This window comes from Psammomys obesus, unplaced genomic scaffold (genome assembly GCF_907164565.1).
Source record: "Psammomys obesus unplaced genomic scaffold, mPsaObe1.curated_primary_1811, whole genome shotgun sequence".
Taxonomy (NCBI): domain Eukaryota; kingdom Metazoa; phylum Chordata; class Mammalia; order Rodentia; family Muridae; genus Psammomys; species Psammomys obesus.
The window spans coordinates 4,099,737-4,170,869 of NW_026592403.1; the positions used below are offsets into that span (position 1 = coordinate 4,099,737).

The 71,133-nt window shown below is 39.7% G+C and overlaps 1 protein-coding gene across 4 annotated transcripts; it reads left to right on the plus strand.

The window, feature by feature from the left end:
- The first annotated feature begins 9,302 nt into the window (after positions 1-9,302).
- Positions 9,303-27,131, plus strand: Akr1e2 (aldo-keto reductase family 1 member E2). Of its 4 annotated transcripts, none has more exons than XR_008720829.1 (11): positions 9,303-9,435; positions 10,619-10,786; positions 13,417-13,533; positions 14,238-14,315; positions 15,834-15,956; positions 21,168-21,265; positions 22,359-22,431; positions 22,948-23,031; positions 24,526-24,608; positions 25,006-25,098; positions 25,665-25,736. XR_008720829.1 is itself a non-coding variant. In XM_055613201.1 (11 exons), exons 1-11 carry the CDS (start codon positions 9,391-9,393, stop codon positions 25,899-25,901), a joined length of 1,194 nt encoding a protein of 397 aa, XP_055469176.1. In that variant the 5' UTR covers positions 9,303-9,390; the 3' UTR covers positions 25,902-27,131. The 4 variants fall into 4 exon arrangements, 3 of the variants coding, with proteins under 3 accessions (XP_055469176.1, XP_055469178.1, XP_055469177.1); XM_055613201.1 differs by having other exon boundaries at positions 25,011-25,098; positions 25,665-27,131; XM_055613203.1 differs by having other exon boundaries at positions 25,006-27,131.
- Positions 27,132-71,133: the final 44,002 nt, after the last annotated feature.

Below are 71,133 nucleotides of genomic sequence, written 5' to 3' on the forward strand. Positions count from 1 at the left end.
AGGGACCTGCTGAGGAACACTGTGACTTAGGATGTCCATTGGGCCAAAAAAAAAGCACATTGGTGATCACCCATCAGGGAGAGTGCAAGGTAAGGGCCAGACAGAGCAATATGGGACAGAGCAATAGCAGGGGAGCATTGATTGAAACACTCAAACAATTACTCAAAACATGAGGAGTTGGGTTTGAAAGTCGAACTCTTGAGGACTTTTTAAATCAAGTAGATGTCAATTGTCCCTAGTTTCCTAAAAGTGGGACTTTGAATTGAAAGGGTTAGACTAACTTTGTAACCTGTATGTCTTCTAAAGCCTATAGTTTTGAGTTTTAGGTTGAGGTTAAGCTAAAGCCTCTTAGTACCTTTCCAGAGAATGGAAAATGTGACACTATCTGTGAGGACAGATAGGAAAAAAAAAAAAAGCGAGCAAGCAATGACCTCCACTCCGCAAAAAGAACAACCCTTATCTTCGAGATACTGTTTCTTAGCAAACAACCCAGACTTCTTCTGAGTAGCTTTTGACCTCCAGCCAAAAGTCTGCAGCCCCCAATCTTCAAGGATGAGCTAACCACCCCCACCTTCAATTGAAGCTACATCCACACTTGGCAGGACTGGCCAAGCTTGAGCACCTAAGACTAACCAAATACCTTACTTTATAGCTTCCTCATCCAATTCTAAATTGCCAAAAGTGCAACTTCAAATTTCCCGCAATTTTTTTTTAAACATAAAGGCCTGTGTCTCCCAGTGCCACTCTTTGCTGACCAGCAGGGGTGACCCCATTGTACATTGGTTAATAAACCTCTTGCTTTTGCAACGAGTCGTGGTCTGGGGGAGTTTCTGGGAAGGGCACCATCTTGAACTCCTGAGCTGTGAGACCCCAGGTCTTACAGAATATAGCAGTTTGGGACTGAGTGGGTAAAAACTACAGGCCCCAGAACTGGCCTAAAGGGCCTGCCATTACCCACCTTCAGGGAATTGGGCATTAGTTCTCAAATGCTTACTTAGAAAGATGAGGAGGAAAATTCAGGAACTGTTAAACCTTTCATTATTAAAGGATTGCCTGTTAATTTATGGGGGAGAGAAACTTGCATATAAGGGACACAGAGGGATTTTGAAAATGCTGCACAACCTGGACTAGTCACTGCATAGATGACACTGATAAACATTTTGTATTCAGATGCAAAAGTTAACTAATTGCAAAGTTGATTTACTTTTTATTAAGTTCTGTAGAGTTTCTGTTTTAATATATTTGGGTTTGGTTGTTTTTGGGTTTTTTTTTTTTTTTGTTTTGTTTTTGTTTTTGTTTTTGTTTCTTTTTGGTCCATCCAAAGAGTAAATGTAGAATAGTCTACTGAACTGCAATTTCTGAAATACACTGTTTCTTCTTAAAAAACAACAACAACAAAAAACAAAAACAAAACAAAAAACAAAACTGAGCAATAGCTTGTTAGCAGTGACCATCTTGAAGCTATGCAACTTTGAAAAATCCAGATTTGCAGGTCTCAGTGCTGGGGCCGAAGTGACTCTGTCCCACTTCATTGTGCTATGCATTTCCAGGCAGTTTTCCCATGTTTGGGTAAAATGTTTAGCAAGTTGTAAACTTAATACCTTATGAAAAGGGTGAAATAAACACTTCTGCAGTGGGACTTGGAGTAATTTGAGGGATATTTTATATACTTTTAAAAATCAGAATTTAATTGGGATGCCAGATTTCTAGCAACTTGTATATAATTTATTAATGTGTTGTTACTGTAATTGAAAATGTTGTGGATACTTTTAAATTCAGTCTTTGTAGAAAGAACTGTAATAAGCAAAATTATGTGAAGAGATTGTTGCCTCACAGACTAGACATATAAGCAAATAGTTAATAAAATCTCAGTTGCACTTTGCCTTCAGCACATAACAGGGAGCATTGTACCTGTTCAAGAGCAAAACCACTCTCAGGCTTTTGGGTAGTCACCTTAGCTTTTGCAACAAGCCTGAGGCACTTGTTCCAGAGATCAGGTACCAAAGTTTATGTCCCTTCTTCAGTCTTCCTATTTGAGACTAAGGGACAGCAGCCATCCTTAAGTGTGGAGGGGTGAGCTTGCCAGCTGAAGGGGCAGTTCCTGAGCCCAAGCAGCAAGCCAGCCTCATGAGCATCCCTGCTGCCCAGCATGCTGCCTCCCTCCCCAGTGTCCAAGAATAGCCCGGATCCATCCGTGCTTACGAGAAGACGATGCAAATAAAAGAAAAAGTGTATCACCTAGAGTGCTTCAAGTGTGCTGCCTTCCAGAAGCATTTTTCTGTGTGTGACAGATACCTTCTCATCAACTCTGACGAGTGGACTAAGGTCTAGGCCAGAGTCCCAGGCACCTTCAGGGAGGTGTTCAGTGAAGACACTGTTTCAGTGGGGTCTTCATTCTTAGGCACTTTGGGAACCTGAGGGTGGATGAGGCATTTCTTAGGAATTCTTGACTCTCTCTGGGTACTAAGACATAGCATCCACATGACATAATGCAAAGGCCAAGACTTCAGTGACAAAAGGACCAGCCCTTAGAGAGATAAATGGTCACAGACTATCTGGAATAGGTGACAAGATTAGTGGAGAAAATATTTGGGAACCAGAATACACTGTGCCCTCATGGTAGGATTTCCAGGATAGGCAGTGTTGGGTCAATTGCTGTTTCTTATCAAAGCCTGCTCCAAAAAGAACATTGAAGAAAGCTACTAAACTTAATTGGTCCAGCATTTTAGACTGTTCCAAACAGGACTTTTTTAAGCCTGAAATTTCTCAACATTCAAAGACTGGACCAAAAATGTTATTGCTTGCTTAATTAACCATTTTTCCCCAATTTTCTTTGGGCCCTCAAACAGGAATTCTACATGTCCAAAATATCAGCTAAAAGAAATCCATGATGTTCACTTTTCCTTAAAGGGGGTTGGGTAGGTTTTTGGTTGTTTTTTGTGGCTATGGATTTTTTTTTGTCATTGGGAGATGTTTATAATTATTAATGATCTTATTCAGAGTGAAACAATAAATATTCAGGTATATCTTATAGAAATAAGACAATGTAATAGGAACAGAGACTGTCTCTGACATGAACTGATAGGCCTGCTCTTTAATTACCTCCCCCTGAGGGGGAAGCAGCTTTACCAGGCCACAGAAGAAGACAATGCAGCCACTCCTGATGAGGCCTAATTGACTAGGATCAGAAGGAAGGAAAAGAAGACCCCCTCTATCAGTGGACTTGGGGAAGGGCATGCATGCAGAGGGTAGAGGAAGGGAGGGATTGGGATGGGAGGAGGGAGGGAACCACAGGGGGGATATAAAGTGTTATTAATAAAGAAAAAAAGAAATAAGACAAAAGGTAGATTATTGAATCTACTCAATTTAGGGTTAAATTTGTTGTTCTCAAATAAGGTTAATTTGAACTCTGGTATAGGATTTTGCATATTGATGCAAAAATAAGTCTATTTTTCATAAGTTGGTATAAGCTTTAGTATATTGATACAAATTCAAGGTTACTTCCAATACTTTTAAACAGCTATTAAAAATGGATTAGGGTATTGGGTAATGCAAGTTAATTGCTAGTTTCTCAACTCATAGTCAGTCATGTCAGACACTAGTCTAATTTATCACAGGAATATACATCCTAGGTTTAACACATATGATTTTGTAGACAAGATCGATTACATAAAGATAGGCAGTCTTTAAAACTTCAGAGACCTATAGAATGTGGCATTTAAAAGTGACTTCATTATTTTAAAGATTCTTTGACAATGAGATAAGTCATCTCCTGGCAGCATCCTGCCTACCTGAAAGTAGATAATGAGCTTCAAAGAAAGTCCATATGGAGATGGCCTTAAATGTGGCAAATGAGCCACTTGGGTAAAGAAAATACCCTTGCTTCATGACAGACAAATTCCGCCAAAAATGGGCAAGCTTAAATTCAGGACAAGTCGACTTCTGAACTCTGCCAAGACAGGGTAAGCAAGTCCTAAATAGTTCCTGCTTCCCATTTATTTCTGTCAAAATTCTGAGCCAGGGGCCTGAAGATGATGCTCCAATGTTACAGAGAGTTATGGGTGACTGTTCAGGCAGCAAACTGTCTCTTGTCAATTTTTATTTATTGGAAGCTGCTAATACACACTTCCTATTTACTCTAATAACTAATTTTATTCCTTCTCAAGTCTCTGATGGGGTTGAAGACCAAATAGTCATAGTGCCACAATTAAACTTAAGTTGTTAGAAGTTAAGAAATCCTTTCATATAGGTAATACCAATAAGGATAAAAGTTAATTTAGGTATAAAACTCTAAACTTGCCAAGATAGATAGGATAATCATATACTTTCTCCTAAGTTTCTAAATATACATAGACTGGTCATTGCACATGTAGATTTTACCTAATAGTTTTCATAATCTCATCATTATTATTGTATTAAAAGAAAAAAGCCTTATGAGTCTTTGGTCATAAATGAAAAAGGAGAAACTGAGGTAGCCATTCCATTGGACCTGAGGTGGTCATGTGCATGCAAGTCATGCTGACTCACTACTCTTGTTGTTTTCAGCAGATACTTCCTGTTTTGCTTGGTTAAATCTTCTGTTTGGCTTGATTAAGTTTCCTGTTTTGCTTGGATATGTTTACTCGGAAAGTCCCTTGTGGTTTGCCTATATAAGTGGTTTACTCTGTAATAAAGATGGCTCCTTGAGTAGAGCACTGTCTTGGTGTCCCTCTTCGTGTTCTCTGTCTCTTTTAATTTCCAGCCCCTTGTGCAGGCGGTTACTATTGGTGGTCACAGGCGACTACAAGCCTCTGCTGCAGGTTTTTCCCTTCCGAATTCTGTCCACCCATACCTGGAGAAACAACTTGGAGTTCAAAGAGCAAATGCTGTTGTATTTTATACACTTAAGCATATTTACATATCTACATGGTCCAGAATATTGTTGCTTTTAGTGAAGGCACCAAATATTCAGAAAAAATTGTATATCCTGCTTCAGTGGTGTACTGTAAATTATGTCTATTGATGATAGTAATTTCTCTACTAATATATATCTTTGTATGAGGTTGTTACTATTCTTTTTGTATTAAATCTGTGAGAAATTCACATACATATCCAATGCATTTTTATTATTTTCAATCTCTATTTCTCCCCCTAACTTCTCCCAGATCCACTACCCACTCCTGCTCCACTCCAAACTCCTTCACCTCCATCTTTCCCTCTCTATCTCTCTGCTTGTATCAATCTCTGTCTCTGTCTCTCTCACAGACACACACACACACACACACACACACACAAATAAAGTGTAATGTGTCCTGTCCATATTTGCATAGACTCAGGGCTGTGTGGCTATACACTTGACTATGGTTGACTTACCAGAAACTATACACTCTAAGAAAACTAACTACATTTCCTCCAGAATCTGTCATCTATGAACATCTCATCAGCTAGGGGCCTGATGACTCCTCCACCTTTCATACTGAGCCTGCAACTGGCTTGCCTGTGTTTAGGTTTTGTGCAGGCAATCACAGCTGGTATTATCATGTGCAGAAAGCATTTAGTCCTTTCCAACTCCTGACTCTTACGATCTTTCTACCCCCGCCTCTCCTGAAGTGACTCCTAAGTCATGCGAAGAGGGGTATGATATAGTTGTCTCATCTGTGAGTGAACACTTCACAAACAGTTCTTTTCTGTACATTGAACAGTTGTGCGTTTCTGTATTCATTTCTCTACTATACAAAGACATGTCTGACAAAATGTGAGAGCTACACTAGTCCGTGGTCTATAGATAGAAATCCAGAGTATAGTTTGATACTATGTGATACATGATGCTATTAGTAGATCACACCCTGTGGCTTCTGAGCTCCACAACCACGAGTTCTTATCTAGATTTACATTACCAGGCATGCATTTCACCCTGTGGAATGGACCTCATAGCCAATCAGAAAGTAGTAGATGGCCCCCAACACATGTGTGCGTGTCCTCAGGCATTATGTTGCCATGCAGCACATTATTCCATCTTTAAGGTTTATAGCTTGATAAACTGCTGATCATTTTTCTCCTGCAGCAGCACACATAGTACCTTCTCTTACTAGGCAATCTAGGTAGCAGAAAAGAAGTCCCCCAATCAGTACCGATTTGATTTCTCTGTATCCTATAACCAGAATATGTGGTGTCTTCAACACTACAATCATACCATCAAGTTCTGGTGTGCAGCCAAGATAAGTGTCAATGGCCTATAATGTTTTGAAGGTCCCTGGGACCTCCAAGCCAACAACTCCAGATAAGGTGTAATATACCTGGCGCTAAGCGTTTTATACAGCAACTAGAATATCTTGGAAAAACATTGTACCCTGTGTCACATAGTAAGGTAATACCAATTAATCACACATATGATATATATAGATGTCTATAAATATATGCATTCTTGCAAGTGTGTTTATATATTATACATACCTTTTATATGGGTAATTATACACATACATACATCTTTATGTAGTGCATTTTGAGGAATGGCCACAAGGTGGCAGAAGGAACCAACTTATAAAGTCCATGAGGGTTTTTGTTGTTCTTGTTTGTTTTGTTTTGTTGTAGGGTTTTTTTTGTTGTTGTTGTTATTTTGTTGTTTGTTTTGTTTTTATTTCTGTTTTATCATGGACTATCTTTTATCATACAAATTATTATCCTCAATTGTATATTCTTAATTTTTTTGCTTTTTTGTTTTTTTCTAGAGACATGGTTTCGCTGTGTAGCTCTGGCTGTCCTAGAACTTGCTCTGTAGATCAGGCTGGCCTTGAACTTAAGATCTGCCTGCCTCTTTTTTAATGTTTTTTCTTTTTTATTATTTTTAATATAATCATTATAAATATTTCCAAAGTACTTCAGGTGAAGTACCTCCTCTGTAGTTATCTACTTCTGACTTACATTTGGTGAATTTTCTCACTATCGTCTATAAATAACCAAGAATAAAATATGAATTCTAAAATGCTATTTATTAAAATGCATGTATAAAATTAATTTACCAACATGCAAATAGTTCATAATTATTTTAAGCTATATTTCACCTTGTCCCATTGTTATTTGTATTGACCAAAATATGTTGTGTTTCTTGAATAAATAATTGAGAAGATATAAGTATATGCATATACGTATATGTATGTATGTATACATTTGCATTATGTGTAGGCATGTGTGTATGTATGTATGTGTGTATGTATTTTTTCAAGGATTTACATCTGTAGCATTTATCCTATTCTCCTAAATTATTACCTAAGAAGTTTGACATGACCATTAGAAAAGAAAGCATCACTAAATCAAACTAAGCTTTTATGAAATGATAGAAATCATTTAAAGAAAGGATAATATTTCTGTAGCATCATGGCTAAAACTAAGCATGGCTATGAGTAATAAAAAGCCTATCGCAGCTAGTACTAACAATATTTGACATCTCAAAATGAATTCTCTTATAAAGAAATGTTTATAATCAAAATCTCTGAAACGTTGTCTTACAGTTAAGGGTTTAACTTTGCAAATTTTACAAAATACAAACAAATAAAGAGAAAAAGAAGATAGACAGTTTTTCACATCCACAGAATGTCTGCCATGAGCACATGCAAAGCTCAAACAATTGAGCAGATCTGATATGTAATACAGTAATGGACAAAGGAAAAAGTGGTTGGCTTACTCTGCTGATCCTAGTCAGACAATGTAAAATTATTGAGTTTTGCTAAATTATTAATAAACAAAACAAAGGGTGTAAAATTCAAGCATTATGCTGATATTTTTCAAAATAGCCATTCACCTTCTTCCTTTCCTTTCCTGGTTCCTTATGGATAATTCACCTTGTGATTTTAAGATTACTATCAATTCAATGACCATCTGGGAGATGGTCCCCTGGGCCTACCTCTGAGGGATTGTCTTATGGGAAGGCCAAACTTTTTTCACAATTACAATTACACTTCTCTCTTTTCCTCCTTTAAAACATGCCCACACACCCCCTGATTTCTTTCAAGTTCATGGCTTCCTTTATTACTAATTGTTATTATGGTCATGGGCAGGGTTCATGGGCATGCCTGGCTTGTTATCCAAAAGTCAATCCTAATGTTTGAGCAACCGGTACTGTAAATCTCTGAACAACCTCCTCCATTCACAAATACATGTTTAAAAGTAAATCTTTTACTTTTCTTCTTTCCCCTTTCATACTATGTTCTATGTGGAGAACCTTTAACTGAAACAGTTTAATCACCGCTTCCATTCATCAGTGCTGCCTACCTTAAAATTTATACTAATCATTTCCAGCTCATAACTTATTTCTTTCTGAAGTTTTGTTGAATTTAATTCTGCCCTAATTCTATCCTGTGCAACTTTTTTATTGCAGGACATACTGCATTTACACGTGAGCTTTTCTAATTTCCTCTCTCAAACATGCTACATTTTACCTACGCCCAGGAGAGACTGCAAGCCACTTGTTACAAAGCAGTGTACTTTACGGTAACCAAATCACCAAGACAACAACTACAAAAAGTAAATGCCACAGAAGACAACGCTTGAGAATAATGTGATTTCAGTTACAAATCCTTACCTATTACAATACTTAGTTGCTGGATACTGTGACAAGACCCACTCATACTTTGAGTGGCAGGATGCATGACACTGTACAAAAGCATTTGTCAAAGAAGCCATTGGAAGCAGTAAGCAAATGATCTTCCAGAGATTCTAACATTAAATCCTGATTTTCTAATTCCATAAGACATATCCTGGGAAAATTGTGTTCATATCGTATTTTCCATTATTAGGAACATGGCAATGACTTTCTTATATTTTTCAGCATGAAAAAAAACACAAAAACATCTAAAACAAATAAGCAAAGGGGCAAGATAAAGCATTTATAGAATGAGAAGGAAGAAATAAAAATTTCCCTGTTCAGAGGTAATATTTTAATCTATTAATATTTTTAAAAGTCAAAATAATAAACCCTCCTTGAAGTAATCATTGCAAGTTTGCAAGACAAATAGTTAATATACTCAAACCAATTATTTTCCAGTATACTAGGAACGAACATCTGTCTACATCTGATGTCCAGGAAATAAACCTGTAACCTATCCTGTTTCCTCGAAGCACTGTGCAATGGACTTTGATTTAGCCAGGTTGCTAGGAGACAGGACTCCTAGGATCCCAGAGGATTTCTGACAGAAATTCACAACCAAACTCAGTCGCTTCGGTTCTCTGAAAGATGGACCAGCCTACCAGCCAATCACATAAACCTCCGTCTCTCTGTCAGCCAATTAGAATGCCCAAATTCCAGCCAATCACAGCATTATCTTGACAAGACTTTCTTCCAAGCCGGGAGCCCTTGGCCACAGCGTTGTACCTCCGGTGCAAGTTGGCGGCTGAGCCTGTGGGCCGAGGGGAGCCATGAGTGAGATGCCTATCCCTAAACTGGGTCTGGGCACCTGGAAGGTAAGGACCGGGACGCAGGACTTCTTTTGCCTAGGGCGACTCTTTCCAGACCCGGGCTCTGATCAAGGTCCTGCCTGAAGAGGGATAAGAGGAGAGAGGTCAGGCTCCCTCTTGGGAAGCCGCTTTTACAATTTCTGAACACCTGCTCCCTGCCAGGTTGAAAAGCAGTTTGGCTTTTATATAAAGCAAAGCGATCCTGAACCCAGCCTTGTACGAGCTAGTTACGGAGCCCCTCACTCAAAAAACAAACAAACAAACAAACAAACAACATTTGTGCCATGTAGTACTTACTCACCCTCTTTGCACATCAAAATTAAGTATGTATGAAACGGCCACAAGGAAGTATGCTGCTTTGCATGCTAAAATAAACCGAAAGAAAAGAAAAAGAGTTAAATAATCGTGTTAATGTAAGTTTATGTCTACTTCTGGCTTTCACTTAATGACAGTAGAGATATTTGCTAGTAGTTACACTGTTTGCTAAGTACATGTTGTATGTTGGTAAAGTGTTTTTTAAATAGAGAATGAACATGAAGCTGAATGGGTAGGGAGATGGTTGTGTGTGTGTGTGTGTGTTTGTATATATGAATTTCAAAAACTGTGCAAGGAGAAAACTAGCAAAACATGACATTGACTGGTAGTCCTAACTAATGTAGCTATGGTAGATATATGTTGCTTTGATATGATAACCAAGTAAACTTTACAGCAAAGCAAGGAAGAGCTCAAATTCAAGGCTAGCTTAGGCTACAGTTTTTAGGTTTATTGGAAATGTATACTGTGTATTATTAAACTTTCCTGTATATTCAATACACAGGTGTCTGATGTGTCCTCTTTGTGAGCATAGAGACCTGTGTTACCTTTACAGTTGATTCAAGCATCCCTGAGTGGTAGCGTTCAGGCTGCTTCATGCCCCGGCTATGGTTACCATTCCACAATTATTCAGGAATGGAGACAGACATGCAGCTCAGTCCTCTGCAAGAGCTGAAAATGCCTGTGGTCTTTCCCCAGACGAGAAAAGGAGCCGAACAAAATTAACCACATTCTGATCCTGGCCCTCTCTAACTTTAGCTGTAGCTGCCATTAATGCTGCTTTTGTACTTGGTTCTACGTTCCTAGGTGACGAGGGAGAAACAGAGCTGGGTTACCCTGATGGTGGAAGAAATGCTTGTGTTTGATTCCATTGCAGGCCTCTCCAGGAGAAGTGGCTGATGCGGTGAAGGTGGCTATCTGCCTGGGGTACCGGCACTTTGATTGTGCTTATTTATACCACAATGAGAATGAGGTTGGAATGGGAATCCACTCCATGATCCAGGAGGGTGTGGTGACAAGAGCTGAGCTCTTCATTGTCAGTAAGGTAAGGCTACTCGGCTCCCGGGACAGCAGGGTCTCGGCCTCTGCAGTGATGGGTACTGGAAAAGCTGGAATAATCTAGCCTAGGAGATTTTTCAACTTCTTATGGTAACTGGGGACTTTGGTTTGCAGTTGATTCTTCTCCAGCTTCATGAACATGTGAAATTCAGCATGTGTTGGTTTGCTTATGTCTTTGTTTGGGAGGGCTTGTTTGTTTGTTTTTAATTTGGCTGTTCAGATGGATAGGCAGAGACACCACCAATCAACAATATATTCAGGAACACAAATTTTGGTCTGTGATGAACAGAATAAAATTCTAGCCCTGTGAACTCTGTCTACACAGGGATGCCTAAACTTGGAATCACCTGCTAGTGATGGCTAAAGTGCACATTCCAAACTTCACTCTAAGAAACTGATGCCGTTATGATAACTTTACAAACAGGAAGCAAATCAGACATAAGATGTGCACAAACACAGAGAAAGACTGAAGAAATGGACAGGGTTCAAGTCACAAAAGCCCTGCATGTGAGAAGCCTATACTTTTCTTTAAAACTTAGCACGTTGAAAACAAAAACTTTCTAAGTCAGGTAGTTGCTTTTACACGTGAGTGAGACATGTGTTTAGGACATATTGGTATCTGACAGGAGCATGTACTTTAAATAGTATTAGTAACAGTGCAGGTGAGAGGTAATGAATGACTGGTGGCATAGTGAGAAGGGGATGAAGAGGAAGTGGATAAGAAAGAGTAAGGAAATAAGCCCTGTTGAAAACACAAAGTTAAAATAAGACTTAAAGCTGCGTTTCTTTGCCGGGTGGAATGGCACATACCTTTAATCTCAGCACTCCCAGAACTCTGTGAGTTCATGACCAGGCCAGCCCTGTCTACAAAGCTATTTTCAGGATAACTAGAGCTATGTAATGAGATTGTGTCTCGAAGGAGGAGGAGGAGGAGGAGGAGAAGGAAGAAGAAGAAGAAGAGGAGGAGGAGGAGGAGAAGGAAGAAGAAGAAGAAGAGGAGGAGGAGGAGAAGGAAGAAGAAGAAGGAAGAAGAAGAGGAGGAGGAGGAGGAGGAAGAAGAAGAAGAAAAAGAAGAAGAAGAAAAAGAAGAAGGAGGAGGAGAAGCAGCAGCTGCTGCTTTTGTTTAACCTCGATCTAAGGAGTTAATAGCAGACAACAGCCATATGTTTAAGTTCCAGGAGCTTGGCCCAGGTTATTATATAGCTCAGGGGCAGGGTCCCAATATCAGCATTTTTTAAATGAGGGATTGAATTTGATGAACTCATGAAAAGTGTAAGACCTAGCACCCATAATTCCACATTTCAATGGTGTTTCTATTTTGTACTTACCTTCTGCTTTACTTAAAGTGACTGATTTTTGTTGCTCGTCATTGCTGTGTAAGATAGAGCAGAGAGGAATCGAGAGGCTTGTGGGTATGCTTGCTAAGAAGGGAGATTTTCTTCTGTATCTTCAGGCAAAGGGATGAAGATCTAGGGATTTCCAAGTCTCCGCTTTCAAAGGGCATATTGCTTCCAAGCGGGTGATAGTCAGCAGTGAAAGTATGCTGATCATTGTAGAGATGGTAGAATCACCTGAATAAAATTAATATTGAGGGAATTATTTGTTTATTCACAAAGGGAATTATTATTAATAATGTGACGTGTTTATATCTAATTTGGGTTTCTTCACCTTTGTCTTTCTCTGTTTCTCTCTGGATGTGTATGTATATCTGTTTTTCAGTGTGTACATGTGTGTTATGAGTGTGATATATGTTACAGGTGGGACATAGGCTAATCCTTGAGAAACTGACTTAATTGTAAGCAGGAAAGAACCTAGTTTGTCATTACTATAAAATGGCTTTCAAGCCCAAGAAGGGGGCAGCCTGGTTTAGTGATCTCTCACTGATACTTCAGCTAGCCGAGCAGCTGACAAACCCCACAGATCATTCTGTCTCTATGCTCCCCGACCCTCAGTTTTGGGTCACAGAAATATAAGCTATACCCATCTTTTTAATGTGGGTGCTGAGGATTAGAGCTCTGGTCGGCTTCTGGCATGTGCTCATCCATACTGAGCATCCTTCCAGCTCCTTTTCTCATTTTTATTAATGTACTGTAGCTGGTGTTTGTTTTCTTGTCTTGATCCACCCACCTGATTGATTTTTATTTACACTTGGATGGAGCCTTCAGGTTAGCTTCTATGACCATTAGTAAAAATACAGCAGGGGGAATAATGACATAAAAACAATTATGTATTTTTCTATTTATTGTTACAGAACAAAATGTGTCTGCATAAATATAAAATAATAAACACAAGGCAGTTTTAACTCACCTAGTTTAACCTGAATGGTTATATAAGATGTATAGAAGAAGGAACCTTGAACACTCTGTGAGCTGGAGAAAAAAAATGATCTTTTCCACATAGGGTTCCCTCTCAGTGCCTCCCTGTGTTTTACCTTAGTAGGGAAGGCTCCCTGCAGTGGAAAACCCAAAAATCCTTTTCTAAGGATAATGCTACTGTCTTCTTTCAGAGCCTGGTGTGTCCTGTCTTGTTGTCAGGTGCAGGTGGGTGGGAAGGACCAACGGTATATGACCTGTTAGGTTGTGACCTTATAACAATAGTCTCCTTTTTCTTCTGTAGCTGTGGTGCACATACCACAAGAAGTCTTTGGTGAAAACAGCATGCACCAATACCCTGAAGGCCTTAAACTTGGATTACCTGGACCTCTACCTCATACACTGGCCCATGGGCTTCAAGGTACCACTCAGTTTGTGGCTTGATTCCTACAAGGACCTAGAGAAATGTCAGCATGGAAGAGGGCTTGGAAGCAAAACTGTTTTCTGTGTTTTATCAAAGAAAATTTATCTAAAATACAAATGAGGCTGGAATTTCCAACATTTGGAATGATTAGAAATTATTAATTGCATATTTTCTGATACTTGGCCTGTGGCCTACTAGGAAGGTATAATTGGTCACGAGAGAGGCATCAACCCTTTTCACTGCTCAGAAGAGTGACTGGGTCTTTACCTCTCAGGGTAAAGATCTGTTTCTCTAACCTCCATCCCAAGTCTTTGTATCCTCATTTGGTTATCACTCATCTTGACAGGAAGTCCTAGAAAGAAGATGGAAGAGCCTAATAATATTGTTGGGAGAAAGACTTGAAGGAAGCCCCATTTCTTGTTTTTAAAAATATGAATCAGGCAGAGTTTCAAGCTTTTCAAGAATCTTTTTCAAGATTCTTGGAGAAGATTTTGCTGGCTTATTCCCTTCACACTTCATCTTAAGATTGCAACTGAGGCCTGGAGAAGGGAAGTGGCAGGACAGTAGGATTTAGTGATAGGGTCAAGGCTAAGCTGCAAATTCACAGGTGCAGACTATAGATCTACATTCTCTCCCTATGTAGTCTCATGCTGGAGAATGCCACAAGCCCCAATAAGCTCCTTTTCTTCTGGTTCACACAGCCCGGAGGAAAAGACTTACCTCTTGATAGTAATGGCAAGGTCATACCCAGTAACACCAGCTTTCTGGACACTTGGGAGGTAAGTGGACCCACCTGGACACTTCACCCTGCACACAAATAGCCGAATGAAACCTACACAAAATCTTGGGCTTCTGTGTTAAAGTACACTGGAAGCACTTCAAATATGTGGTTTGCCGTATATGATGGTACATGATGGTTAAATATTGATTGTCAGCATGACATGATCTAGAATCATCTGGATAAAGCTCAAACCTCTGGGCATGTCTTTGAAGACATTCCTAGATCAGATTAAGATACAAAGGAGTCACCCTAAATGTAGGCAGCATCATTCCATGGACTCGAGTCCTAGACGGAATAAGAACAGGGGTGCTTAGGCCACTGTTCCTCCATCTGTTTCCTCACAGTGGACGCAATGTAACCATGGCATTCATACTCCTGTTACCCAGACTCACCCACCATGACTGAATGTCGCTTTAAAACCTTTAAAACTGAAAGCCAAAAATAAGCCCTTCCTTAAGTTGCCTTTTTGAGAATCTGGTCAAAACAAGTACCTAACACACAGTCTGAATTATGGATGAATACCTGAAAAACTCAAGGCATACCAAATGAATTTTCATTACTTTAACCTTAACAGATCTCTCTTTTTAACTCAAGTGAAACTCTCTCAATGTTTCAGTTCCTTAGAGAGACAAGAGGGGCAGAACAGACAGGAAATCTCTGGGCTGGGTACTGATAGCCTGGAAAGCTCAAAACATGGAAACTAATCAGAAAGAAACTGAGCAAAGAGCTTCTCAGGATTCTAAACTTTTCTACTTTGGCTTCTGCTCATTGAAGATTTGGGGTTTAAACTTAAGGCTAGCCAGGTACTGGTGATACACTCCTTTAATCTCAGTACTCAGGAGGCAGAGGGTGGTTGATCTTTATGAATTCAAGGTCAGCCTGAACTACAGAGTGAGTGCCAGGACAGCCAGGACTACACAGAGAAACCTTGTTTCCAAAAAACATAAATAAATAAGTAAAATTTGAGGCTATCCATGGTGATTATTGCAGAATCTTAATTCTTCTTACTGTCTTCACGATCACTGCCTGACTCTCCACTGCCATGAAGCTCAGGGATTTTCTGAAGCTGTGGTACAGGGCTCCCCTGTCAGAGGTCAGCCCAGTTCAGATTGCTTTTCCCTCAAAGGATTTACATATTTCTTGGTGGTATAATGGCGAGAGTGGGAAACGAGAGTGCTGACCCATTGCCAAGCTCAAGATGAATATCTAAGTGGAAAGAAAAGTGAGTAAATAGAGTCAGCCATGGAGAGAGCCACTACAGACCATATCAGAACAGAGCAGTAAGAGCAGACAAAATATGCTGAATGCATGCTGAGGTCCAGCCGTGGCTAAATGCATTGTGTGTATTGTTCCAGGTAACATTAAGGCGGTCCTGATGTAGATAATGTCCACTTGGTTTTGTAACTTTAAGTAAAATGCATTCAGATTGTTGGGACTCAATGCAAAGCCACTAAGGGGCATGGCTCAGAAGGGAACTAGACCACCTGTATACTTAGCACATTTTCTTTTCTTTCAGGCCATGGAAGACCTGGTGATTGAGGGTCTGGTAAAGCATATCGGAGTGTCAAACTTTAACCATGAACAGCTTGAGAGACTTTTGAATAAGCCTGGTTTGAGAGTCAAGCCAATAACTAACCAGGTAGATGGACAGAAATCTTTCTCACTGTTGTTTTTCCTCCACACGGAAGTGGGTGAGACATATAACGTATATTTGCCTATTCTAGCTGTCAGAATTATAGTGAGGTAAAAGGCAGATGACTAGCCCAGTGGGCAAGTGTCTTTCTTATTTTTTTTTCTCCGCCCCCCCCCTACCCCTGGGAAATTCAGAAAAAGGGTCTCTAGACCAAGACTAAGTCTGAGACCTGGAAAAGCTTCGGTTTTAAAACCTCTGACTGATTTGCAAATCAAATAATTAGCTCTGTCCCAGAGTACAGCTTGCCAAGTTTGGATTAAGACTTAGAAAATTCTCTGCTCAGCAGACTTAGCACTTTCTCCTCCATGGCTCTGTAAGTAGCTGTTAAGTCAGAGAGAGTTCATTCAGGTAACTCGTCTCCATCAACTCCATATCTTCTGAGCCAGTCCTTAACAGTTTCATTACAAGCTGCATCATGGAAGTGAGAGTGTGTAGAAGGTGGTCCTATCAGAACTACTCCTTTTTTCTTAACTTTCTATTGAGTCTTTGTGAATTTCACAGCATGCATCCCAGTTCCCTCCTCTCCCCATCCTCTCATGTCTACCTTTAGCCCTTGTAGCATCTCCCCAAATTAATACACACACACACACACACACACACACACACACACACACAAACAAAAACAGAGCATAGAATACACTCATCCTCAAAGTTTTAGTCTGTCACATTGTGTTCCTCAGTATATTCCTCTGTCCACACATCTTCACTTTCAGATGTTCATTGCAGTGAGTCCATTGGTCTGGTTCGAAATCTTTGGCTTTTGTGACACCGTCAATATTGGATCCTCTTTGGGACTCCTCCCAGTTATCCTATTGCTCTGTGTCATGAAAATCCAGCAGTTGGAACAGCATGACTGGCCCTTTCATGCATCCCAATGTTTCACAGATGATACAGATTTTTGGGGTGGGCCAATCAGATCCCTGTATCTGGTCCTGAGGGTATCTGAGCAGGTCAGCTCAATGGCTTTCCCTTATCCACACCACCAGGGCCAGCTCTCCAGCTCTGTTCCAGCTAGGCCATCCAATGCCATCATTGGCAAGAGGCAGGGTCAGCTCTCCTGTTCTCATGCCCTCAGGGCCAGCTCACCCCTCACCCACACCCATACTTACAAAGCTGGTTCCACTGTGCTGCCCAATCAAGGCGCAATGTCCACTCTCACAAGTGATGCTGTGAGGGTCTCATCCAACTTTCCCACTCTCAGACCTTCAGGGCTAACTCACCTGTACCTCTGCTATCAAGGGCCAGCTTCACTGCTTCCCTGGTGAGGTCCAGGGCCCGGTTTCCCAAGAGCTACAGCCAGCATCAGCCAAGGGCAGGGCCAGCTCATCCACTCTCATGGCCACAAAGTCAGCTCTCCTGACTGCCTCGGGTGTTAAGGGCTGAGGGCCTCCACCCTACCCCATCCCCAGGATATTCATGGCAGGCAGACAAGTGGCGGGATGAGCTTCCCATACTTTTGCACTCAAATGGTGAGGGACAGAGGGTAGGGAGGCCATCACCTGGACACTTAAGCAAGATAATAGCAGACAAGTGGCTCTGTCCTCAAAGATGGCTCAACCAATCTCCCTTGACCAGGGCCAGCACTACTATGCTGCCCAGGGCACTTGTAGGGCCGGCTCTTCAAATTGCTACAGCCATAGAAGGGCAGGGCCAGCTTACCCACTCCCGTGGCCATGGGGTCAGCTCTCCCAACTGCCTCAGGTGGCGAGGGACAAGGGGGCAGAGTGCATCTTTCCTCCTACTCTCCCACCAAGGCTACCTCATGGCAGATGAGACACAAGGCCAGCATTCCTGCACTCTAGCACTCAGTGCTCAGTCATCTGGGCCCCCTCAACCAGGGTCAGCTCTGCTGTGCTGTCCAGGCAAGGTGCAGGGCCTGTTCTCCAGAGTGCTGTAGCTGGTGAGGGTCAGGGCCAACTCACCCACTCTCATGACCCCAGGGCAGTCTCCTGACTGCTGGCAGGGAGTGAGGGAGTAGAGGGTACCCCCTCTGTGCTTGTGCACCTCATAGCAGGTGAGTGGCAGGGTCAGTTCTCCCACACTCACACTGTAGGCGCAGGCTCACCCACACTCCCACCACCAGGGCCAGCTCCACTGTGCTGCCTGGGTGAGGCCTGCAGGGCCTGCTCTTCAGGTGAGCTATGGGGCTAGCTCTCCAGAGAGCAGCAACCAGTGAGGGTGGGGCTTATTATGCACAGCACCTGGATATCCACATGTCCCAGGCAGTTGCCCCAAACAAGGATGCCCCCAAGTTCTGGTAATATGAGCCACAAACATTGATTCAGACTCCTGCTACTGCATATCATAGACTCAGACATGGCCCTCAGTGTCAGCTTGGGCTGGGACCTCACTATGGCCCCAGTTGGCAGGACTGGCCTCTTATAACAGGCTTCTCCTCTCCACCTTTGAGTCTACAGTTTCATCTCTCTTAATAATGCTGAAGCTGATCCACCTCTCTTTCTCTTCCATCTGACCATGTACTCACACAATGTGATGGCTCCCACTGCAGGCTGCCTACACGGCTGACAGGCCCCTAGGTGGACATCCTCCATCCCTGCTGTGTGGCATGACAGCAAGCGGGTGCCTATGCCCTGCCTGTGCCGTGTGCTAGAGGGCAGGTCTGTGAGTGGCATGGCAGTCCACAGGTCTGTTTGTCTTCCTCCTCTTGTGCTGTGTCGCCTAGATCTGATCTGATTTTATTTTATTTTTATGAGTCCTAGAGATAAAGACAGCTTTGTCCACCAAGCCAGGCATCAAACTAGGGTTGAACAAATGACTGCCATCTGGTCTGCCCCTCGCCAAAGATACGAGAGCACCACTACCACCAAGTTGTTCCTTTGCCTGTTGTCAGTCAGGGTGCGGGTGTCTTTCATTATGGTTCATATGGTTAGGTGATGGCATGGGTGAATAACGCACAACATGGATCTCGATTCTTGGCATGTTTTTCGAGGCAGATGATCAAGTGTGTACCGAAGAGCAGGGATCTCACAGACCCTTCATCCCAATGAAAGAAAAGCACCCTTTCCCTTTCGTTTTCCCAGCACATGCAAACTGCCAGCAGAAGAGTAGTGAACAACACTGTCTTCACCAATGCTGGCAGGGTGCAGAACTGAATCTTCTCCTGCCAGTCCTTCACATTCTGCTACAGCACATATCCTACCCAGAAGGTCACACATTTTATATGTTTGCAGGCTATTTGTTACCGAGATTCGTGCTTAATGACCATAGAGATTTTTTTGTTTGAATTCGGTTGTAGGAGTAGTCCCAAACTGAGAACAACCTGGGCATGTGACAACAACCTGGGCATTATTTATTTGTTTGGTGGTTTGTTTGTTTGTTTATTGCAATTTATTCACTTTGTATCCCAGCTGTAGCCCCCTCCCTCGTACCCTCTCAATCCTTTCCTCCCTCCCTCTCCCCCTCCCATGCCCCTCCCCGAGTCCATTGATAGGGGAGGTTTTCCTCCCTTTCCTTCTGACCCTAGCCTATCAGGTCTCATCAAGACTACCTGCATTGTCTTCTGTGGCCTGGTAAGGCTGTACCCTCACCCCTGCAGGGGGAGGTGATCAAAAACCAGCCACTGAGCTTATGTCAGAATTAGTCCCTCTTCCCCTTACTAGGGTACGCACTTGGACACTGAGCTGCCACGGGCTACATCTGTGCAGGGGTTCTAGGTTATCTCCATGAATGGTCCTTGGTTGGAGTATCAGTCTCAGAAAAGACACCTGGCCCCAGATTTTCTGGTTCTGTTCTTCTCCTTGTGGAGCTCCTATCCCTTCCAGGTCTTTCTATATCCCCCTTCTTTCATAAGATTCCCTGCACTCTGCCCAAAGTTTGGCTATGAGTCTCAGCATCTGCTTTAATACCATGCTGGGTAGAGTCTTTCAGAGGCCTTTTGTGGTGGGCTCCTGTCCTGTTCCCTGTTTTCTCCCTCTTCAGATGTCTATCCCATTTGCCTTTGTGAATGGTCATCTTACCCAGGGTCCTGCTTCTTGCTTAGCTTCTTTAGGTGTATAGATTTTAGTATGTTTATCATATATTACATGTCTAATATCTGCTTATATGAGAGTGTATACCATGTGTGTCTTTCTGCTTCTGGGTTACCTTACTCAGGATGGTGTTTTCTAATTCCCACCATTTGCCTGCAAATTTCATGATTTCCTTGTTTTTAATTGCTGAGTAGTATTCCATTGTATAAATGTACGAGAAATTTCTGTATCCATTCTTCAGTTGAGGGACATTTGGGTTGTTTCCAGATTCTAGTTATATCTGACAGAGGACATGTAAAGTTTTTTTAATAAATATTTGTTGAATGGATGAAATTTGATAACTTCATGTAACAAGTACATGCTGCAGAGGACATCAAACAAACCTGCAATTGAGACCTCTTTGGAAGTTGATCTTGTGGAATGTGGCATGATCCCGAGAGCTAAAGCACAGTTCATAATTCTCTTCAACTCATCCTAAATAAGTCTGTTTATAACCTGGAACTGCGCATGAGAAAATGGAGAAGGCAGAAATACTTTCTCTCAAGGCTTGTGTTTGAAACTCAAATCCTGGTGACAAAAGAGAGCCAATAAGCAAACTAAATGTGTGGGGTACTGAGTAATATAAATGCTATAGCAGAAACTAGAAGGGCAGGAGAGAACGGGGGTAGATTTGGCATGGTCAGGTTTTTTTCCTGCATGATGGAAGAAAACCTCACTGAACAGATGATGTTGGAATGTCTGAATGATGTAGGAGAGTCTGAGGACTCCAGGCCATTTATAGCATCTGGCATCTTGAAGATGGCAGAGACGAACCTACACATTTGTAGATGGAGATGACCAAGTCTTTTCTTTTTTTTTTTTTAAGATTTATTTTATTATATATACAGTGTTCTGTCAGCATGTACACATGCATACTAGAAGAGGGCACCAGATCTCATTATAGATGGTTGTTAGTCATCATGTGGTTGCTTGGAATTGAACTCAGGACCTCTGGAAGAACAGTCAGTTCTCCTCACCTCTAAGTCATCTCCCCAGCCCCAACTGGGTCTTAAGAAGGGCCTTGTACCTAGTTATGGATGGTGAAGATGTTGAGTATCTCTACTGTTCGGTATGCTACTAGCATGCTACTTCTCTGAATTATTTGGGTGCACTGTGGTTCTGCTTGTAGATTGAATGTCATCCATATCTTAATCAGAAGAATCTGATTGCTTTCTGCCTTGAAAATAATGTGTCTGTGACTGCTTATCGTCCTCTTGGTGGCTCAAGGTAAGGACTATCTAACAAGGTAAGGACTGTACTAACCTGCATGCTAACAGACACTAGATGCTCTCGTAGGGTTTGCTTGCTCTTGTGTCTGATGTCATGTTCAGCCCAGTACTGTACCCTTCAGGAAGTTTCCATTAGCCCTTTTTGATTTGGTGCATTGTTCTTGTCATCACATCTCATCTCCATTCCCTTTTGCTATCTACTGCATTGGGTATCTTTGTACTGTTTGTCACTGGTGTTAGTTAAAATGAAGAAGCCGTCTCTTATAGTCTACTCTGAGCCTCAAGCTTGGTGACAGGGAACTATTAGGAAGCCAGGAAAGGCCAGAATGACTTCAATATTATTGTCTCTGTGTTTCCCATATAAAATAGGGTGTGCATATTTGAACTTGGAGAGCTCCTGAAAGTCTGGGGCACATTTTACAGCTGAGCCTTGGGGTAGAAGGATCTCTGATCGAGAGAGTGAGGCGTGTATTGAAAGATAACACCTGCTCAGTATGGTTCATTCTGGACACATTGAGTGCTGTGACTAGCTCAATGCTTGAAATCTGTTAGCTGCTCAATAAGATGGTTTGCTGCATTCAATCCCTAGTGCTGTATAGACAAGGGTGGTAGTGCCCACCTATAACCCTGGCACTTGGGAGAGCAGGCAGAGGGATCAGAAGTTCAAAGTCATTCTGAGGCTGTATAGCAATATCAAAGCCAGACATGACACCCTATCTAAAGCAAAATAAAATGGCTTACTTGTACTCTTGCTTGGGTAGGTTTTTGATAGATGCTATCATAGTCTTAAAAAAATCTCTTGTACTAAAATTTGTTGTTATTAGAAAATAGTAAATCTTACCCAGCCCTGTTGACACCTGCCAGTAATCCCAGCACTCGGGAGGCAGAATCAAGGGGACTGGGTTTGAGGCCAGCCAGGGCTACTAAGTGAGTTACCCGAAAAAATCAATCAATCAATTAATCAATCAATCAATAAAAGAAGTAAAATAAATTTTAAAATCAATAAAATTTTAATTATAGAGAAAAGTAATTTCTTCTAGCACTGTGTTCACTAACGTCCCAACTCTGCACGCTTTGCTGTGCCTCTTTAGTAAAGGGGTTGACTTGATGGATCACCCTGTCATTCAGAAGATAGCAAAGAAGCACGGGAAGTCTTGTGCTCAGGTACGTGGGAAGAACTGCCATGTGCTAGGGTCACACTCTTCCATGTCCTTTTCCCCACAGTCCTGAGCTGTGCCAATTTCTAGGATGAGTTGATTCACCAGAACTTCTCAATTTGGAGTGATAATTTGGTTGCTTCCATGTTCACATCCAGTCAAGCCATATTCCCTGCCTCCCTCAACTGCCAGCACTCAGGATGCCCTCTAATGCCACTTCCTCTGCTTCACCAACTGCAGGGACAACCAGTGTAAGAGACCAGTCATTAAAGTCAGCCTTACTCTAAGGCCCTGGTCACCTGGGAGAATTGGGCACTTGCTGAAGGAGTCTAGTAAAGTCGTGGGTGGATCCTGTGATCTCCTTGGGCTGATGGCCGTCATTACAGACATATTGACAAAGCCGTTCAGTTTGATCCTTAAAGGAGTTTGAGATGAAGAGACTGTATAATGAAAATGAAATATTGTAATGCCTTATCTTTTATTCCATCTGTTTTATTGTTGCATGAAACTTTCTTTCCTACAGATTTTGATCCGATTTCTGATCCAAAGGAACCTGATAGTGATTCCCAAATCTGTCACCCCAAGTCGGATTAGAGAGAATATCCAGGTGGGCATATCCTGATCATGACTTTACAAGGGCTGGTTAACCTCTGCAATGAACAACTCCCGGATCTCTCTGGCCTTTGCCCGGCAGAGGTGTATTCCTCTGTAAACTGTATTGGTGGTCAGCCTTTGACCTAGTGAGTCAGGGCAAGCTCTTACTATTTCATGTCCCCTGCCCCCAACTTTCCTAGGACTGGATGTTGCCTGCCACACTGACCCTCAGGGGAAGTTAGATATGTCCAGTGCTCAGGAGGAAAGAATACGGGGTTGGTGAACATGCAGCCAGTCTGGGCCATGTGGGGATGTCCACTGCTATCTTGAGTGCAGCAGCTCTGGGAGTTACATTCCCCACTCCTGCCTAGTGATAACTCAGAGTCAGTGAAAACTAATGCCCCAGACATCTGACTTAGCAAGAACATGTACAAAATACGGACTGAGAGCAGCCTTTTTGAAGATAATCTTTTAAAACTCAACCAGGAATCAGACCAGAAATGGGATCCGCTACTAAGGACAGAGAACAGTGTCAGTATATGAGAGGCTCAAGAGAGTGCCAGCCAGTAAGATCTGGAGGAGCAGGAGGTTGAGTACATGAGCTTAACTGGAGGAAAAGTATCAAGGATAGTAGGCTATGGGCTTCTCTTCTGAGCCGGCCAAAGTCTTTTAATCCAGGCCCTAGATCTATACTCTCTGTGACAAATCAAAGTACCATTCTGTATGGCTGCCCCACAGTGATACCAGCCTTGATTTTAGTATCAATTCTAGTACTGTTTACTTTTCCCCATCAGTTTAAACTGTTCCCGCACTCAGGCTGCCTCTCTACAGTTCCTCTACATACAGTGTGGGTGGTTTTGGCCAGACCTGAGGACAGGCATTTTCCTCAGGTAGGGGTTGCATTCCCACAGATTCTACCACTTAGGGCATGGTAAAGCCACTGGGCATTCTTCTATTCATCCTCCTTGGACTTAGACCCTCAGCCATGGTGGGTCATAGTCACTGTGAGATACTGTTATTTAGGAAGTTGATCATAGTGTGGTAGATCCTCAAGTGTGTCAGAGGGGAAATGGAGAGGAGAGGTAAGAGTACTATTTGAAAATGAAATTCCTCAAAAAGTTTTTTCTATGATTTTAATGCTGCTAGAGTCAGTACCAGCTGGCTTTCTAGTTGATCAGGTAGGAGGAACAAAGATTTTTCCTTTTTTTTTTTTCCAGCGGAGAAAGTACTTTGCATTTCTGACTCTTTCCCTGTGTTCCTCATTCCCTCCCATAAGATAAAAACAATATTTTGCTCATCTTTTCAAGTTCTCTTAAATGTAAGTGAGGCTAATGTGGTGTCAGTCAAGTGATAAAAATCAACATGTTTGGGAGGTTCAGCTGCCTTTCAGGGGAAGTTCTAGGTGTCTAATGAAGAGTTTCTTTCACATCTTGGTGTCCAGGGAAGACAGATGCCAGTTACATGGGGTGACTGTGAATTCCCTATGATTGTCTGATTTTGGTTCCAGGTATTTGATTTTGAATTAACAGAGAAAGACATGGAGGAACTATTCAGCCTGAACAAGAATTTCCGCTTGGTCACATTCCCCACGTAAGTCCCTCTTCTTTGCTTACTTGATGGCTGGTTCTTGAGTAGGTATTTTTATGTTTCAAGCTTAATTAAACCATATTTTGATCAGTGAATAAAGACACTAACCAATTTATATACTAGAGAGTTAGAAAAATACAACTCTGTCTCTTAAAAATGTTTCCTTTAAAAAAAAAACAGTTCCATGGGACGGTTTGTGGGGCATGCCTTTAATCCCAGTAGGGAGGCAGAGGTAGATGGATTGCTTAGTTTGAGGCCAGCCTGGTCTACAGAGTGTGTTCCAGAACAGCCAGAGCTGCACAAAGAAACCTTGTCTCAACACACACACACACACACCAAAAATACCTATTCCTGTTGTTTGTTTGTTTGTTTCTTTTTCATTCATGATTCTGTTTTTCAGAACAGAAAATCACAAGGACTATCCTTTCCACATAGAGTACTGAAGAAAGCTTTCCTGGTCATCATTTCTGCTCAGCAGAAACAGGTCAACAAGGTTGGCAGCACTGATCCACCTCTGCAAGAATGACAACAAGAGTCAGAACAAAGACAATCCTGCCTAGAATAGAGGACCAGTTCTCAGAAAAACAAAGATCTAGGGATTAGAAAAAGTACCTGAAGTGCTATGGCCACTACCAAGTTATTAGGGATAGCCAAGTACAGAGAACACTGTAATTTATTATGGTTAGTTCTTGTGGCTTCTATTCTCTGAGATACTGATGGCTCATGAATTAAAATTATCTTCATGTCTAAAGAAAACCTGCTTGACAGAAGTGACTTAACAACATGTAAGATTTGACAAGCTAGGATAATTAATATCCATGAGTGGCTTCAGTAATGACTAGTCTAAATCCAATTCTCTTCTACCCCCACTACCCTCTGTCCTCCCAGAATTTTCTAGATGATTTTGAAGCAAAATCTACCTGCACTTAAGACAGATGGCTAATCTGAGGCTCTGTATCAGAAAACATGCTATTTATGTTTTTCTTATTTAAAAACTTTTAAGAGTCAGTATGTGTGTGTGGTGTTTGAACATGCACGCCTCTTCACGTACGTTTGCAGGTGAACCTGTGTGTGCAAGCATATGGAGTGGTCACTTCTCTCACAGTCTCACCTCCAAAAAGAAGTGAAGAAATCACCTTGGTCTGGTTCCCAAAAAAAGGATTGGCTGCAGAAAGTCCTTTACTTCTGCTGCAAGAACCTCATGTGAATCACATCAGAGCAGTGTGGGTGAAAAATGGCGTTGGATGTGCTGGCAGTCAGACTATCGACAAAGGCCCCTGCTACCACCTGCCTTAGATTCTCGAAGAATCTAATCTAGACATATCTAACCATAATACTTTGCATATCTCTGATGACTTATACAGAAACCACTGTCAATTCGGAAAGTTTCTCTTGATCAAAATTCACATTAGGGTGATTCTTTGACTTGTGAGCTGTATGGATTTGATGAGGGCAGAGATTACTGCTCCCCATCCAGCAGCTGCAAGGGTAATCAGGATGGAATTTTACATTAGTGACGGTCCAGAACTTGTTCCTGTCTGTATCATAAGAATATAAAATCTTTGCCGTTCTTTCCTAACCAACCCTTGGCCAGATGAAAGAAGACGTGGGAGTCCGAGGCCCTCATCTAAAGACACTGACAATCCCTTGAGAACATGCTTTTAAACTAACTATATTTCAACAAGCATACCTAAATATTAAATTCAGGCCATAGGCATGTTCTACCCAACCTCCCTATTTGCTAAGGAAGCATGTGGTGTTATCTGTCAAAACACAGAGAATCTAAAATTTGATGGCGCTATAGAAACAATGTTTTTCAATTGATTTTGAATAGCAAATTGTAAGTCTCTTCTTTCCTCTTGTGAGAGGAGAAATGGTCATTTTTCTTTGGGGTCAGTCTTCATTCTTGAGTATCCCACTCCTATATGCACCTCAGCCCATCCTTATGAACCCTCAAGAAAGATACTGTTTTTACAAAAGCACAGTTTCCTCACTTTAACAGAAAAGATTGATGTCTACCAGGATATCCAGCAGTTCAAAAGGAGAGCTAAACTAGAGACTCAGGCTCATGATCCTGCCCACTGGACTGGAATTGCTCTCACTAGCAAAACTGCATTTTGTCCATAGTTTCAGATTATTAGCTGTAGATTCATGGGATATAAGCTTTTCTAGTTAGTTTAACTTGTGTCAACTTGACACAACCTAGAATCACCTGGAATCTTAATGAATTATATATAGATCAGGGGAGCCTGTGGACATTCTTGTGGCAGATTGTCTTTACTGTCAATTGATAAGAGGATGACATAGCCCTTTGGGGGTGGTGCCACCCCTTAGGCACAGGGTCCTGAATACTATCTGAGAAGACAAAGCTAACTGAGAATAAACAAGCAAAGATCCATGTGTTTATTTTCTTTCTGCTTTTGACAGGATATGGTGTAACTTACTGCTTAAACTTCTGCTTTGACTTCCCCTCAATGATGCATTGTAACCTGGAATTGCAACATAAATAAACCCTTCTCTAAGTTGCTTGTGTTCTGGAATTTAGCCACAGCAGCAGAACTGAAAGTAGAACACATGTTATTATTTCGTATATTAGCTAAATGCTAATTATAATATATTTTTCAGTAGTTATTTTCTACACTCTTTTTGTAACCATAAATTAGTGAGTTCTAAATTGTTTCTGATAAAATTATAGGGTTAGGTTGCCATTACAATGTGTTGTAACAATCATAACAGTTCCATCAACATTGTTTATGTGTTTCTGCTTAAAGACTATCTTTGAATACACACTGGTTTCATTGACACTGAACTCATAGCCAACAGGTACAAACTCATGTTTATCTAACACAAACCATTTTCTCTGTAAGGCACATGGCAGCCTCTTGGATTTAGAACACTGGCCATCAAGCATGCTATTGGACAGTTTTAAACTGAATCGACAAGAACTACAGAAATATGAGAATAGCACTAAACAGACCATGTAAAGGACGCTGCTTACAGCCTGTGCTGCTTTGTTTCAAATGTCAACTTGCCATGTCATAACGTACATCACCTAAGAGCGTCATTTGAGAGATCACCTATATCAGGACTGTGAGCACATTTGTAGGGACTGTCTTAATTTTCAGTCAATGTAGGAAGACCCATCTCATTATGGATGGCAAAATTCCCTAGGTGGCAGGTGTGAGTTACATGACAAAGGAGAAAACTAGATGAAAGCTAGTCAGCAGCTTTCAGTGTAGATGTACTTGTTTTTCTCTGCTCTAAGCTGATGTTACATGAAGAGCTGTATGATTTTCTGGATTGCTTCCATCCCATGTCACAGCAGCTGATATGACACTAGAACATAGCCAAAGAGATGAAACAAGTCCTCCAGAAGTGGAAAGCTAACTTTTCTGTGATGGTTCTTTAATGATAAAAATACATGCATTTGGATTGCAGGGTTTTTTCCAGTATAGAATCCCTGAATGAGGACTTTAAAGCATTTCCCTACCCCTTATGAAAAGTACACAGCCTGACACCAGGTGGCACATGGAAAACAAGGATTTTTAATTTTTTTCTTTTACTGAAGAGAGATTTTTAAAATTTAATAATATATCCTGATCAGTTTCTCTTTCCTATACTCCTCCAAGTTCATCCCTACCTTCCCTCCAATCCAAATCCATCTCCTTCCTGTCTCTCATTAGAAAACAAATAGGTTTCTAAGGGATATTATTAAAATGCAATATAATAGGATAAAACAAAACTCACACTGGAATAGGACAAAACATTAGTTTTGAAAAAGCCCAAAGAGGATGCAGGAACAGAATGAACAGAACGTGCAAAAAGGAAAATCTATGACAACATTATGAGACAAGAAAGACCTCCAAAGATGCCATTAAGTTCATTTTCTGTTGACCTACTACAGAGCATGCAGCCTACTTTTTTTTTTTTTGTAAATAAAAGGAAGCATTTAGTTAGGGCTTGCTTACAGTTTTGGAGGTTTAGTACATTATCATCATGACAGGAAGCCGGGCAGATTGCAGGGAAACATGTTCTGGGGAGGTAGCTGAGAAATCTACATATGGATCAGCCTATTTGGAAGTCAATCTGGCACTTTGTCAGACAACTAGGAATAGTGCTTCCTCAAGACCCAGCTATACCACTGCTAGGTATATACCCAAAATTTGCTCAAGTACACAATAAGGACATTTGCTCAACCATGTTTGTAGCAGCTTTATTTGTAATAGCCAGAACCTGGAAACAACCCAGATGTCCATCAATAGAGGAATGGGTACAGAAATTGTGGTATTTTTACACAATGGAATACTACTCAGCAATCAAAAAAGAGGAAATCATGAAATTTGCAGACAAATGGTGGGATCTAGAAAAGATCATTCTGAGTGATGTATCCCAGAAGGAGAAAGACAAACATGGAATATACTCGCTTATATAGACCTAAAAGATATGATAAACATAATGAAATCTATACACCTAAAGAAGATAATCAAGAAAGTGGACACGGGGTATGATGATCCATCCTCATTTAGAAAGACAAATGGGATATGCATTGAACAGGAGTCTACCGCAGAAAGCATCTGAAAGCCTCTACCTAGCAGTGTTCCAAAGTAGATACTAAGACTCATAACCAAACCCTCGGCAGAGTGCAGGGAATCATATGAAAGAAGGGGAGTTTGATGTGGAAAGGATAGGAGCTCCATAAGGACCAAACATATCTGGGCACAGGGTCTTTTCTGAGATGGACACTCAACCAAAGACCGTGAGAGGATAAATCCTAGAACCTCTGCTCGAATGTGACCTGTGATAGCTCAGTAATCAATTGGTTTCCCATAGTAAGGGGAACAAGGACTATTTCTAACAGGAACTCACTCTTTGACCTCCCCACCTCCCAAGGGAGGAACAGTACTGTTAGGCCACAGAGGAGGACTTTGCAGCCAGTCCTGAAAATACCTGACAAAATGTAGTCATATGAAAGGGGAGGAGGTCCTCCCCTATCAGTGGACTTGGAAAGGGGCAGAGAGGAGATGTGGGAGAGAGGGAGGGATTGGGGAGGGAATGAGGGATACAGCTGGGATACAGAATTAACAAAATGTAACTAATGAGAAAAATAAAATTAAAAAAAAAAGAGGAGTTCGTTTCTCCAGTTAGATTCCCTTGGAGGAAATATTTTCATTGGCAAGTACTTATTCATCAGAGATTGCTTCTGTGTTAGGAATGGGAGCATGTTTCTACAATTTCAGCTCTAGAACCTCATCTGGTACAGGCCTGAGGCCCTGTGCATGCTGCCTTGGTCTCGGTGACTTCATATGTGTCCTGTTGATTCAGAGGACCTTGTTTTCTAGGTGTCCTCCATGCTCTCTGGCTCTTATACTCTTTCTGCCTTCTCTTCCACAAGGCACCATGAGCCTTGGTATAGGGTTGGATTTAATGGGGACATCCCATTTAGGGCTGAGTTTCCTAAGGTCTCTCAGTCTCTGCACAATATCTAGCACTGGGTCTCTCTATTTGTTCCCATCATGCAAGAAGAAGTATCTCTAATTATGGTTGAATAAGGCACTATGATTATATCAGAAAATGACTCATTAGGAGTCATTTTACTGCAACTAATTTTTCTGTCATATAAATTAGTATTATCTTATTTTACCCTAGGTACCTAAGCTACCTAGTTTCAGGTCTCAGGTTCTTGGTTCTTGGCCACTGAAGCATTGTCTGGCATGGGTCCTATCTTGTGGAGCTGGCCTTATGTCAAATCAAGTATTCATTGTTTACACCGAGTTTTGTGCCACCATTGCACTAGCATATCTTGCCTGCAAGATATCATTATGGATCAGAGTTTATAGGTTGTTAGTTGTGTATATTTCTCTTTTTGTAGCTGCAGAGTGCCTTCTTGTACCAAAGATGTTAGCACATTGGGGTGAAGGCTCTATGTCGGCACCAGCTTGATTTTTCCATGTTCAATTAATTATGTGGGTATTGTCTTCAACAATGGGACCTTACTCTCAGTTTGTGGAGAGTAACTTCTTGGCAAGAGCCTGGGTTGTTGAAGGGTTTTCACGGGACCCCTTTGGCCAATAATTTAATTAGATGCAATCCATTCCCAGCACTGAAAGCCTCATTTGGTGACAAGAGATGTCTAATAGGTGCTCTGTCTCCCTCATTATTTGGCAAGTTCACTTAGATCATTTTCATATATGTACAAATTTTAGAAAGCTTCCACTGTATTGTTTCTTTTATGCCCCTCAAATAGCCCTTAATTTTATCTGTCTCCCTCCTAGTTCCTCCCTCATCTCCTTTACTTCCCATGTTTATTTGGTCTTCCCCTTCCAACCCACCTCCCTCACAATCGATCCATAACCATCTACTCTTTGTACTTTCTAAGCAAGATCTATCTGTTTCTCTTTAGTCTATATCTAACCTCTTTCTACAGATTGTAGCTTGCTTTTCATTGACTCGACAACTGCTATCCACACTTAAGGAAACACATACCATCTTTGACTGAGTCTGCGTTACCTCACTCAGGATGAATTCTTCTACATTCACCCATCTACCTGAAAAATTCATGATTTCATTTTTTTTATAATAGCTGAGTAATCTTCCATTCTGTAAATGTACCACATTTTCTTTATTCATTCATCCGTTGAGGGCCATCTATATTTACAGCAATTTCTGGCTTTTATGAATAGAGCAGAAATGAAAATGGTTGAGAAAATATCTGTGTGGTAATATGAGGCATCCTTTGAGTATATGTCCAAGATTAGTATATCTGGATTTTGAGGATGATCAATTCCCATCTTCCTGAAGAAACACTATATTGATTTTTATAGTGTGGCTGTACAAGCTTGTATTCCCACCAACCATCACTGAATGTTACTCTTACTCCACATTCTTGACAGCAAGACCTGTCATTTGTTTTATCGATTTTAGCCATTCTTGTGGGTGTAAGATGAAATCTCAAAGTAGTTTTGATTTGCATTTCCTTGATGAATAAGGATGCTAAATATTTCTTTGTTTCTTATCTGTTTCTGTTTCCTATAATGAGAATTCTCTGTTATGATCTTCATCCCATTTTTAATGGAATTATTTGTTTTCTTGACACCTAGTTTTTGAGTTCTTTATATATTACTGATATTAGCTCTCTATTGGATATTTGGTTGGTAAAAATGTTTTCCCATTCTGTGGGCTGCTGCTTTGTCCAAATGACAGTGTCCTTTGCTGTACATAAATTTTCAGTTTCGGGGGGGCCAAGATGGCGGCACAGGGAGGACACCGTGTCTGAGAAGCGGGACAACACACACCGTGCAGCGACCAGGAGACTGAACTCTGGGCCCTAAAACAACAGCAATCGATCGTGTTTCCCGGTTGAGGAGAGGCTCCCACGACTTGGGAATCGGTCAGGTCCACTCTCGGCTGCCCAGCCAGAATCTGGAAGAGAACCCGGCTAACAAGGGCTTTGGGTCTCCAGGCTGGTGCCGCAAGCCTGCTTGTCCCGATCAGTTTCCCAGGCTGATTGGTGGGCACAAGGGTGCCTGAGGCTGAGAGTCCCAGTCGCAAAAAAACCCCACAGGGAAGCAAAGTTGCAAGACTGGTCACGGGTCACCCAGTCTTTCCCTGGAAGGTCTCTAGGACCACAGGTGCCCGCCGCCATCACAATTGAGCTCCCACCGTGCACGGATTATAGCTGCTCAGCTGCACGCCCAGCTCAAAATCCCTACTCCCTCTTCGGAGGAGGCAGGAGGCATCCAGAATCTGCCACAGACCACATTGTCTGTACCCCAACCTGAGATCGGGGCTGAGAAAACCCAATCCTTTCAGGCACTCCCCCAAATGCCGCCATCACCCTGCCGCAGCGAAGCAGAAGGATAAAGAGGCGCACAGCGGCTTCACAGTGCCGGAACTCCAGTGCTGCCGGCTGCTCCTAGCAAACAAACTACAGCTCGGGATCTGGGACTGTGGTCATTCTACACGTCCTGAGATTATCCTGGGTCCAGCGCAATAAGATCTAGCAGCAAGTTCTATCACCAGTGCCCCCCCCCCCGACCCCTGGCAGAGAAACGCTGGCTCAGGGCTCAGGATCCGACGGAGAAGCTCCAACACTTGCTGGCACTCCCCTGAGAGCACCTCCATAAACTTGCCCTAGCAGAGGGGAAGTTCAGAGGGGAAGGACAGAGAGGCAGCCTGCCAAGGACACGGCACCCTCTCTCCAGCTCAAGCAGAGAAACCCAAGCTCTGGATCTGAGGACACTCAACCCTACCCGGTACTCTCTTGGGATCAGCAAACATAGATTCTACCGCTAGGCTGCTTCTGGCAGAGAGATCTGGGCCCGGGATCTGGGATTGAGTACACTCATCCTAACTCTTTCCCGAGCCACCCAGGGATCAGTCAATATAACCCCTCCTGGCAGAGGGAAAGGACAAAGAGGCAGCACACAGGAAAGGTGGACACCGAGTCCTGTGGCCACAGTGTCACAGAGCTGACTGTTAGCCTACTAGTGCACTTCCGAAGCAGGACCAAAACAGAGAGTAGTGAGCAAGGGGAACCCCTGTGCATTCCAACTGGTCCTGCAAGAGAGTGAGTGAGCCTTCTAGGGAGAGATTGCCCCCGACCCAGGGCCTCTCCACAGAAGCAACCAGACGAGATCCCTGCTACCCACACCCCTAGTGTGGGCATCATAGGGATTCTTGGGATAGCGACCCCAACATTGAAGCCTCTGCCTTGCGGGTCCACCAGGGTAATCCAGGCAAACAATCCCTGGATCTCAGTCAGAACTGCGTAATAGTGGCTTGCAGGCCACTGCAATAGTCAGAGAATCCGCGCATGCACACTGCGCCTGCTAAAAGTGCACGTGAATAGCGCCAGCGTCACATTCTTTACTTAGGCAAAACTGAAAACACAGTGCACACTCCCAAAGCAGTGAACCTCTCTCATCTTCCTGAAAAAACAGTTCAGAAAACAGAAAGAGACAATCATTGCCCGAACTACAATCTCGAGGAACAAACAGTGAGGAGTATAAATAACCAGATGGCTAGAGGCAGACATAAGAACACTCCCAACAAAAATCAGGACATAATGACCTCACCAGCAACCCCACAAAACAATGGACACTTCAATTCACTAGATATACAAGAAAATGACCTCAAAACTATGTTTCTCCAGCTATTAGAGGCCCTTAAAGATGAAATGAACAAAGCCCTCAGAGAAATAGCCAAAGAAATTGAGACTAAGCAAGAGGAAACAAATCGTGCTCTCAGAGAAATGACCACAAAAATTGAGGAAAACAGAGAAGAAATGCACAAAGCTCTCAAATAAATGTCCACACAAATGAAGGCAAATAAAGAAGAAATAAACAAAGCTCTCATAGAAATACAGGCAATTATACCCAAAGAAGTAGAGGCACAATTAGTGATACATAGAGAGGAAATGGACAAAAAGATAGAAGCTATCATTGAAAAGCAGGAGTCCACATTCAAACAGATGAAGGAAATGGTGCAAGACATGAAAACAGAATTAGAATCAATAAAGAAAACACAAATAGAGAAAAACCAGGAGCTGGAGAACATAGAGAAAAGATCAGGAACTACAAAGGTAAGCATCACCAACAGAATACAAGAGATGGAAGAAAGAATCTCAGGAGCCGAAGATACACATGCGGAAATTGACACGTCTCTCAAAGAAAAAATAAAACCAGAAAAGTTCCAAACACAAAACATCCAAGAAATCAAGGACACCATGAAAAGACAAAATCTAAGAATAATGGTAGTAGAAGAAAAAGAAGACATCAGGCTCAAAGGTCCGGAAAATATTTTCAAGAAAATTATAGAAGAAAACTTTCCCAACTTAAAGAAGGAGATGGCCATAAACATACAAGAGGCTTACAGAACACCAAGTAGACTAGACCAGAAAAGAAATTCTTCACGTCACATCATAGTCAAAACACTGAACCTACAAAACAAAGAAAAAATTCTAAAAGCAGCAAGGGAAAAAGGCCAAGTAACATATGAAGGTAGACCTATCAGAATCACACCAGATTTCTCAACAGAAACTATGAAAGCCAGAAGGGCCTGGACAGAAATCATACAGTCCTTAAGGGACCACAGATTCCAACCCAGACTATTATACCCAGCAAAACTTTCAATCAACATAGACGGAGAATTCAAGATATTCCAAGACAAAACCAAATTTAAACAATATCTACATAGTAACCCAGCTCTACAGAAGTTACTAGAAGGGAAACTCCAAACCAAAGAAAACAACTACATCTAAGGAAACAGAGGAAATAGATAACTACACAACAAAAAAACCAAAAGAAGACAAGCAATGAAACTCAGTGACACCACCAACCCCACATCTAAAGTAAGTAACAATTGTTGGTCACTAGTTTCTATCAACATTAATGGACTCAACTCCCCAGTTAAAAGACACAGACTAACAGAATGGTTGCGGAAACAGGATCCATCATTGTGTTGCATCCAAGAAACACACCTATGCAACAAAGATAAACACTACCTCAGAGTAAAGGGTTGGAAAAATGTCTTTCAAGCAAATGTTCCCAGAAAACAAGCGGGAGTAGCCATCTTAATATCTAATAAAATAGACTTTCAACGCAAGTTAATCAAAAAAGATAAGGAGGGCCACTATGTTCTCATCAAAGGAAAAATCCACCAAGAGGACATCACAATTTTGAATATCTATGCCCCAAATACAAGAGCACCTACATTCGTAAATGAAACAATATTAAAGCTTAAATCACACATTGATCCTAAAACCCTAATAGTGGGAGACTTCAACACTCCACTCTCACCAAGGGACAGATCAACTAGACAGAAAACAAATAGGGAAATAAAAACACTTACAGAGACCCTAAATCAAATGGACCTAATAGACGTCTACAGATCTTTTCATCCAAACTCAAAAGAGTACTCCTTCTTTTCAGCACCACATGGAACCTTCTCCAAAATAGATCATATAGTTGGTCATAAAGCAAGCCTCAACCGATACAAAAAGATTGAAATAATCCCTTGTATTCTATCTGACCACCATGGACTTAAGCTGGACCTTAACAACAGAAATAACATACAGCCTACACGCACATGGAAACTGAACAACTTGTTACTCAACGACAGCTGCGTCAAGGAAGAAATAAAGAAAGAAATTAAAGACTTCATAGAATTCAATGAAAATGAAGGCACAAGATACCCAAATTTATGGGACACATTAAAAGCAGTGCTCAGGGGAAAATTTATAGCACTAAGTGCCTGCAAGAAGAAATTCGTAACATCACATACAAACAACTTAATGGCCCAATTGAAAAACCTAGAAAAAAAAGAAGCAGATACACCCAGGAGGAGCAGAAGGCTGGAAATAATCAAACCCAGGGCTGAAATCAATCAATTAGAAACAAATAAAACTATTCAAAGAATCAATGAAACAAAAAGCTGGTTCTTTGAGAAAATCAACAAGATAGACAAACCCTTAGCCAAACTAACTAAAAAGCAGAGAGAATCTATCCAAATCAACAAAATCAGAGATGAAAAGGGTGAGATAACTACAGACACAGAGGAAATTCAAACAATCATTAGGTCATACTACAAAAGCCTATATGCCACAAAATTTGAAAACCTAAATGAAATGGACAATTTTCTTGATAGATTCCATCTTCCAACATTAAGTCAAGATCAAGTAGAAAGACTGAACAGCCCTATATCCCCCAAGGAAATTGAAGCAATCATTCACAGTCTCCCTTCCAAAAAAAAGCCCTGGGCCAGATGGTTTCAGCACGGAATTCTACCAGACCTTCAAAGAAGTGCTCACACCAATTCTCCTCAAACTATTCCACAAAATAGAAACAGAAGGAACATTACCAAACTCATTCTATGAAGCAACAGTCACCCTGATACCTAAACCAAACAAAGACCCAACAAAAAAAGAGAACTTCAGACCTATCTCTCTTATGAACATTGATGCAAAAATACTCAATAAAATACTTGCAAACCGAATCCAAGAACACATCAAAGATATCATCCACCACGACCAAGTAGGCTTCATCCCAGGCATGCAAGGGTGGTTCAACATACGGAAATCCATCAATGTAATCCACCACAAACTGAAGGAGAAAAACCACATGATCATCTCCTTAGATGCTGAAAAAGCATTTGACAAAGTCCAACACCCATTCATGTTTAAAGTCTTGGAGAGATCAGGAATACAAGGCACATATCTAAACATAGTAAAGGCAATATACAGCAAGCCTATAGCCAACATCAAACTCAATGGAGAGAAAGTTAAATCAATCCCACTGAAATCAGGGACAAGACAAGGCTGCCCATTCTCTCCATACCTCTTCAAAATAGTACTTGAAGTCCTAGCCAGAGCAATAAGACAACTAAAGGAGATCAAGGGGATACAAATTGGAAAGGAAGAGGTCCAAGTGTCACTATTCACAGATGATATGATAGTATATATTAGCGACCCCAAAAATTCAACCAGAGAACTCCTCCAGCTGATAAACACTTTCAGCAAAGTGGCAGGATACAAAATCAACTCAAAAAAATCAGAAGCCCTCCTGTATACCAAAGACAAAAGGGCCGAGAAAGAAATTAGGGAAACAACACCCTTCACAATAGCCACTAATAACATAAAGTATCTTGGGGTGATACTAACCAAGCAAGTGAAAGATCTGTTTGAGAAAAACTTCAAGTCTCTGAAGAAAGAAATTGAAGAAGATCTCAGAAGATGGAAAGATCTCCCGTGCTCATGGATTGGTAGAATTAGCATTGTGAAAATGGCCATCCTGCCAAAAGCAATCTACAGATTCAATGCAATTCCCATCAAAATACCAACTCAATTCCTTACATACCTTGAAAAAAAGATTCTCAGCTCCATATGGCAAAACAAAAAACCCAGAATCTCCAAAACAATCCTGTACAACAACAGATCATCTGGAGGTATCTCTATCCCCGATCTCAAGTTGTACTACAGAGCAATAGTAATAAAAATTGCATGGTATTGGCATAAAAACAGAAAGGAGGATCAATGGAACCGCATAGAAGACCCAGAAATAAACCCACACATCTATGAATACTCAATTTTTGACAAAGAAGCCAAAACCATTCAATGGAAAAAAGACAGCATCTTCAACAAACAGTGCTGGTCCAACTGGATGTCCACATGCAGAAAAATGAAAATAGATCTATATTTATCACTCTGCACAAAACTAAAGTCCAAGTGTATCAAAGACCTCAACATAAAACCAGATACTCTAAATCTGTTAGAAGAAAAAGTGGGGAACAGCCTAGAACTCATTGGCACAGGAGACAACTTCCTGAACAGAACACCAACAGCACAGGCTCTAAGAGCAACAATCAATAAATGGGACCTCATGAAACTAAAAAGCTTCTATAAAGCAAAGGACACTGTCATCAAAACAAACGCCTGCCTACAGATTGGGAAAGAATCTTCACTAACCCTTTATCTGACAGAGGACTAATATCGAGTATATACAAAGAACTAAAGAAGCTGAAAAGCAGCAAACCAAGTAATCCAATTAAAAAATGGGGAACAGAGCTAAACAGAGAATTCTCAATAGAGGAATATCGAATGGCAGAAAAACACTTAAAGAAATGCTCATCCTCATTAGCTATTAGGGAAATGCAAATCAAAACGACCCTGAGATATCACCTTACACCCATCAGAATGGCCAAGATGAAAAACTCAAGGGACAACACATGCTGGAGAGGTTTTGGAGAAAGGGGAACCCTCCTCCACTGCTGGTGGGAATGTAAACTGGTACAGCCACTCTGGAAATCTATCTGGTGCTTTCTCAGACAATTAGGAATAGTGCTTCCTCAAGACCCAGCTATACCACTGCTAGGTATATACCCAAAGTTTGCTCAAGTACACAAAAGGGATATTTGCTCAACCATGTTTATAGCAGTTTTATTTGTAATAGCCAGAACCTGGAAACAACCCAGATGTCCATCAACGGAGTTATGGGTACAGAAATTGTGGTATTTTTACACAATGGAATACTACTCAGCAATCAAAAAAGAGGAAATCATGAAATTTGCAGGCAAATGGTGGGATCTAGAAAAGATCATCCTGAGTGAAATATCCCAGAAGGAGAAAGACAAACACGGATATAGACTCACTTGTATAGACCTATAAGATATGATAAACATTATGAAATCTACACACCTAAAAAAGATAATCAAGAGAGCGGATATGGGGTAAGATTATCAATCCTCGTTTAGAAAGACAGATGGGATGCGCACTGAACATATGACAGGAGTCTACTGAGCGCATTTGAAAGACTCTAACTAGCAGTGTTTTCAAAGCAAAGACTCATGACCAAACCTTTGGCAGAGTACAGGGAATCATAAGAAAGAAGGGGAGTTAGTCTGATGAGGAAAGGATAGGAGCTCCACAAGGACCAAATATATCTGGGCACAGGGTCTTTTCTGAGACTGACATTCAACCAAGGACCATGTATGAATGTAACCTAGAACCTCTACTCAGATGTAGCCTGTGGTAGCTCAGTAACCAATTGGTTTCCCATAGTGAGGGGAACAAGGACTATTTCTAACAGGAACTCAATGACTGGCTCTTTGGCCTCCCTACCCCCCAAGGGAGGAGCAGTCCTGTTAGGCCACAGAGGAGAGCTTTGCAGCCAGTCCTGAAGATACCTGATAAAACAGGATCAGATGAATGGGGAGGAGGTTCCCCCTATTAGTGGACTTGGCAAGGGGCACGGTGGAGATGAGGGAGGGAGGGAGGGACTGGGAGGGAATGAGGGATCAGGACACAGCAGGGATACAGAGTTAATAAAATGTAACTGATAAGAAAAAAATAAAATTCAAAAACAAACAAACAAACAAATAAACAACAATGTAAAACACCAAAAAAAAAAAAAAGAAATTTTCAGTTTCATGACATCCCATTTGTTAATTGTTGATCTTGGTGCCTGTGCTAATGGTGTTCTGTTCAGAAAATCTTTTCCTGTGACAATGAGAAAACAATTATTTTCTCTTTTTATTTGCAATTCTGAAAGGAGGAAGCAGGCATTTGTGGTTCTGTTTGACTTTCAGGTTTCTTTTATTAAATATGGCTTTTGGCAGTTTCACACGTACATGTAGTGCTCTGGGATGGCTCCCACGCTCATCATCTGCTGTATCTCTTCCATCCCATTATGTCCATTCTCTTTCACTTTCCTCCTGACTCCATAGAAGCCCCATTGCTCTCTTTTCTCTACATTGTCTTCTATTATAAAATCACCAAAGAAAAAACAAATAACAGAAGTTAAGTGAATGTTGGGAATCTTCAGGTTTAAGTTTTGGAGAAAATACAGTTTCATTCATGATCATGTTTTAAATTTAATTTGCAATGGAAATGTAATGCCCTGACCTCCTTTCTCATGTTGAATCACAAAACTGCCCTCTATTTTGGTTTCTTCAAGCACTATAATTTCTATATTATTTTCTTTTCCTTGCTATGGAGCTAGTAAAAACAGGTTTCAGAAAAGAAAGATTCACACCATTATTCTTTAAGGAACCTACTGGTGATATCTGGCTTCTCTGTTCTGGTGATTTTAAGAATGGAAGTCATTTGTCTTGGTGGATACTTATGCTTCTTGGCACTGGAAAAACATAAAAAATAAATAGAAAATGCATAAAAATGGGAGAAAATTTACCCTTTGTAAATTATTGATAATAAGTACTTGTTTGGGGAATGATAATTAGATATAAAGGTGGATGGGCAGATGGGTATTGCTAGGTGTCTGCTTTATTACTTGTTGGAAAACTGGCACCTGTTTTCTGCAGTTTACAAGTATACATTCCAATCCAAAATATAGGAGGGTTCCTGTTTTTCCACTTTGACTGCATGCCATTATTCTTATATCCATTTCAAAGAGTGTGCATCTGTGTCTTACTGTGGGGCTAGTTACCATGCCATAGTAAACTATATTCAGCATATTCTCATATCCTGTCTGGCTACTTGTGTGCCTTTGAGAAATGCATCAAATCCCATAGAGCTAAAGTTACAGGTGGTTGTAAGTTATCCAGTGTGGATGGCAGGAACTGAACTGAGTAGGATCACTCAGTTCCTGTTACATGAATGGAGGATCTAAAATTTCTTAGCAATGTCACAGAGTATTTGAGTATCAAATAGAATAAGTTCATTACTCAGAAAAAAAGTCATTTCTATGGGTAACCAATGTTAATTCCTACTTAAAGTATATGGAGAACCATTACTCTAAACCAAAGGTTCATATCTTGGTTTGAACTTAAACCAAGATATGCTTAATTTACTGGACCTGGTGAAGATGGAGTCTTTTGTCAGTATTAAGGGAGATGTGATGACAATTCTTTTTTGAGTAGAAGAGAAACGTGAACATCTCCATTGGTGAGGGATTAAAGGCTATTAGGACCACTGGATGAATAAAAAAATAGAAGGCTCAGTGATGAGTCTTTGGTCAAAGAAGGCTCTAAACAAAACCAGTCAACAAGAGAACTGCTACTGTAATTCTTGTACAATAAGACAAAACCAAATTTCAGGGGGTGGGTGGAGATGTAATTATCATATAATTTAGTGGACAGATACATACAGATGATAGAGATAGATGAATGGATAGATAGACAGATAGAAGATAGATAGATGATAGATGGATGGATAGATAGATAGATGATAGATAGATAGATAGATAGATAGATAGATAGATAGATAGATAGATGATAGATAAGAGAAAGAGAGAGAGGGTCATTAAATAGTTACCTAATTTGGGTAATTCATTAACAAATGAGACAGGACAAAAAATATATAAGTACAAATTACTCAGTTTATAAAAATTAAGCAGTTGAACCCAACTTCCATGTCTCACAAAATGAGACAATATAAGTTCACTGGTTTATATGACTAAACACTAAGATTTATTTGTCTTGGTAGGCTGTCCTCTGAAAGCTGTTGGTTGGACATTCAGGTGATGCAGCCTCAAGATCTCCTTGCTTTATAGGAGCATCTTTACCCCTTTACCATCACCCTCTACTACAGTGCCTCAGAGGCCAGCTTCCTTCAAGGTTTGAATTTTTATTTGTGGCTTGCCAAATGCTATAAGAAAAAAAATGTCCTAAATAATCCCAGTTGTAATAATAAAAGATCTTTCTTTAGTATGCTTGTTTTCTTTGCTTGAATAATCATTATAGGTAGGAAATATTTTTAGACATAATTTCTAAAAGTTTATTTGCAGGTTTTTTTTTTTTTTTTTTTGTGGCTTATCTTGGCCCATGCAGTAGAAACTTTTATGGTTGTCAAATTTCTTTAATTATTGTTCAGTTCTTCAAAGAAATGTGAACAAGGCATAAGAGATTGTCATCTTATGCATGGTCACAACCATCCTGGTAGTTTTGATTAGCCATTCTATTACCACTATTTAGAATATAAAAATAACAGACAACAATAAAATAAAAGTTAAAAGGTGGGAAGTTAAGTTCTTTAGAATCCCCTTCCCTTGCTTGGTTAGAGTCACACCAAGATACTTTATTATTGTTTTGTTTTATTGTTTTGTTTTTGTTTTTGTTTTTATGGCTATTATGATTATTCTCTAATTTCTTTCTTAGCCCATTTGTCTTTTGTATACAGGAGGGCTACTGATTTTTTTTAGTTAATTTTGTATCCAGCCACTTTGCTGAAGGTATTTATCAGCTGTAGGAGTTCCCTGGTAGAATTTTTGGGGTCACTCATGTATACTCATGTCATATTATCTGCCTTTTTCCCCAATTTGTATCCCCTTGATCTCCTTTATTTGTCTTATTACTCTAGCAAGGACTTAAAGAACTATGTTAAAAAGATATAGAAAGAGTTGTCAGCCTTGCCTTGTCCCTGATTTCATGGGATTGATTTAAGTTTCTTTCCATCTAGTTTGATGTTGGCTATAGGCTTGCTGTATATTGCCTCTACTATGTTTAGGTATGTGCCTTATATCCACACTCTCTCTAAGATCTTAACATGAATCAGTGTTAGATACTGGCAAAGGCCTTATCAGCATCTAATGAGGTGATCATGTTCTTTTTTTTTTCTTTCAGTTTGTTTATATGGTGTATTAAATTGATGGATTTTTCTATGTTGAACCAATAGTGGAAGGAAATGAATACACCCCTTCAAGGAGTCCAAGAAAGCCTTCCTTCCACAAATAGTGGAAGGAAATGAACAAAACTGCTAAGGACCTGAATATGAAAATAGAAATCAATTTTTAAAAAACCTGAGGAAATACTGAAAATAAAAATTTAGGAGCTAGAAAGGAACTACTAAGACAAGCTTTGCCAACAGAATATAAGAAATGGAAAAAGAGCCAGCCATTGAGTTCCTGTTAGAAATAATCCTTTTTCCCCTTACTATGGGAAACCAATTGGTTACTGAGCTACCACAGGCTACATCCGAGCAGAGGTTCTAAGTTATATCCATACATGGTCCTTGGTTGAATGTCAGTCTCAGAAAAGACCCTGTGCCCATATATATTTGGTCTTTGTGGAGCTCCTATCCTTTCCCCATCATACTAACTCCCCTTCTTTCATATGATTCCCTGTACTCTGCCAAAGGTTTGGTTATGAGTCTTTGTATCTGCTTTGATTTCCCCACCCTGCCCCCAAGGGAGGAGTAGTCCTGTTAGGACACAGAGGAAGACTTTGCAGCCAGTCCTGAAAATACCTGATAAAACAGGATCAGATGAAGGGGGAGGTGGTCCCCCCCTTTCAGTGGACTTGGAAAGGGGCAAGGTGGAGATGAGGGAGGGAGGGTGGGAGTGGGAGGGAATGAGGGAGCGGGATACAGCTGGGATACAGAGTTAATAAAATGTAACTGATAAGAAAAAAATAAAATAACAAAAAAATTAAAAAAAAGAAATGGAAAAAAAGACTCTCAGTCATTAAAGAAGGGGAGAGGCCTATCAAGGTAAAAGAAGCATAAAGAACAACAAATAGATTGGCCCAGAAAGAAAGTCTCCTTAGCTCATAATAATCAAAACATCAAATGTACAGAACAAAGAAAGAATATTAAAAGCTTCAAGGGAAAATTAGCAAGTAATATATAAGGCAGACCTATTAGAATTATATCTGACTTCTCAATGGACACTCTAAAAGCCAGAAAGACCTTGACAGATGTGCTGCAGACTTTAAAGGAAAACAGGCAGCCCAGACTACTACACCAAGCAAAACATTCAATCACCAGAGATAGAAAAGAAAGACATTCCATGATAAAACCAAATTTAAAGAATATTTATCTACAAATCCAGGCTGACATAAAATGTTTGTGGAGGTATGAATAAGAATGGCCCCAGTAGACTCATATATTTGAATATACATATACACATATACATATATGTTCATTAGAGAGTGGTACTACTTGATAGTGATTAGAAACTGTGGCCTTGTTGGAGGAAGTGTGTCACTGGTGGGGGGCTCTGAAGTTTCAAAAACTCAAACCAGACCCGGTATCTTTCTCTTTCTGCTGCCTAGATCTCCATATTGAAGTTTCAGCTATTTCTCTAGCACCATGTCTCTCTACATGCCACAATGTCCCCCACCATGAAAACAGTGGACTAAACCTCTCAAACTGTTAACAAGCCCCAATTAAGTGTTTGTTTGCTTGTTTGTTTTAAACTAAGAGTTGCTGGGGTAATGTAATCTTTTCATAGAAACATTAAGTAAGACAGTACTAAAAGGAGAACCCCAACCTAAAGAAGTTAAATACAACCATAAAAAATACGGGGAATAAATGATCTGGCAAAATCAAAAGAATGGAAGCACACACACACATGCCGCCACCACCAATACCACCTCTACCAGCAACTACAACACAATAATAGAATCAACAATCATTGATTGAGCTACTCAATAACCAGTTGGTTTCCCATAGTAAGGGGAACAGGGACTATCTCTGACAGGAACTCAATTTCAGGCTCTTTGACCTCTCCACCCCCCAAGGGAGGAGCAGTCCTGCTAGGCCACAGAGGAGGACTTTGCAGCCAGTCCTGAAGATACCTGATAAAACAGGGCCAGTCATAGGGGAGAAGGTCCTCCCCAATCCGTGGACTTGGAAAGGGGCAGGGAGAAGCTGAGGGAGGGAGGGTGGGATTGGGAGGGAATAAGGGAGCAGGATACTGCTGGGATACATAGTTAATAAAATGTAAATAATAATAATAATAATAATAATAATAATAATAATGATAATAATAAAAACAATCATTGATTATTGCTATCTCTTCAACATCAATGGTCCCTATTCCCCAATGAAAATACAGAATAACAGAATGGATGGAAAAGCAAGATATACCATACTGATGAATCCAGGAAACTTACCTGAACATCACGGATAGACATCCCAGGACAAAGGTTTGGAAAACGTATTCTAAGCAAATGGACCTAACAATAAAACTGTCATATCCAATTTAATATTTAACAGAAAAAGACTTCAAACCAAAGCTAATTAGGATAGGGAAAGACACTGTATACTTATCAAAGGAAAAATCCACTTGTTGGTTCCCAAGCTAGATGAAGGACAGTAGGGTGCTTGCTGGCCAGACACTGGACATGCGAGCATGGCAGGAGTGAGACCACTTCCTACCCAAATCAGGCTTGAGCCTACTCATCTCCATAGAGACCAGGGTATGTCATGATAAAGCCAGTTAGGATTCTGTTTCCCTGCCAGAAAACTGGCTTCTCAGAAATCATGTGACCAGCAGTATCCAGATCTAGCTGATAAGTTTAGAAGGCCCCTGACACACTGCAGCATCTCCTCCCTTGTCCTTTTTCCTCCCCTTTCCTCTAACTGTCCTCCAACACAGTCTCATTTATACCTACCTTACTCACCCCTGCCAGAGACACACTGCTCCCCACACTCAGACAACTGGTGCCAAATGGCTGATGGGGGCAGGGGACCCACATCTACTAAGATGACATTTCAGTTCTTAACATCTATGCCCAGACACAAGGGCACCCACTCTTATAAAAGAAACAGTACTATAGCCTAGATCACGTATTGTCCCTCACATATTGATAGTGTAAGACTTCTATATCCCATTCTCATAAACAGGTCATCTAGACAAAAACTGAACAGAAAAGTGCTGGGGGTAACAGACGTTCTAAACTAAGTGGACCTAACAAATGTTTAGAGAACATTTTCAGCTGAACACAAAAGAATATACCTTCTTCTCTGCACCTCATGGAACTTTCTACACAATTGACCACATATTCATTATAGTAGGTTCTCAAGAGTCACAGAACTAATGGAATGAATGTGTGTGTGTATACATACATGTATATGTATAATCACATCAAAAAGGTATAGGCAGCAAAATATTATGGAACTCAGACCTGAAATCAAAGAAAATGATGCAAAGAATCAATGTATCAATAAAAGTATTAGCTCTTTGAGAAAAGCAATAAGATCAAGAGACTTATTGAAATTTATTGAAACTTACTCAAATTAACCAGAAGGCAGAAAGAGAATATACAAATTAACACAATGAATATATATGTGTATGTATTATAGATATATATATACAATGTATCTGTATATATAATTCATGTAATATATACATATATTTATAAAAGTATAAAAATTTCATATATATGTATATATAAAATCTATTGGAATGACTTACAGGCTGTCGACCAACAAATTTTGCAATGGCTAGCTGTGAATGGAGAGTCCAAGAATCTAGTAGTTGCTCAGTCTCACAAGGCTAGGTGTCACAGCTAGTCTGTATAAGCTGGAATCCTAAAAATTAGTAGGCTCTAATTGACATTCTTGTAAAGTGAGTACAAGCAGGCAAAGAACAAAAGAAACCTTCATTCTGCCATTGTCTTTACATGGACTTCCTGCAGAAGGGATAGCCGAGATTAAAGAACTGCCTCAATATCTAAATTAAAGGCAAGTGTCATCCTGCCTCAAGATCCAGATCAGAAGCATGTGCCATCCAACCTCAAGATCTGGATCAAAACCTTGCATCTTCCAGCCTCAATATGCAAATTAAAGGAAGTTTTCTTCCTTTCTTAAAAGCCGGATGACAGATGTATACTTCATTTCTGGATTGTAGTTCATTCCAGACATAGTCAAGTTGACAAGTGAGACTAGTCATTACACTCATACATAAACTAAGACTAAGCAGATACAAAAAAAATTGACAAACTCCATATATCTTATTAGACCATCATGAACTAAAGCTGGACGCCAGTAACCACAGAAACTACAGAAAGCTGATAAACTCAGAGAAACTGAACAAATCATTACTAAATTTTAAAAGGGGGTCAATATAAATTTAAAATAAAATTAAAGACTTTTTATAATTGAATGATAATAAATACACAATATATGCATTCTTATGGGACACAGTGGAAGTAGTTTTAAGGGACATGTTCATAGCACTAAGTCCTTTAATAAGAAAACTGAAGAGATCACATACAAACAATGTAATTGCAGATGTAAATGCTATAGAACTTAAAAAAAATCACATCCAAAACAAATAAGCAGGGAAAAAAATTCTCAGACTCATAGCTGAAATCAGTAACAGAAAGACAAAGAGGACAATGCAAAAAATCAAATCAATAAAGGAATTGGTTCATTGAGGAAGCAATAAGATCAAGAAACCCTTATTCAAATTAACTGGAAGGCAGAAAGAAAATATGCAAATTAATAAAATCATACATGAGAAAGGGAAGTATAACAACAACAGACACTGAGAAAATCCAGAGAACTATAAGGACATATTTTAAAAACCTGTACTTCACCAAATTTAAAAATCTAAATGAATAACTCTTATTCATTTAGAAAAAAATGCCAATATTTAGAAATGAATAATTTTCTCCATAGATAGAAATCATTAACTCTAAATCAAGATCAGATAAGCAATTTAAGCAGAAGTATAACCCCTGGTGAAATTGGAAAGTCATGAAAAGTCTCTCAAACAAACAAACACAAACAAACAAAAAAGCAGCCCAGGGCCAAGTAGTTTTAGCAGACGTTCAAAGAAGAGTTAATATCACCACCTCTCAAATTATTATACAATAAATACAGAAGAAACATTGTCCAACTCATTCTATGAGGCCACAATTACCCTGAAACCCAAATGACATAAAGACTAAAAAAATAAAAGAGAATTACAGACCAATTTCTTGCATCAACATAGATGCAAAATACTCAATAAAATGCTTGCAAATCAAATCCAAGAGCACATGAAAAAGATCATCCACCATGATTAAACAGGCTTCATCCCAGAGATATAGAGATGGTTCAATATATAAAAAAATATATAATATATATAAAATAATATATAATAAAATAATAATATATAATTTATAATATATATTATATATATAATCTATTATACAAACAAGCCGAAAAGAAACACATACACACAGAGGATCATCTTATTAGATTCAGAAAATTCTTTTGAAATAATCCAATGCCAATACATGATAAAAGTTCTGAAAAGATTTGAGATACAAGGAACATAATTCAACATAACAAAAGCCGTTTACAATAAAGCCATATCCAACATCAACTTCATTGGAGAGAAACTCAAAACAATTCCTCTAAAATTAGAAACATGACTAGGTTGTCCACTCTCTCCATTCTTTACAGACCTTGAAAGAAAAATTCTCAACTTCATGTGGAAAAACAAACAAAAAACCCCAGAATATCTAAAACTATCCTGTACAACAACAGATCATTTGGAGACATCTCCATCCCTGATCTCAAGCTGTACTATAGGGCAATAGTAATAAAAACTGCATGGTACTGGCATAGAAACAGAATAGTGAATCAATGGAACCAAATAGAAGACCTAGAAATAAACCCAAACACCTATTAATACTTGATTTTTTACAAAGAAACCAAAACCATTCAATGGAAAAAAGACAGCATCTTCAATAAATGTTGCTGGTCCAACTGGATGTCTACATGCAGAAAAATGAAAATAGATGCATATTCATCACCCTGCACAAAACTAAAGTCCAAGTGGATCAACGACCTCAACATAAAACCAGACACACTAAATCAGTTAGAAGAAAAAGTAGGGAAGAGCCTAGAATTTGTTGGCACAGGAAACAACTCCCTGAACAGAACACCAGCAGCACAGGTTTTAAGTGCAACAATCAATAAATGGGACCTCATGAAACTGAAAAGCTTCTGTAAAGCAAAAGACACTGTTGTCAGAACAAAAAGACAGCCTACAGACTGGGAAAGGATCTTCCCTAATATAGTACATAAAATGTTAGCTAAAGCAATGGGACAGTGGAAGAAGTCAAGGACACAATCACAATCATTCAGAAAAAGTGGATGTTGTTGAAAACAAAATGGCATTGGCCATATAATATTTATTATTAGCCCAATGATTATTATGACGGTATTATTTAACCCATTATCACAATCAATAATACACAGATACCTGTTAAATTTTATAATCGTCTTATTTACCTTGGGCTGAGTAGATATTTTACTTATTCTGTCTCATATCTTCTAGCCCCATCCCACGCCACCTGCCTTAACCATTCCTATCTAGGCTACCTTCTATCCACAAACCCAAAATACTTGCTTGTATTCTTCATCTGAGCCTTTCCACACCATTGTCAGAGTCCTTCTTCCTGGCCCCTGTGGATCCTTCTCTACACTAACCCATCATGGCATCCTTGTTCTTCCTCTCTTCCTGTCTTTCTGTCTTCTTCCTGTGATTCTTCCTCCTTTAAAGAGCGGGAACATTAGCCTTGACTATCTCCTTCTGCCCTGCCCAGGTACCTTTCTTATTAGCCAATCAGGAATAACATTTTATGAAGGTTTACATAACAAAAAGACAAAATATCTGGGGAGTAACCAGATTTTGATAGCTTGTAATTAGCATCAAAATACAAGCATTAGACCAATCCCCCAAAAGTGGCAGACTACAGATTGGGAAAAGATATTTATCAATTCCACACCCAGTAGTGAACTAATATCCGAAACACATTAAAAAAAAAAACAAAAAAAACAAAACAAAACCCTCTGGAATAGTGCATTAAAAAACAATTTGGAATAGTGCTTCCTCAAGATCCAGCTATACCACCCCTAGGCATATATCCAAAATATGCTCAAGTAGACAACAAGGACATTTGCTCAACCATGTAATAGCTTTATTTGTAATAACCAGAACTTGGAAACAACTCAGATGTCCCTCAGCTGAGAAATGGATACAGAAATTGTGGTACATTTACACAATGGAATACTACTCAACAATTAAAAACAAGGAAATCATGAAATTTGCAGGCATCCTAAGTGAGGTATCCCAGAAGCAGAAAGACACACATGCTATATACTCACTTATAAGCAGATATTAGACATATAATATAGGATAAGCATACTAAAACCTGTGTACCTAAAGTAGCTAAGCAAGAAGGAGGAACTTGGGTAAGATGAACAATCCTCACTCAGAAAGGCAAATGGGACAGACATTGGAAGAAGGAGAAAACAGGAAACAGGACAGGAGCCTACTACAAAGGGCCTCTGAAAGATGCTACCTAGCAGTGTATTAGAGCAGATGCTGAGACCAAACTTTGGACAGAGTACAGAGAATCTTATGAAAGAAGGGATAGATTGAAAGACCTGATAGAGACAGGAGCTCCACAAGGAGAGCAACAGAACCAAAATATCTGAGCACAGGGGTCTTTTCTGAGACTGATACTCCAACCACGGACCATTCATGGAGATAACCTAGAACCCCTGTACAGATGTAGCCCATGCAGCTCAGTGTCCAGGTGGGTTACCTACTAAGGGGAACAGGGGCTGTCCCTGACATGAACTCAGTGGCTGGTTCCTTGATCACCTCCCCCTGAGGGGGGAGCAGCATTGCCAGGCCACTGAGGAAGACAATGCAGCCAGTTCTATTGAGACCTGATAGGCCAGGGTCAGATGGAAGGGAAGGAGGACCTACCCATCAGTGAACTTGGAGTGGGGCATGGAAGGATATGAGGGAGGGAGGGTGGGATTGGGAGGGAATGATGGAGGAGGCTACAGCTGTTATACAAAGTGAATAAACTTTATTTAATATAAAAAATTTAAAAAATTCAAGAAACTAGACATCAATGAACTAAGTAATCCAATTAAAAAATAGGGCACAGATCTAAACAAAGAATTCTCATTAGAGAAATCGCAAATGACTGAAAAACACTTAAAGAAATGTTTAACATCCTTGACCATTAGAAAAATGCAAGCCAAAAATACTTTAAGATTATATCTTACCCTGTCAGAATGTCTAAGATAAATAACCAAAGTGACAGCTAATGCTATCATGGTTATTGAATAAGGTAAACACTCACTGATCTCCTGGTGAGAGTGCAAACTTTATATCCACATATGGAAATCAGTGTGGCATCTATTGAGAAAGTTGGGAATCAATCTATGTCAAGATCCAACTATAACACTTTTGGGTAAATATACCCAAAGGACACTCCATTCTACCACAAGGACACTTGTTCAACCATGTTCATTGTTGCCCTATTCATAATAGCCAGAAATCGGAAACAGGCTAGATTTCCCTGAATAGAAGAATGGATTAAGAAACTATGGTACATTTATACAATAGAGCATTACTAAACTCTTTGTAAAAAAATGTGATATCATGAAATTTGCAGGCAAATGGATGAAACTAGGGAAAACAATGCTGAGTGTGGTAACCTGACCCAGAAAGATAAATAGGATATGTTTTCACTTATATGTGTAGATTAGCTGTTAGGTCAATAATAATGAAGCTACAGTTCTTAGAGCCAGAGAAGTTGGTTATATAAGACTTGGGGGACACACAGATTTCCCTGGGATGGGAAAATAGGAGAGATTTTAGGGGTGGGCTGGAGGTGGGTGGAGAATACTACCACCATCGTGTGAAGGCAGTCTTAATGAGGTTTCCAAAAAATGAGAGGGATGGAGTCCCCACTCCCAAAAAAACAGGCGGCGGGGGCCCCCCCCCCCCCCCCCCCCCCCCGCCATCCATCACTAAATGATAGCCTAGTACTGGGACTGGTGTAGAGGCACTTTAATTCAGAACAAGGCTGCTCTGGGAAGAGATCCTGTCCAAAGAAATTCTAAGTCTGTGAGATACATCTGGAATACAAACATCCTGGGTGGTGGTGGCACACACCTTTAATCCCAGGAGACAGAGGCAAGTAGATCTCTTGAGTTCAATGCCTAGTACAATGCAAGTTTCAGGTAAAGAAAAGCTTAGGTCCAGGCATGGTGGTACACACCTTTAATCCCAAACAATGAAGGTCAGGTTGATTTGTAGAAGGAAGCACCTATATTTGAAAGTAATGTCTAGTTGAGTGGCAGAAAAAGTGAAGAATCAGAAAAGATTTGACAGAATGAGATATGCCAAATTTTCAGGAGAAAAGCATAGGAAAAGGAGGCTATTAAAGAGCACTGTAGGAGGGAGAGGAGGCAATTTTACAGAAAGAGGTTAAAGAGAGAACAAGCTGAAGACAGAACAAGCCAGAGAATGAGAATGAACCAGAAGATTAGAACATATTACCAAAGTTAGTATTAGTCCAAGCTGAGCAATTCAGTCAGAAACTAAGAAAAGCCAGTTTGAATGACTCAGCTTGGAGAGGAGTTTGAACTAGAACAGCTGAGTTGAACCAGCCAATCTGATTTCAGAAAGAGTTAAAAAGGGTAAACATAGTCAGCAGTAAGTCTCAGAGGCTGAAAAAATTCTAGGCCTAGATTATATTGTATAGCGGCTAGAAGCCTCCAGGACTGGCCTAGGTTAGTAGACAGAGGCAATAGGCCTTTAAGACAACAACAAAATGGGGATAATAAAAGATACTTTAGCAGACTGGGTTACATCCAATTGAGTTGTTGGCCAAAGGGGGTCCCATAAAAGTTTCCAAACAACCCTAGCTGTTGTTAAGACAGCAAGGTTGCTCTCTTTTAACATTTAGGCACCCCCATATAGTATACCTCTAGGTTGCTTAGCAACCTCTGACATCATCACCTGCCACTACCACTGTCAAAGGCCCAGGATAAAAGACCCTACAGGGCCCTCTTACCTCTCTCTTACTTACCCATTACTCCCCTCTTCTCTCTTACTGTCTCTGTTTCTCTCTTTGCCCTCATGGCCCACTCTGGCCCTAACTCCTCTCCCCAGCCCATCCCTCAAATAAATCTTATACCATACATTTTGTGTATGGCAGCATGCCTTTATATAACATTGTTGCCATGAAATTTGCGGTGCAATCTTATTGTCATACTTTAAAAAAAACAACAACTCTTTCATTTATGTTTCTTTTATCTTTTTCTCCCTTCTCTACTCCAATCCCTTCTGACACCCCAACACTGGGTAGAAGAGAAAGGGTTAATGGGAGAGTGGGTACAGTTCTCTTAGCTGTTTTCTGATGATTTGGGTCTTCGGGTTTTTTAGAGCCAATCCAATTCTCCTTTCAATGGATTTCCAACTTCTTGTCTCACACAGCAACCAGAAGCAGTCTTGTACTTTCTCAGGGCTCTTCAAACTCTCTGGGCTCTGCCATTTATTCTCTCTCCAGAGTCCTCAGATTTAAACTATCTGCAGCTGGCAACGAGCTCCTCTCAGAGACTGCATGAGGCAAAATGTCTGCTGCTGTGGATCATCTGAATCAGTCCCACATCCCACACCTGGGACCAAGACAAAATATGTTTATATTCAGAACATTTCCCAATGCCTTTGCACACTGGGATTCCCACTCAACTGTATTTTCAATCCCCCACCACCTACAACACACTCTCCTTCTCAATGATGGCTCATCATTACAATAGTGCTCATCCAGCACTAAATGTAGGTAGCTTCACCTGGTTCCATCCCATTGCCCTCGAGCTGAAAATCTGCACTCGCTTTTAGGCACTGATGTGCCACTATATTGTCGTGAAACTCTTATAACTTCTACTCTGAAGCTGTCTGTGAAACTGTACCACACTCCTGCTCCCGCCACTGATTGTCTCAGACCACAAATTTGACCACTACTCAGATATGCCTGAACTATTTGTCTGTTAAATTTGATTCTAAATTCTAAGTACAGATCTCCCCATGTGGATCCGGCTCCAACTTTTCCAGGTGGACCTGGCTTGCCACTGTCTGCCACTCCTCGACTCCTTCTGCTAGCCTGTAGAAACCTTGTGCGGACTATCCGTGGAGATAACCTAGAACCCTGACAATGCAGCCACTTCTGATGAGAACTGATAGACAAAGATCAGAAAGAAGGAGAGGAGGACCTCTCCTATCAGTGGACTTGGAGAGGGGCATGCATGCAGAAAGGGGGGGAGGGGGGGACCGGGAGGGGAGGAGGGAGGGGCTTATGGGGGGATACAAAATGAATAAAGTGTAATTAATAAAAGTTAAATAAAAAATAAAAAATAAAAGAAAAAAAAAAGGAAAGAAACCTTGTGCATGCTCCCTCCCTCTCTGCAATGGACTCTGTTATCAAACATCTGGCCACACTGGACCACACCAAAAAGAAATGGTTTCCAAATGTTTAAACTCTGCTCTACCCTCCCCAAATCCCTAATATCTAAACCCTGCTCTACCCTCCCAAAGTCTCCTATCTTGAAAATCTACTTCTGAGCTCTTAAAAAAAAAAATCTTCTCTCACTGATTCCTTCCCACTCTACTTTCAAAATAAAAAATATATTTTAAAATTATACTCTCAACTATTATCTGAAAATTTAATTTGTATATTGCTCATATTTAAATTTTAAGTTCAAACTATTGTTTGAACATAAACATATATTTGTGCACATATTTTTGTAATATCTATGGAAACACAGATATTTTTAAACATCAACCATATCGCCCACAAGACTTACAACATGCCATGTGACTACACCATCTTAAAATGATCATGCGTTATGAGGCAACTTTTGTAAAACTTCATAATCATAATCAACTGCTTATTATTTAATCTTTTTAGACTAAGAAATCAATTAGTCTCATTTTAAATAGGTATGGATTTTTACAATATACTGTATATTATATCTTGGTTCAAAATGTTCATTGTATGACGGCAAACTTTTTAAGGTTATAAAGGTCTATTCAGATTAACAATTTTATTTAAAATGTGTGTCTGATGTAAACTAATGTCTTTAATCGTTCTTGAATGCTGTTTCTGCTGCCACCCACTGCCTATCTTCTGTATCCTCTGGGTTCACCTTTAAGCTTTCTGGCCAATGGACAGGGTATAATAAATTCAAATGTAATTTTGAAATTGTTTTATGCTGTTCTAATGTATTGCTGATTCTAGAAATGGTTACTGTTCCCACTTTCTCAGACCCAGTCATGCTTTTAAAATATGATGTCAATAATTAAAATCTTGTGCTTAAATAGTCTTAAGCTATGTAACATATTTCCAAAGATACTTTTACACTGGGATATATTCATTTTAGAGACACTCATTTGTTTACAATGTTAGACCTTGGTCATTATTCTCTATCTTCAATCATAAAAATGTTAAAAGTCATTGCCTTAGAAATATATTTAGCCTTATTTTCTGAATATGGTAATGTTATTAATCAAGTATTATAACCTTTCATAAGGTATTGACCTTTTCTAAACTAAATCATACCAAAAAAAAAAAAAACCTGTTATGGTTTCTCTTTAAGGACTACGTGTTTTTTAGGGCTCCAGCAGAACAGTGCTGAAACCTAAAGTCTTAGTCTTTAATGATTAAAAGCTTTAGATCTTTTATTGATTGTTGGATTAAGATTTAATTCATATTTAGATCTACTTAAGATAGACATGGTCCTCAAACACCTAAAAATATGACATAATCACAGATCATAGCATTTTCCTTTATGTGTACAAGGTGTAGTTTAGATCAGATAACTAAATAAAGACAGAGATTGCTTAATTCAAATATGCTAGCCTTCAAACCTGTCAGACACCTGCAGACTGTGGCTTTTTACTATGTTTAAGTTTATTATGAAAGACAGACTTCCAAATCCGAACAGTAACTCCCAAGGTGGTTTCTGAGAAGATCAGGGCACAACAGTGGATGACTTCAACCCTGGATTGTGGTATGTTAACCATGGGGAAAGACTGCCTCCAGTGCCTTGCCTACTTCTAGGGACCAGCCTAAACTGTGGATAAACTGGACACCTTGAGAGTTATTGTCTTATGCTGCAGAAAACAAGGTGAGGTCTCTCCAATACTCTTCTTCCACAGTGGGGAAAAAGAAAACAAACAAAAGACAAAACAAACACACAAAATGTCTTAGCCTCTGCACCTGATGACCAGACTGTCTGCCCATGTTGCCATGGAGACTTGGGACAACTGTCTAATTAGTGAACTATGGACTAACTAGTCATCTCTGTCAATTTGGTAGATACTTAGATTCATTTAAGTTACACTTTATCCTTCTCAGGTGTCAGATTATGTTGAAGGCTAAACTAATGGTTGTTTGAAAGCTAGAAAACTTTATCCCAAGGTAATCTACTATGCTATTTCATTAGTCACTTCATTAGCTACTGAAAACTACTAGGTCTCTTATTTAAAGAGACAAACAGGTTTGCCTTACACATGACTTCATGTTAAAGATAAACAAGCTTCAGTTGCTTTCTCAGTCCTCTTCATGTTCAAAAGCCCAGGCCTTAAGCTTCACTTCTAGTGCTGCCAATGTCAGGTCAAGACACAGTCTGTTTTACTACCAGACTCAAAAAGCAGGTCTCAGATATAACATTTTACCATTCCTTTAGCTAAAGGACAGTCATTGATCTCAGTAATTTCTCCTTTGTCCCATGATAAATAATTGGATAAAAGACTTAAGGATACAGAAGCTTAAGTTATGATGACCTAAGAAAATATTTTAAGGTCTAATAAGATGTTATAAGGTTAACAAATACAAATAAAAGCATAGATGGTGGTACTTTCCATTGTTATTCTACTGTGGCATTAGGAATGTTCAGAGCTTTGGCATTAAATCACTGGAGCTCTGATTTATTAATCTGACTCTGGTTAAACACACACACACAAACACACACACACACACACACATACACACACACACAAAATTCCAGTATGTGATCCACTATCATGATTTCTAGCTCAAAACTTTAAATTATTTTTGTTTGTCCTTTAAGTATACACTTAAAAGTTGTTCTTTATTCTGTTAAATTTATGAACATTCACTTTTCTGAATAAAGGGAATCAGCCTTTCTTTCCTGCTGTGTAATCATTCTGAAAATCAGGATCAAATGAACTTTTACTTCCTTTAATTCACAGAAGGCTTCTGCCTTTCCCGAGCTCACCTCATGCTTTTATCCCAAGGTTATGTTTTCCCAAGTCTCTGCTATATTATGAAACAAAAATGTATATCTACTAGCTTTTTATGCAATGTGTATTTCACTACAGATTACAATGATAATGCTGACATGTCTAAAATGCTAACATTTTTGAAGTTTGTCTCGCTTTGTAAACTTAAAAAGGATTAAAAAGGATTTTTGTAAGATAGAGGAAATTCACCAGAATCTACCTCTCAAGTAGAATGAACTCCTGTTGGCATAATGTTCTTTTGAAATGTATATACCTACCCTTGTTCATTCAAATGCTGATTTCCCTTCATCCCCACTCTCTGGTTTCAATCTAGATATTGCATTGTGATACTTATTCTAAGCATCCTGTCTCAACTGTGTGTAAACAGACCAAAATAAAACAACTAGCCACAATGTTGTACAAAGGGAGGATGAGCCAGAGGACAGGAAAGAGAGGAGGAGCCAGAGGGCAGGAACTGAGTGGGAGAAGGGTCCAGAGGAGAGCTAGAAGAAGAGAGCTGGAGAGAGATCTGGGAATGACATAGAGAGATGGACTGGACCTAAGATTTCACAAAAAGCAAGTATAATATGGGAAATCTAAATGTTAGGAAACTATGAGGGCTTGGAGGTTTAGGATGGAGTAGCTATTGCCCAGCATTGTGTTCTAGGTTAACTAAATAAACCCAGTGTCTGTGTGATGATTTGGTTATACAGCTGCTTAGGATTAATAGTAGCATTAATAAAAGATATATCAATATGAGTGAGTATATACCGTGTGTGTCTATCTGCTTCTGCTATAGCTCACTCAGGATGATCCTTTCCAGATCCCACCATTTACCTGCAAATTTCATGATTTCTTTGTTTTTCATTGCTGAGTAATATTCCATTGTGTAGATGTAACACAATTTCTGTATCCATTCTTCAGTTGAGGGGCATCTGGGTTGTTTCCATCTTCTTGCTATTACAAATAAAGCTGTTACAACCATGGTTGAGCAAATGTCCTTATTGTGTAATTGAGCCTCTTTTGGATATATGCCTAGGAGTGGTAAAGCTGGATCTTGAGGAAGCACTATTCCCTGTTGTCTGAGAAAGCGCCAGATTGATTTCCAGAGTGGTTGTACCAGTTTACATTCCCACCAGCAGTGGATGAAGGTTCCCCTTTCTCCACAACCTCTCCAGCAAGTGTTGTCACTTGAGGTTTTGATCTTGGCCATTCTGATGGGTGTAAGGTGAAATCTCAGGGTCGTTTTGATTTGCATTTCCTTGATGGCTAATGATGTTGAGCATTTCTTTTAAGTGTTTCTCTATCATTTGATATTCCTCTATTGAGAATTCTCTGTTTAGCTCTGTTCCTCATTTTTTACTTGGATTACTTGATTTGTTGCTTTTCAACTTCTTTAGTTCTTTATGTACACTGGATATTAGCCCTCTGTCAGATAGAAGGTTGGTGAAGATTCTTTCCCAATCTATAGGCAGTTGTTTTGTTTTGAAGACAGTGTCCTTTGCTTTACAGAAGTTTTCAGGGTGATAAGTATGGATCTATTTGCATTTTTCTACATGTAGACATCCAGTTAGACCAGCACCATTTGTTGAAGATGCTATCTTTTTTCCATTGTATGGTTTTGGCATCTTTGTCAAAAATCAGGTGTTCATAAGTGTGTGGGTTTATTTCTGGGTCTTCTCTTCGGTTCCATTGATCCACCAGTCTGTTTCTATGCTAGTAACATGCAGTTTTTATTACTATTGCTCTATAGTACAGCTTGAGATCAGGGATGGAGATACCTCCAGAAGATCTTTTATTGTAGAGGATTGTTTTAGCAATTCTGGGTTTCTTGTTATTCCATATGAAGTTGAGAATTTTTCTTTTCAAGTCTGTAAAGAATTGAGTTGGTATTTTGATGGGAATTGTATTGAATCTGTAGATTGCTTTTGGTAAGATGGCCATTTTTACTATGTTAATCCTGCCAAGCCATGAGCATGGGCGATCTTTCCATCTTCTGATATTTTCTTCTAATTCTTTCTTCAGAGACTTGAAATTTTTTTCATACAAGTCTTTGACTCGCGTGGTTAGGGTTACACCAAGGTACGTTATGTCTTACCTCTCTCTTATTTTTCCATTACTCCCCTCTTACTTCTCTCTTACTGTCTTTCTGTTTCTCTGTTTCTCTTTCTCTCTCTCTCTGCCCTCATGGCTCACTCAAGCCCCTAAATCCAACCCCTCTTCCCTCAAATAAATCATCATATACCATACATGTTGTGTAGCAGTAAAAGTTTATATATTATAACATTCTCCACAAACAGACAGCAAGGCCCCTCTACTGAAGACAAAATCCATACAATAAACTGAACATGGCAGGTTGAACTGAAGCCTAAACCTTCACCTTTAACTTCTGTCATGTCCTGGTTGGGAAGGTACTCTGAAGACTTCCAAGTGAAATATGTAAACATCAACCCAGACACAATTATTTTTTAATCTACAATTTTGTGTTCTTAAAGACTACATTGAACCTTAGGATATATTGCCTAAGTATTGTTTGTTTATTCTCATTTGGTTTATAGCCGTACCTGATAGATTTAGGAGCTTAGAAGAAAGAGACTATTGAAAAACATAAAAATATTTTTCTTTCTTCCCTTTCAAAATGAAGAAATATTACAGAGAAACAAGAAAATTTTAAGTTTGGGGCAGTTGTGCCATCCCATGGTGCATCACTGAAGTCCTGTCCACCATTCCTTGAAATTTAGTTGTTGCTGTATTGTATCAGTGGGTCCATCCCAGACAGAGCTGGCAAGCATCTCACAGCCAGAGAGCTCTGGGTTCTGTTATCAATTTTCTATTTTTTTAATCAAAAAGAGCCTTTTTCATCTTCTATTCTTATTGCTTCTGTTATGCTAAGTTTGTGAGACCCCCAAAGACTATCAGGAATTGACTCTGCTGTAAATACATGAGGGTTTATTGTATATGTGTTCAAACACAGGTCCCAAATTTCCTGTGGAAGCAGGAGAGGAATGCGGCCCCGCGGTCTAGGGGAACAGGGTTTTTAAAGGGGAAAAAAAGCAAGCACAAGCGGGGGTTTCCATGCCTTGGCATTAAAGGATTGGGTAAAAAAAAATCAGGAGTGAGGTGACCTTTAATAAGATTTGCTTGACACCTGAAGCTTAACCATAACTGCTATTCTAAGTTATCTAATAGTACATCTGGAACATTGGGTAATTTTCCACCCAATTCTGATTGGATGTTGCTAGGGGAGTTAACTCTGTTGAACTCTGTTTTCTGCCAAGTGTACATTCTGTGTTTTTTCTTGGGTTTAGTCCCTAGTCACAGGTGCACACAAGATGGTTCTTTTATTCAATATGGAGTCATCTAGGCCAACTTAAGATCTTCATTTGTAACATAGTATTCCATTTCTCAGTTCTTTCTTTACCTAAATTTACTTTACTTTGGACATTCTTAGAGAGGGCACAGAAACCTGTGATCATGACTGTATATATTATAATTAGCTCCATGAAAACAACAACTAAAACAAAGCTATAAAAGATCCAATTGCCTTCTCTTATGGTGTTCTCCATTTTGCCTGAAAACTTTAGCTACTTTTAATCCTGTGAATGTGTCTTCAGACTTGGGTCCAAGAAAGACCACAGTAGCTTCCACTCCCTAAGAGCTTCTCTTAAGGTAGCAACACTTTTGAAAGGCATTCACCTTTGGTTTCCAATTCTTTGGCTAAGAAAACACCTTTCACCCAGGATTTCTCAGGCTGTAAACATAGATTCAAGTCCCATGTTCAGTGTTCCATCTTAAGATACTAATTAATAAAGTATCAGTTTTCTTTAACCTTACTTGTTTCCAAAAATAATTGAAACAAAGAGACTATGATAATTTATTTTACAATCTTAAAGCACTGGATCTGGGAAGATATCAACCCTCTAAACTATTTAGCTATCACTCAGCTACAAAAACTGAGTTACTTGACGTTTAAATGACCCTTTGGGTTGGATGTGTTTCATCAGACCACATCTTCTTTATCTTCTGCTTCTTCTCGAACCTGTACCCCCTGCAGTGGGAGACCTAAACCCCTCCTAACTCTCTTCTGCCAAGACACAAGCTTCAATAGTTTTATTAACCAGTCAGCTTTAAATTAGGTACAGCAAGGTTTACACAACAAAGGCAGGTGTATATGAGAATGTGTTCATCTGGGTGGCAACCAGATATTGGGGGATAGTAATTAGCCTTAGTATACTCAGCACCAGAACAACCACCAACACTCCCCAAAACAGCTTTGGCCAATTTAGTCATTAAAAAAAATGACATTGTTACCTTACTGAAACAAGCAGGTTCAAAAGCCCTAATAGTACAATAAAATACTGATAGAGATCCAGAGCAAAATATATTGACAATTTGACAGTTACTGAATCTATGTAGGGCTTATCCATAAGACTCAGTTTATAAAAGCGTTCTGATCATTTGAATATTCTCAATACCAAAGGGAAAACATAAACAAAAGCCTGTCAATTTTGTGGTTTTTATGAGATCATATAATGTATATAATTTATTAATCAACTAATATGTTATCATTATTGATAAAATAAACACTGCCTAAATAATTGGACATTGATATTATCTTAATCATTGTTTTATTGCTGACCAGGGCAACTCTTACAAGAAATAGTATTTAATTGGAGGACTTGCTTACACTTTCAGAAGTTTAGTCTATTATCGTCAGGGCAGGATATATGACAGCATGCAGGCAAGTGCTAGAGCAGTAGGTAAGGGCTACATCCTGGCCCATAAGCAAACAAAGAAATTCTGGGCATGGGCTTGGTATGGGCTTCCAAGACTTAAAAATCCATTCGCGGCAACTAACTAGGCCATACCTCCAAACCATTCTAACCCTTTCAAATCCTTGCAAATAGTGGCATGCCTGGTGATTGCATTCAAATCCAAGAGTCTTGGAGGGACCATTCTTATTCAAACCATCACAGGCACCATGGCAATGGATGGAAAAACTCTGTACTGTCAGACCATAACCATTCCTAAACTTGAACCCTTACCTTTAATCCTAAACAGAAAATTAACCTAACAGTAACACTAATTTATAATACTAATCTTAACACATAAATCTAATCCTACCCATCTTAACCACAATTCTAACCTTATTTTTCTGACTTACAGTTTTCTGCATTTGCTGAGTAGTATTTTCTGCATTTGCTGAGTAATGATTTTGACTTTGCTGAACTATGATGAGTCTTTCTGGTGAGTCAATATTCAATATTTTTGTTTGGTCATGTTTGAGGTTTTTCACAGATATTATTAAACTGTTTCATTGATGTTGCTGCTAAATCATGGTTTGCCTTTTTTCAACATTTTTATTGAAACATTTTTTTTTCTATGCTGAGACATGTTTGGGTTTTTTTGATGAATAGAGTTTTGACATGTTAAGTCCTGGTTCTATAATTCGTTTGAATTATATGTATGTGTGTGTGTGTGTGTGTGTGTGTGTGTGTGTGTATGTGTGTGTATGTGTGTGTGTATAGTGCAGGTATGTGCATGTACTCATACAGTCTAGAAGAGGGTATGCTGGATATTAAGTTTTGAAAATTATTGTCATTTTCATGCTCAGCTAGAAATAAAATTGCCACACATCCTAAAAAAGAAGTAGGTTTTTTTTAATCAGTTTCTAAATGCTTATGGTAATTAAGAATTAAATCTGAAACAAATTTAAATCTGTTAGTTAAAATAGTATCTCCCATTCAAATACTAACCAGGCCTTATCCTGCTTAGCTTCCTAGATCAGATGAAAACAGGCATGTTCAAGGTAATACAAAGAAGACAACTTCCTGAGCAGAATATCTATAGCTCAGTCGTTGAGACTGGCAATTAATAAATGGGACCTAATGAAACTGAAAACTTCTATAAGGCAAAGGACACCTTCAATAGGACAAATTGGCAGCCTGTAGAATAAGAAAAGATTTTCAGCAACTCCATATCTGACAGAGGCTTAATATCCAAAATTTATAAAGAACTCAAGAAACTAGACACCAACAAACCAAATACTCTAATTAGGAAAACAAACAAACAAACAAACAAATGAACAAACAGAAAAAGGGTACAGATGCAAACAGAGAATTCTCAACATAGAAATCTCAACTGGTTGAGAAACACTTAAAAAATTTTCATCATTCATAGGCATTAGGGAAATGCAAATCAAAACTACTTTGAGATTCCATCTCACACCTGTCAAAATGGCTAATGTCAAAACCACAAGTGACAACCCACACTGTCAAGGATGTAGAGCAAGGGGAACACTCCTCCATTGCTGGTGGGAGTGCAAACTTGTACCGCCAGTTTGGAAATCAATATGGGGGCTCCACAGAAAATTAAGAGTCTATCTACCTCAAGACACACCCCACGAGAGAGACCCAATCACTATTAATGATACTCTCCTATGCTTGCAAACAGGAGCCTAGTGTTAACTGTCTTTTGAGAGTCTTCATCCAGCAAATAGAAACAGGTGCAGAGACCAACAGCCAAACATTAGGCAGAACTGAGGGAGTCTTCTGAGTTAGGGGAAGGACTGAGGGAGCTGGAATGGCCCAGGACACCACAATTAGAACTACACAGCCAACAAAACTGGTCCCAAGGGGGGATCATAGATACTGAACCAGCAGCCAAAAAGCATGCATGGACTGGTCCTAAGTCTGCTACACATATAAAGCTGATGTGCAACTTGGTCCTCAAGTAGGTTCCCTAACAATTGGAACAGGAGATGGGCAAATGTTGGGGCAAGGGTTTTGTGAGTGTGTTGGTGTTGCCTTCCCTCCAATGGAAGTCCTGCCAGGCTATAGGAAGTGGCCACTCCAGTCTCAGTATAACCCATTGTTAGGAGTTTCAGGTAAGGTCAGCTTTATACCTTCACAGGAGCCTCCCCCAATCCCTAGTCTCCAGCTTGTCCCAGAGATGTCCCAAAACCAACTTATATTCTCTTTCCCAGCTCTCTCAACCTCCACCCCTTTCTCCTGACATCTGATTCCCCTCCCCAATCCCTTCTTCCCACCCATTTTCCTATGATGTCTGTTTTATTTCTCCTTAGAGGTATTCAGGCATCCTTCCTTAAACCTTCCTTGTTACTTACTTTCTTTGGGTCTGTGGGATGTAGTATGGTTATCCTGTCCTATATGGCTAATACCCACTTACCAGTGGGTGAATACCATGTGTGTCCTTCTGCGACTATGTTACCTCACTTAGGATGATCTTTTCTAGTTCTATCCACTGGTCTGCAAATTTCATGATTTCTTTGTTTTTTAGTAGCTGAGTAGTATTCCATTGTGTAACTGTTCCAGTTTCTTTATCCACTGTTCAGTTGAGGAATATCTGGGTTGTTTCCAATTTCTAGCTATTAAGAATAAAGCTGCTATGAACATAGTTGAACAAATATTCTTGTGATTAAGGATGTTTTGGGTATATGCCCAGGAATAGTATAGCTGGATCTAGAAGTAGAACTATTCAAAATTACCTGAGAAAAACACCAGATTGATTTCCAAAATGGAGGTACAAATTTGCACATACACCAGAAAGGAGGAGTGTTTCTCTTGTTTCACAGCCTTGACAGGATGTGCTGTCACTTGAATTTTTGTTCTTAGCCATTCTGGTGGGTTTAAGAAGGAATCTTAAAATCTCAAAACTCTTAAGAGTAATTTTCATTTATGTTTTCTTGACTAATGATGTTAAACATTTCTTTTTTTAATTAATTACAATTTATTCATTTTGTATCCAAGTTGCAGTCACTTCCCTTGTCCCTTCCCAACCCCACCCTTCCAACATCTTCTCCTTCCATGCCCCTTCCCTGGTCCACTGATAGGGGCAGTTTTCCTCCCCTTCCATTTTATCCTAGCCTATCAGGTCTCATCAGGAGTGCCTGCATTGTCTTCCTCTGTGGCCTGGTAAGGCTGCTCCCCACTCAGGGGGAGGTGATCAAAGAGCCAGTCACTGAATGTTCATTTCAGAGACAGCCCCTGTTCCCCTTACTAGGGTACCCACTTGGACACTAAGCTGCCATGGGCTACATCTGTGCAGGGGTTCTAGGTTATCTCCATGCATGGTCCTTGGTTGGAGTATCAGTCTCAAAAAAGACCCCTGAGCTCAGATTTTTTGGTTCTGTTGCTCTCCTTGTGGAGCTTTTCTGTCCCCTTTAGGTCTTTCATCTCCCCCTTCTTTCATAAGATTCCCTGAACTCGTCCAAAGTTTGGCTGTGAGTCTCAGCATCTGCTTTAATACCCTTCTGGGTAGTCTTTCAGAGGCCCTCTGTGGTAAGCTACTGTCCTGTTCCCATTATTCTCAACATCTCTTTAAGCACTTGTGGGCCTTTCAAGATTCCTCTGTTGAGAATTCTTTGTTTTGATCTGTACCTTACTTTTTAATTGGGTTATTTGGTTGCTTGGTGTTTAATTTTTGAGTTCTTTATTTATTTTGGATATTAGCTTTTTATTCAGTGTAGGATTGGTGAAGTTCTTGTCCCATTCTGTAGGCTGCCATGTTGTCCTATTAACAGTGGCCCTTGCTTTACAGAAGCTTTTCAATTTCAGGAAGTCTCGTTTATTAATTGTTGCTCCTAGCACCTGAGCTGTTGTTCTGTTCTGGAAGTTGTCTCCTACACCTATGCTTTCAAGGCTATTTCCCAATTTATCTTCTATTTGATTTAAAGTATCTGGTTTTATGTTGAGGTCTTTGATCCAACTGGACTTGAGTTTTTTACAGAGTGATAAATATGAATTTATTTGCCTTCTTCTAAATGCTGACATCGAGTTAGATCAGAACCATTTGTTGAAGTTGCTTTCTTTTTTCCATTGTATGGATTTGGCTTCTTTTTAAAAACTCAAGTGTCTTTATGTATGTAGGTTTATTTCTTCATCTTCAATTCCATTGATCAATCTGTCTGTTTTTGTGAAATATCATGCAGGGTTTCTTAATATTGCTCAGTAATACATTTATTGTTTTCCATATTTTGAGTTTTTTTTCTTTTTTATATGAAGTTGAGAATTGTTCTTTCAAGATCTATAAAGACTTGTGTTGGAATTTTGAAAATTTGTGTTGGAATATATTGAATCTGTAGATTGCTTTCGGTAAGATGGCCAGTTTTACTGTTTATCCTACCAACAAATGAGTACAAAAAAATTTTCCATCTTCTGATATGTTGTTCAATTTCTTTCTTCATAGACTTGTAGTTATTGTCATACAGGTCTTTTATTTGCTTGGTTAGAGTTACACCAATATATTTAATATTATTTGTGGTTATTGTGAAGGGTGTTGTTTCCCTAATTTCTTTCTCCGCCCATATATTATTTGTATAAAGGACGGCTACTGATTTTCTTTGAGTTAATTTTTTTAATCCAACTACTTTCTTGAAAGTGTTTAACTGCTGTAGAGTTCCCACGTAGGAAATTGGGGGTCACTTATGTATGCTATCATACCATTTGCAAACTGAGAAGCTTTGACTTGTTCCTTGACAATTTGTACCCCTTGATCTACTTTAGTTGTCTTATTGCTCTAGCTAAAACTTCAAGTACTATGTTTACAAATATAACAAGAATGGGAAGTCTTGTCCCTGAATTTAGTGGAATTGCTTTAAGTTTCTCTCCATTTAATTTGATGTTGGCTATTGGCTTGTTGAATATTGTGTTTATTATGTATAAGTAGGATCCTTGTGTTCTTGACTTCTCAAAGACTTTTATCATGAAGTTGGCTTAGATTTTCTCAAAAGGTTTTGCAACATCTAATGAGAAGATCATACGATTTTTTTTTTTTTTTTGGTCTTACGCTTTATTTATATGGTGGATTACATTGATGGGATTTTGTATGTTGAGCATTTCTGCATTCCTGGAATGAAGCCTACTTGATCATGGTGGATAATGTATTTGATGCTTTCTTGGATTCGTTTTGCAAGTATTTTATTAAGTATTTCTGCATCAGTGTTCATGACGGAAGTCTAAAATTTTGTTTCTTTGTTGAGTCTGTGTGGTTTAGCTATCAGGGTGACTGTGGCTTCATAGAATGAGTTTGGGCAGGTTCCTTCAGTTTATATTTTGTGACAATAGCTTGAGAAATAATGGTATTAGTTGTATTGCAATTCTGTTAGAATTCTGCGTTAAAACCATCTGACCTGATCTTTTTTTGGTTGGAAGATTTTTGATCACTGCTTCTATTTACTAAGTGATTATACTACTGTTTATATTGTTTACCTGATCTGGATTTAATTTTGGAAAGTGAAATCTATCAAGAAAATTGTACATTTAATGTAGATTTTCCAATTTTTTGGAATACAGGCTTTGGAAGTAAGACCTAAAGATTCTTTAAATTTCATCAATGTCTGTTGTTATATCCCCCCTTTCATTTATAATTTTGTTAGTTTGAATACTGTCTCTCTAGCATTTATATAATTTTGCTAGGGGTTTGACTATCTTACTGACTTTTTCCATTCCATTGATTCTTTGTATCGTTCTTTTAGTTTCTAAGTTACTGATTTCAGTCCTGAGTTTGATTATATCCTGCCATCTACTCCTCTTGAGTTTGTTTTCTTTTTCCATTTTTATTTATTCTACACCTTTTAGGTGTGCTTTTAAATTACTAGTGTGAGAACTCTCTACTTTCTTTATGAAGGTGCTTAGTACTATGGACTTTTCCTCAGAACTGCTTTCATCGTGTCCCATAAGTTTGGGTATGCTTTACCTTCATTTTCAATGAATTCTAGAAATGTCTTTAATTTCTTTTTTTTATTTCATCCCTGACCCAATGGTCATTGAGTAGAGAGTTGTTCAGTTTCCATGAGTTTGCAGGCATTCTATTGTTTCTGTTGTTTTTGAAATCCAACTTTAATGCACGGTGCCCTAGTAAGATACAGGATTTATTTCAAAGTTCTAGTATCTTTTGAGGCTTGCTTTGTGACTGAATGTATGCTCAGTTTTAGAGAAGGTTCCATAAGGTTCTGAGAAGAAGGTACATTCTTTGGTGTTTAGGTGAAATATTCTGCAGATATTTGTTAGGTCATTTTGATTCATGATGTCTGTTAGTTTCATTATTTCTCTATTTTTGTTTTTGTTTTGATCTTTATGCTAGTGAGAGTGAGGTGTTGAAGTCTCTCACTATTAATGTGTGGGGTTCAATGTGGGATTTAAGCTTTAGCAATGTTTCTTTTATGAACAAGGGTGTCCTTGCACTTGGGGCATAGATGATCAGAACTGAGATGTCATCTTGCTGGATTTTTCCTTTGATGAGTATGAAATACCCTTCTCTATCACTTTCAATTAATTTTGGTTAAAAGTCTATTTAACTAGATACTAAAATGGCTACTCCTTCTTGTTTCTTGGGTCCGTTTGATTGGAAAACCCTTTTTAGCCCTGTACTCTAAGATAATGTCTATACTTGCTGCCAAGGTGTTTTCTATATGAATCAGAATGATGGATCTTGTTTTGATATCCATTCTGTAAGCCTGTATCTTTCTATTGGGGAATTGAGTCCATTGTTGTTGAGAGATATTAATGACCAATGATGGTTAATTCCTTTAATTTTGACCTTGGTAGTAGTAGAGGGTATTTTGTGCTTCCATTCTTTCAATTTTGTTGATGTGGGGTTATTTACTTTCTGTGTGTCCCTGGGTGTAGTTAGCTTCCATGGGTTGGAGTTTTCCTTCTTGTATCTTCTATTGGGCTGGATTTCTCTGAAGATATTGTTTAAATTTGTTTTTGTCTTGAAATATCTTGCTTTCCCCATCTATGGCGATTAAAAGTTTTGCTGGATATAGTATTCTGGATGACATCTGTGGTTTCTTGTACCTGTAAGATATCTGTCCAGTTCATTCTTGATTTTAGAGTCTCTGTTGAAGTCAGTTGTAATTCTGATAGCTCTGCCTGTATATGTGAGTTGGCTATTTTCTTTTAATATTCTTTCTTTGTTCTGTACATTTAGTGATTTGGTTATTATGTGTTGGAAGAATTTTTTTGGTTCTATTTATTTGGTGTTTTATAACTTGAATGTTTATAGCTATCTCTTTCTTTAGGTTGGGGAAGTTTTCTTCTATGATTTTTTAAAATTTTATTTTATTTTTTATATTAATGCTAGTTTATTCACTTTGTATCCCAGTTGTAAAACCCTCCCTCATCCCTTCTCTATCCATCCCCCCTCCCTCATCTCCTCCCATGCCCCTCACCAAGTTCATTGATAGAGGAGGTCCTCCTCCTCTTTGATCTTACCTAGCCTATCAGGTCTCATCAGGACTGGCTGCACTGTCTTCCTCTGAGGTCTGGTAAGGCTGCACCTCCTTCAGGGGGAGGCTATCAAAGAGCCATCCACTGAGTTCATGTCAGAGAAAGTCCCTGTTCCCCTTACTAGGGTAACCACTTGGACACTGAGCTACCATGGGCTACATCTGTGCAGGGGTTCTAAGTTATCTCCATGCATGGTCCTTGGTTGGAGTATCCTTCTCAGAAAAGACCCATGTGTCCAGATATTTGGTTCTGTTGCTCTCCTTGTGGAGCTCCTGAAGGGGACAAGACCCTCCAAGTCTTTCTATCTCTCCTTTCTTTCATTAGATACCCTGCGCTCATCCAAAGTTTGGCTATGAGTCACAGCATCTGCTTTAATACCCTACTGGATAGTCTTTCAGAGGCCTTCTGTGGTAAGCTCCTGTCCTGTTTTCTTCCTTTTCTGATATCCGTCCTATTTTCCTTTCTGAGTGAGTGAAGACTGATCATCTTATCCAGGATTTTCCTTCATGTTTAGATTCTTTAGGTGTACAGATTTTAGTATGTTTAGCCTATATTATATGTCTAATATCCATTTACAAGTGACTATATAGCACATGTGTCTTTCTGCTTCTGGGATACCTCACTCAGGATGACCTTTTGTAGTTCCCACCATTTGCCTGAAAATTTCATGATTTTGTTGAAAATATATTCAGGGCCTTATTGCTGAGAGTCATCCCTTGCTTCTACTCATATCATTCTTAGGTTTGGTAGTTTCATAATGTGCCAGATTTCTTGGTTGTTTTGTGTCAGGAAGTTTTTAGATTCAACATTAATTTTGACTGATATATCTATTTCTTCAATCATATCTTCAACACCTGAGATTCTCTTTTCATCTCTTGTATTCTATTGTATCTGCAGTTTCTATGTCTTTCCCTAATTATCCATCTCCATGGTTCTCTCAGTTTGTGTTTTCTTTATTGAGGTCTATCTTCTTTCATTTTCAGGTCTTGGACAGTTTTACTCATTTACTTCTCATGTTTAGTTACATTTTCTTGTATTTCATTAAGGGGCTTATTCAGTTCCTTCACATGTTTGATAAAATTTTCCTATATTTCTTTAAGGGATTTGTTTATATCCTCCTAAGGACTCTGTCATCTTTATAAGGTTGGATTTAAGGTAGTCTTCTTTAGCTTTGGTGGTGTCAGGATGTCCAGTACTTACTGTAGTGGTATAGCTGGGCCCTGGTAATGCCATACTGCCCTGAGTTTTTTGGCTGTATTCCTACACTGGCCTTTAGCCATCTGGTTGACTCTGATCTTGGCTAGATATTCTTGATGCTGACAAGAGTCCTCAGAAAAACAAGTAGAGCCTTGGGCCAGAGAGTAGAGAGCAAGGAATAGCAGCCTGCTCACTAATATTAGTTGGGTGTTGCTGGGAATCTGCAGTCTTGGATATTCTTCCACTGGCTGTTTCTCACATGGGCCTGGCAGGTAGTAGAAATGCTGGATTCAGTGTAACCTGGCTGTTTCCGGCTGTTCCTGAGACTGGCAAGCCTCTTCCATAGGGAATGTTATGGATCTGTGTGGGGTATATAAGGGATAGAAGCTCACCTCTGCTGGCTGTGTTTCCACTACCCACAACTGCTGCAGGCAGGAGACAGGGTGGGCAGGGTCTAACCTGGTCATCTCTGAGGACCCACAGGCCTATCAGGCCTCCTCCAGAGGGACAGTTATGGAGCTGGAGGGAGAGGGGGAAGATTGCAGCTCTCATCTGTTGTCTGTATCCCCAGGAAGACAGGAGACAGCCTGTGCAGACTTTATCCTGGCTGTTCCTGGGGACCCTCAGGCCTGGATGGTTCTGGAGACAGCAAGCCTCCTCCAGAGGTAAGTTTATGGAGCTATGGGGGAAAGAAGGGATAGTGAGCAGCATACCTCTGTTGGCTGTATCTTCTGGCAGACAGGGGAATATCTGGGCAGGGTCTATCCTGGCTATTTGTGGGGTCCCGAAAGCCTGCATGAT

Excerpts from the sequence above, each read along its gene's own strand:
- Akr1e2 (XM_055613201.1), top strand. The coding sequence starts at position 9,391 with ATGAGTGAGATGCCTATCCCTAAACTGGGTCTGGGCACCTGGAAG. Across the intron at positions 9,436-10,618 it reads TGGGTCTGGGCACCTGGAAG|GCCTCTCCAGGAGAAGTGGC; the intron begins GTAAGGACCGGG and ends ATTCCATTGCAG. Across the intron at positions 24,609-25,010 it reads CGCTTGGTCACATTCCCCAC|AAAATCACAAGGACTATCCT; the intron begins GTAAGTCCCTCT and ends TTTTCAGAACAG.